The sequence below is a fragment of the Bubalus bubalis genome, chromosome 3 (genome assembly GCF_019923935.1).
Source record: "Bubalus bubalis isolate 160015118507 breed Murrah chromosome 3, NDDB_SH_1, whole genome shotgun sequence".
NCBI lineage: Eukaryota > Metazoa > Chordata > Mammalia > Artiodactyla > Bovidae > Bubalus > Bubalus bubalis.
Genome location: NC_059159.1, coordinates 126,162,573 through 126,234,661, shown reverse-complemented (window position 1 = coordinate 126,234,661; position 72,089 = coordinate 126,162,573). Strand labels below are relative to the sequence as shown.

Genomic DNA, 72,089 nt, shown 5'->3' with positions numbered 1-72,089 from the left:
GAGTAGAGAGGGGAAACGGAGGAGGAAGCTGACACATGGTATGGTGATGAGGGGGCTACTGTTGTGGGCATCTGGAGCTCAGTCCTACCACAACATCCAGGAGATAATAGGAAATTCATTTCACATTTGTCCCACCTGCAAGCTGAGGGAGCTGGGATAGCTATCTCCAACAATTTGTCATCGGCTGAGGGCTGCTCCCGGGCACATCAATTTCCATAACCCCTCCCCCAAGGGAAGGAGGAGAGTCCCAGTTGCTGGCAGTAGGATGCCTTTGGCATGTCCTGGAATGGTGAAGGCAGCATCTGCTACATCATGCGTGCGTGATTAGTTGCTCAGTTGTGCCCAACTCTTTGGGACTCTGCCAGGCTCCTCTGTCCATGGGATTCTCCAGGCACAAATACTGGAATGGGATGCCATTTCCTCCTCCAGGGCATCTTCTCTACCCAGGGACCAAACCTGAGTCTCCTGCATTGCAGGCAGACTCTTTATCACTGAGCCACCGTGGAAGCCCATCTGCTACATGAGGGGTCAGCAAACTATTTCTTAAAGGGCCAGAGAGTAAATATTTGAGATTTACAGGCAATGTTGTTTTGTCATAACTAGTCTACTCTGGTGTTGTAGCTCAACTACAGATACTATGTAAACAAATGGGATTGGGGCTTTGTCCCAATAAAACATTATTTAATAAAACAGGCTGCCAACCTGCAAGCCATAGTTTGCAGACCCTGCTCTACATGTATGAAGTATCCCATTTTGCAGACAGAGAAACTAAGGCCTGGTAGAGGAAACTGGTTATAAAGGAGCCAGAGTCACATCTCTGATCTTCTGCCCGATATTTTCTGCACTGTTTCTTGTTAACCTCTTTACTGGGGCCTTGGTATGATTTTTAGGAGACTTTCAGCCAGAACTTTTCCAGGGAGAGTCTATGTAACCCACAAGTCTTACCTGGCAGCGGTTTGTTTCCTCTTAGTAGCCAGAGAGGCCTCAGGGACTGAAGCCATGCAGCATCCAGGATCGCTAAGAGCAACTTCGGGGAGCCTTCCCGGGCCAGGCCCCCTTCCACCAGACCCTGCCTTGGCAGCTTTGGCAGGAACATCTCCCGGCAGCGGCCACAAACTGCCGAGTGAAAAAGCAGTTAGAACTTTGGAGCCTATAAAAAAAACCTAAAAATATCCAAGAATGTGTGCACATATGTGGCCCTTCTGTGATCAAAACATCTGGGGAGAAGATCAAATGCTCCTGCGTTAATTTGCCTAAAATTCTGCGAGGACTTGGGAAAGGAAGTTGCAAGTCATTGACTTTACTGGAGAGAAGGACGTCAAGAGTTTTGTTTTTTTTTTTAAGACAGAGTAGGTTATGCGCATGCAGAAACCTCCCCTGGGAGAAGTCCTGGACCTGGTTTCCTTGGGATTCTGAGGATTGTTTCTCATAACGGGGGAGGAAAGTTCATTGGCTACAGGCTCAAATTCCTGATTTTTTTTTTAAAGAAGATAAAAATACTAAATCCCTCAAACAGAACATTAGGAGTGGGTGATAATATAGTGAATCACTAAATGTTGGATTTGTAGAAGGCCTAGCGTGAGCCGTGCATTTGTCAGATGAGGAAACTGATACTAAAGAGAGCTTTCCTGATATCCCAAGGAAGGTGACAGAGACAGGGCTGACATGCATTTGTCCTGACTCCCAGACCAGTGGTACACTGGGAGAAGAGTTGGAGGAAAGGATCAATCCTGGTTCCTCAAATTCTGAGTGCTATGACCAACTTAGACAGCACATTAAAGCAGAGACATTACTTTGCCAACAAAGGTCTGTCTAGTCAAAGCTATGGTTTTTCCAGTAGTCATGTATGGATGTGAGAGTTGGACTATAAAGAAAGCTGAGCACCAAAGAATTGATGCTTTTGAACTGTGGTGTTGGAGAAGACTCTTGAGAGTCCCTTGGACAGCAAGGAGGTCCAACCAGTCCATCCTAAAGGAAATCTGTCCTGAATATTCATTGGAAGGACTGATGCTGAAGCTGAAACTCCAATACTTTGGCCACCTGATGTGGAGAGCTGACTAATTGGAAAAGACCCTGATGCTGGGAAAGATTGAAGGTGAAAGGAGAAGGGGACGACAGAGGATGAGATGGTTAGATGGCATCACCGACACAACGGACATGAATTTGAGTAGGCTCCGGGAGTTGGCAATGGATAGGGAAGCCTGGTGTGCTGCAGTCCATGGAGTCACAAAGAGTCGGACACGACTGAGCAACTGAACTGAACTGAACTGAATGACCTTATCTATACACTGAAGATGGTATTGGTTGGTTTTGTCTATAAGAAGCCAAAACCGGAACCTCTGGATCTTGTGCTGTGGACCTATGAGGTCCTTGAAGGATGAGCCAAGGCAGGCAGATATCCACTCCCTTCATTAGTAATCATGCCCTCAAGCCCTAATAGAACATCCTGGCAATTTGGGCTGGCTGATGTGTGAGCCTAGAATTCCATTTGGCCCCTGGCTTGAATCCTTGGCCAGAAACAGACTAACAATTAGCTTGTTTGGCCTTATAAGGTGCCCTTTCCTCAGGCATGCCCTAACTCTGGAGCAGGGAAAGCTAGCCACCCACTAAAGCTTAAGGCAGCCTGACAAAGCCACCCACCACACCCTCTCCAACTGCTTGCCACACTGTGGTTTGCACTGGTCTGCGGAGGACACACAGTGGCTTCTTAGACACTCCACACTTAAAAGAGAGGAAGGCTCGAAGTAGGACCCTTAAAAAATAAGGTGCAAAGAGAGGAGGGTCTAAGCAGGGTCTGCTACTCAGGCATCAAAATTTTTCAATTTGCCCATTTTCATGTAAAATTATAATCCAACCATGTCCTTAACTGGATCTCCACCAGACTCGAGACCTAGTACGCCCTCTAGAGGCCAACCTTTTTGTTTAACTCCAGTAAGTCCAATGGGCTCAAGACCAGACCTGTTAGACCCATAGATGTCCCCTGCAAGAGAGAGAAACATGAATTACCAACAACAGTCCTAGTAGTATTGGCAATGGGAGTTTTCACTGCTCTTACGTGCCACTTGTTCCTACATAGGGCCATTGAGATGAGAGGTTCATATTCCCAAGATCTTTACAAAAGGCTCTCTCATCCTGCCCCACACTCTCCACACTAAGCTGAAAAGTCCTATTCTCTCACACGAACCACCTGGTTAACAAGCTGAAGACTGCATTTGGACATCCAAAGCGTGATCACAACAGACAAGCCCACATTTGCCACCGTACTACAAGCTTTCATTGCATCCCCTCCTATTTTAATCAGTGCCCGTCTGCCATAGAGAGAAACTCTCTCCAGTCATCAAAAGCTTCCTATTTTGTGTTGATTCTAGCTGTGGGAGCCTTGGGAGGAGGCTAGCTGCGGGAGCTGGGATGGAAATGGGTTTCTTCTTCAGTAACTGTAGGCAGGCATCTTCTGCTGCAGTAAACTTTCATGCAGCCTTAGTCGGGTCCATCCACAGCTAGCTCTGTTATGTGTCCCACTTCTCCAAAGTTCCAAAAGATGAACAAGACAAACTGCTGTGCCTAGATTCACTTGCAGAATCTGCAAAACACAGACTTATCTGAAAGCCAAATGCCAGTGACATATGCTAGCTTTCAGGAGGTAAAGACCTGGGATTAAATAAGATTAAATAGCCCCTCCTTAGAGTCCACCTCTGGGGATTGAGGAGCATCCTCAATCAGATATCAGCTTCATCTTCTCTCTGTTTCTGGAGCTACACCATTTTACATGTTGGGAAGTCACATGCTCATATTAAAAAAAAAAAAAAGAATCCCAGGGTATTCTTCATTTGGGAAGTAGGGAAATGGGACAAGAGCTACTTGGTTTGCTTCTAGTCTAGATATTAGACTGGAAGGTAACTGTGAAGTAACATTGATGCTGAGATATGCTTATGATTTCTGCATTCTGTGGGTATGGAACTGATATTGCATTCTTCTTAAAGCTTCTTTTGAATAAGGTGACCTGACATCCAGGTTGGCTCAGGAAAATCTGAGTTTATGCCTATTGTCCTGACTTCCTGTCTGGTTTGGCATTTTTTCAGGATGTTATTAATATTTGCAGGGCAGGAGAAGGTGTTACTTCATTTATCCATATATACTGTATACATCTGTCTGTGGAACTTGATTTTACAAAGTGAATTTCTGTGTGGAAATTGAGATTATGTTACCTAATTTAGCAGATAACCATGGGGAAAATAGGCTGCGTTGCCCATTCATTGCTTCCAGGTCTAGGTAAAAGAAAAGAGGCAAGGATTGGAGAAGAAGCCTCGTGAAAAGTCAGTTAGGACTTTTCTGATACTCTTGACTTTCCTGCCCTAAGGCCATATCCTTAAGTTAAAGAGAGACCCAAAATATGGGGGTATGTTGGCTGAAGGCGCCAACTTCTGGGGAGGAAAGAAAGCACCATCTTCTACACTCTACCCACAGCAGGAGTTTTCTGACATAGGGAACAGGCACTGTTCTACTGTGGTGCTAAGGTAATGATGGTAAAAGAATAGCCGATTCTAGTCATCTAATATAACTGCTTAAGGCATCGTGTTGAAAAAGACTCTAGATCTGGCAAGAATGAGAGCCATCATTGATTTGGGATGTTGGCCATGATTCAGGATCAGAGAGCATCTGCACACATCTCAGTAATTTCCCATTTCTGTACTAACAAGAAAAGCTTTCAAAAGGAGGAGAAAAGAACTTAAAACGTCTTTCCTTCCACATGGCATGCCCTATTGGATACTTTTCCTTTTTGGATTGATTATGACTATAGCTTTAGTTGGCTAAGAAGGTCCAGGGGCCACCCTACTTATGAGACAGCTCTCTCCTACCATTAATTTTTTAAGGGTGGGTAGGGTGGGAGGTTTAAGCCTATTGAATCAGATCTTAGGAAAACAATCTTCCCATTTATGCTCTTTCCCTTGGGTGTGCTCTTCCTTCTTTCTGCTTGTAAGAGTGACAGCTCTTAGAATGAGCTAGGATGGTTTTTCATGTAGGACTTAGTCCATCCAGGAACACAAATTTGGTCCTTTTAATTTAGACATACCTCATCTGGCAGTGAGAGTTGGTACTAGAGCTCCCTCTGTACTTATAAGCCTATTTCCTCTGACTAGCTTTGTCCATTTGTACCTTGCTCATAGACCTAGCAGGACCGGTATTAGACTGAGGTGGGCAGCAGATCAAGGACTCACAGATTTGAGATCTCAGCAAAATATCTTGCCGACTTATGACTATCACCAGTAATGCATATTATCCTAGAGATGTAGGGATAGAGACAATGCATATAAAGTGCCTGGGACTCAAGTAACTGCCATGTAGTTAACTATTACTATTATCATTATAATAATGACAGATGTCACTTGGAAGACCAAATCTTTCCTTACCTGATTTGATTTTGGGTCAGAGTGATAAGTCTTGGTATGTACCAGACAGGAGGGTAACTTTCTTGAGAAAATATCTGGACAACAGTAAGCAGTGCATATGTCCTTTAAAGATCCATTAGTGGGAAATTCAATACAAAGCCCATTCTAAACCTCATTGTTCAAGTGAGTGCTATGAAATGTAAATGGAAAGTTTGACATTAGCCACTCTGCTTCCTTGGATTTGTACTCTATGTGTGTGAGAAAGTCATTCAGTCATATTCAACTCTTTGCCACCCCATGGACTTTACAGTCCAGGGAAATCTCCAGGCCAGAATACTGGCATGGGTAGCCTTTCCCTTCTCCAAGGGATCTTCCCAACCCAGGGATTGAACCCAGGTCTCCCGCATTGCAGGCAGATTCTTTACCAGCTGAGCCACAAGGGAAGCCCACAGTGAAAGTCACTCAGTCGTGTCCAACTCTTTGTGACTCCATAGACTATACAGTCCATGGAATTCTCCAGGCCAGAATGCTGGAGTGGGTAGCCATTCCCTTCTCCAAGGGATCTTCCCAACCCAGGGATCGAACCCAGGTCTCCCACATTGCAGGTGGATTCCTTACAAGCTGAGCCATCAGGGAAGCCCATGTACTTTATGAGGTTTTATTATTACTTTTTTTTTTTAGACATACACAAACTCCAGATGTGATGTATCCAATCATTAGGAAATTTTGAGGCTTTTTGATAAGCTATTTTCAGGATGGTTAGAAATTATGCAATAGGTATGCTTCCCAGATCCTTCCATGAAAATAGTCACCTTACTGGTATGGTGGGATGGTGTGGATGAAGTAGCTCTCGGGAATTAATTGGTTCACATCATTAAAAACAACTAAAAATATAGGATTTGCAGATTTGGGGTAAGTTAGGTTTATAGGCTGGCTATTGATAGGAAAGGAAAAAAAGCTCTGTATTGTGAGTATGTACATTTTCAAGATATGCCAACAAAAATGCTGAAGACCTTGTTCTCCAAGGGAAACTTTGGTAGATAAGAAAGCTAGGGGTGCTGGCCAACCCTGAGCTGTGTAAATAAATGCTGGACCAAAGATGTTAAAGGGTTATTGCTTTTACAAGGAGGGGAGGAACTCAGAAATGGAGGACTCAAAAACATGGGTGATGCCATGACCTGGTAGCTAGGAGAGAGGACTGAGAAGATGCAGTGTAAGCCCAAGGATGCACAGTATAGCTTTAAGGTTAATTAATGTGAGCTAAAGGGTGTATAGTGTCAATGTCTGCTGTATCAGAAGTTATAAGTTTGAAAGGTGATATGAAAACTGGGATTTGGCCAGGGGAACCACATATACCCGAAATTTTGCCTTCCCCAATTATCAATAGTTTGTTCCTTAAGAGGAGTTCAAGGAAGACAGATATGGTCAAGAGTACCATATGACATTGACCAAGACTTCAGTACTAAAATCTATTGTAGAATTCCAGTAAGCTAGGCTAGACCATGTGAGAGAATCACTGTTTCTAATCAGAACAAGCCATATGATTAGTTAATATTTCATTGTACTTAGGGAACTGTCCCATCTAAAGTAGATATACCTGGGATTATTGGTATTTGTGTCAAACTTGGCTGTCCCTCTCTCAGGAGTCTTCCTGCTCTGGGTCCATCCAGCATCTGGCTCTGCTATTTCTCACCAAGGAGAAAACTAAAAAACACAGAGGGGAAGCTAAAGGGAAAAAGATTTTAGCTGATTGAGGAAGAACTTTCTAATGGTCCAGCTCTCCGTGATGGAAAGATTGCCTCTGAAGAGTGTAAGCTCTCTGTCTCTGGAGGGAAACTCATCAAGACTGGTCAACTTTTATTGAAAATGCTGTAGAAAAGTTGAGAAAGAGGACAGACCCTTTCCACTTTTAGCATTATGATTCTGAATCACTTTACTCCAGGCCTCATCTTTAAAATAATTCCTGAGGTCCATTGCTGCTCTGTAATAATGATAGATCTTTAAAAATGTTGCCACATTAAACAAAGGCAGAATTATCTAATATTGTAATGATGATACATAAATCACTTTCAACTAGTATAAAGTTAAAAAAGCATTAAAATAACTATAACTATAATAATTTGTTTTTCATACACAACATAAAAAGATATAAACTGTAACATTAATAACCTAAAATTTGAAGGGACAGAGAAATAAAAGTATAGAGTTTTTCTATGCAAATTCAAGTTGTTCTCCACTTAAAACAGGATAACTATTAGATATTTTATGTAATTCTCATGGTAACCAGAAAGGAAAAACTGTAATAAATACATAAAAGATTAAGAGTGAAGAATCAAAGCATACCACTACAAAAAGTCATCAAATCACAAAGGAAAACATCAAGAGAAGTGGAAAGAAACTACAAGACAGTCAGAAAACAATGAACAAAATGGCAATCATAGGTCCTACCTATCATTAATAATTTTAAACATAAGTGGTCTAAGTTCTTCAATTAAAAGACACAGGATAACCAAATGGGTTAAAAAAAATGATATGTTATCTATAATAAAAACTCACTGTAGCTTTAAGGACACATACAGGCTGAAAGTGAAGGGATAGAAAAGATACTCCAAGCAAGTGTCTACCAAAAGAGGTCAAAAGTGGATATACTTATATCAGACAAAATAGTCTGATATAAAATAGTCAAAATAGTTAAAAATGGTCATGAAGGGGCTTCCCTGGTGGCTCAGTGGTAAAGAATCCACCAGCCAGTGTAGGAGACAGAAGTTTAATCCCTGATCTGGGAAGATCCCACATGCTGCGAGGCAACTAAGCCCGTGCACCACAACTACTGAGCCTGTGCTCTAGAGCCTGGGAACCGTAGCTCCTCAGCCCATGTGTCAAAACTGCTGAAGCCCACTTGCTCTAGATCCTGTGCTCCACAGCAAGAGAAGCCACTGCAGTGAGAGGCCTGAGCACTGCAACTACAGAGTGGCCCTGGCTTCCCTGCAATCAAAATAAAGCCCACACAGCAACAAAGACCCAGCACAGCCAAAAATAAAGACATAAATAAAAATTCTTTTTTAAAACGGTTATGAGAAATATCTATTTCTGCTTTGACTACGCAAAAGCCTTTGACTGTGTGGATCACAATAAACTGTGGAAAATTCTGAAAGAGATGGGAATACCAGACCACCTGACCTGCCTCTTGAGAAATCTGTATGCACGTCAGGAAGCAACAGTTCGAACTGGACATGGAACAACAGACTGGTTCCAAATAGGAAAAGGAGTACGTCAAGGCTGTATATTGTCACCCTGCTTATTTAACTTATATGCAGAGTACAGCGTGAGAAATGCTGGACTGGAAGAAGCACAAGCTGGAATCAAGATTGCCGGGAGAAATATCAATAACCTCGGATATGCAGATGATACCACCCTTATGGCAGAAAGTGAAGAGGAACTCAAAAGCCTCCTGATGAAAGTGAAAGAGGAGAGTGAAAAAGTTGGCTTAAAGCTCAACATTCAGAAAACGAAGATCATGGCATCCGGTCCCATCTATTTCCCCTTCATGGGAAATAGATGGGGAAACAGTGGAAACAGTGTCAGACTTTATTTTTGGGGGCTCCAAGATCACTGCAGATGGTGACTGCAGCCATGAAATTAAAAGACGCTTACTCCTTGGAAGGAAAGTTATGACCAACCTAGATAGCATATTCAAAAGCAGAGACATTACTTTGCCAACAAAGGTCCGTCTAGTCAAGGCTATGGTTTTTCCAGTAGTCATGTATGGATGTGACAGTTGGACTGTGAAGAAGGCTGAGCGCCGAAGAATTGATGCTTTTGAACTGTGGTGTGGGAGAAGACTCTTGAGAGTCCCTTGGACTGCAAGGAGATCCAACCAGTCCATTCTGAAGGAGATCAGCCCTGGGTATTTCTTTGGAAGGAATGATACTAAAGCTGAAACTCCAGTACTTTGGCCACCTCATGTGAAGAGTTGACTCATTGGAAAAGACTCTGATGCTGGGAGGGATTGGGGGCAGGAGGAGAAGGGGAGGACAGAGGATGAGATGGCTGGATGGCATCACTGACTCGATGGATGTGAGTCTGGGTGAACTCCGGGAGTTGGTGATGGACAGGGAGGCCTGGCGTGCTGCGATTCATGGGGTCCCAAAGAGTCGGACACGACTGAGGGACTGAACTGAACTGAACTGAACTGATGAGATTTTTAAAAAGTCATTATACGGTTGACCTTTGAACAATGTGGATTTGGATTGAATGAGTCCACTAACATGTGAATTTCTTTCACCAAATGCACTACAGTACTACACGATCCACAGTTGGTTAAATCCAGTGGATGCAGAACTGCAAATATGGAGGACTGCCTATAAAGCTATATGCAGACTTTCAAGGCTACAAAAGGTTAGTGCCCCTAACACTTGCATATTTTAAGGATCAATTATATAATAAAAAAGGGCCAATTCATGGAGAGGATATAACAATTTAAAACATTTGTTACCCAACATTCAGAGCACCTAAATATATGAAGCAATATTAAAAGAACTAAAAGGAGAAATAAACAACAATACAGTGATAGTAGGAGACTTTATTATCCCACTAACAACAAGGGGTAAAACTAATAAGAAAGCAGCAGATTTATACAACACTATAGACCAATCCTAAAGGAGATCAATCCTGAATATTCATCGGAGGGACTGATGCTGAGGCAGAAGCTCCAATACTTTGGCCACTTGATGCAAAGAGCCAACTCATTGGAATAGACCCTGATGCTGGGAAGGATTGAAGGCAGGAGGAGAAGGGATGACAGAGAACAAAATGGTTGGATGGGATCACTGACTCAATGCTTATGAGTTTGATCAAGCTCCGGGAGATGGTGAAGGACAGGGAAGCCTGGCATGCTGCAATGAAGGGGGTCGCAAAGAGCTGGACATGCCTGGGCAACTGATCAACAACATAGACTAGTCACAGGCCACACTGAACATTCTCCAGGAAAGATTACATGTTAGGCTACAGAATAAGTGGTTACAACTTCAAGAAGGCTGATTTCACATCATATATCTTTTTCAATCGCAATGGTATGAATCAATAACAGGTGGAAACTTGGAAAGTTTGCAATACATGGAAATTAAACACATACTGCTAAACAACCAATGGGTTAAAGATGAAATCAAACAGAAATCAAAAATATCTTGAGGCAAACAATGGAAATACAGCATACCAATATTTATGGGATGCAGCAAACACACTTCTAAAAGGAAAATTCATAGCTATAAACACCTATGTTAAGAAAAAAGAATAATCTCAAATAAATAACTTTACATTTCAAGAAAGTAGAAAAAGAAGACCAAATTAAGCCCAAAGTTAATAGAAGGAAGGAAATAATAAAAGACTTGAGCAGAAATAAGTGAAATGGACAATAGAAAAATAGTAGAAAAGATCCATGAAATTGTTTGTTTTTGAAAAACAACTAAAATTACCAAACCTTTACCTAAACTAAGAAAAATAAGGGTCATCCAAATAAATAAAATGATAAAAAGAAGACATTACAACTGATACCACAGGTGCAGAAGGATCGTAAGAGATTGCTATAAACAATTATACAGCAACAAATCAGATAGTCTAGAAGAAATGTTTAAATTCCTAGAAATGTGAAACCTACAAAGACTGAATTATGAAGAAATAGAAAATCTGAACAGGCCAATAGTAAGTAAAGGGATTGAATTAGTAATCAGAAACCTCTCAACCTCCCGGTAGAAACCAGACAGCCTCACTGGTGAATTATATCAAACATTTAAAGAAGAATTAATGGCAATCTTCCTCAAACTCATCCAAACTTGAAGAGGAGGGTACGCTTCCAAGCTCATTTTATGAGGCTAGTATCATTCTGATACCAAAGCCAGATAAAGACTCTAAAAGAAAATAAAATTACAAACTAGTAAACCTGATGAACTTGATATAAAAATTCTCAACCAAACTCTAGCAAAACTGAATTCAACAACACATTAAAAGAATCATGATCAAATGAAATTTATCCCTAGGGTATAAAAACAGTTCAGCATACACAAAGTCATATGTATGACACATCACGTTAACAAAAATGAATGGTAAAATCATATGATCATCTCAAAAGATGCAGAAAAAGCATTTGCCAGAATTCAACATTCTTTCATGATAAAAACTTTCAACAAATTAGGTATAGAAGTAACATATTCAACATGATAAAGGCTATATATGACAAGCCACTGGTTAACATCATATTCAGCAGTGAAAAGCTGAAAGTATTTTCTCTAAGATCAGGAACTAAACAAGTGTTTTATCCAAGATCTCACCACTTCTATTCAACCCGCTACTGAAAGCCCTAGCCAGAGCAGTTAGGCAAGAAAAAGAAGTAAAAATATCCACGTTGAACAGGAAGAAGTAAAATTGTCTGTATGCATATACAATGGAATATAATCCAGGCTTTTTTAAAAAAGGAAGGAAATCCTATTTGCAACAACATGGATGAACCTTGAGGGTATTATGCTAAGTGAAATAAGTCAGACAAAGAACAACAAATGCTATACGATCTCACTTATATGTGGAATCTTAAATAAAAGTTGAACTCCTAGAATCAGAGTAGAATGGTTGTTGCCAGGATTGGGAGGATGGGAAAAATGGAGAGATCCTTGTCACAGGGAACAAACTTTCAATTATAAATAAGTTCTGAGGATCTAATGTACTGTATGGTGACTGTAAGTAACAATACCATATTTTGCAAACTTGAAATTTTCTGAGTAGGTCTTAAATCTTCTCACCACAAAAAAAAAAAAAAAAGAAACTATCTGAGGTGATGGATGTGTTAACTTTATTGTGGTAATCATCACACTACATATAATATATTAATATATAATTTTTCATGTTGATATTCCATTTTAAGGAAAACCATTGGATTTCCATTAAGGGAAAGGGAAGAGAGGCCAGTAGGGAAAATTATAGGAAAAAGTAAAATAGCAGACTGCATTGTCATTATTAGAGATAAATAAGAGGTCATTATTATTATTATAAATAATAATGTATCTGCATGTATCATTCATTTTGTCTAATGTTTTATCTATTCCTGCTTCTCCCTCCAGAAATAATTTGCCTTCACATGGTATATAATCCAGTTTCCCAAGCCGCTTTAGGAGATGCCAAATATTTAATGACACCCCACCTAGAAACAATAAATACATTTGAGTCAGTCAGACTCCTGGGGAAAGGGATACTGAAAATTTGATGAAAGGGATTAATAAATTATAACCAGGCTATTAAGATGTGAATCACTAAAGACTCCTGACACTCTTTTCCTTTTTCTAATTAGAATTAAGAAACAAATAAACAGACTCACTTCCCTGTGCTTAGATTTCCTCCCCTTCCTTTCCGAGGCCAGTTGGTTGGTCTAGTTCATGAACTTTCATTTAGATGTTAGGATGGCTTTAATCAGTCTGCAGTAAGGGTCTGGACTGCTCAGAGGCAGTACACGGGTGCTTTAAATCAGATGCTGTGACCATATTGGTGAGATGCCAGTCACACAGCTGGGAACAGGGAAGAGCCAATTTGTAGGCCATGGGGTTTCTTCCCAATCAAAGTGCTCCTACCAATGGATCTCAGGGCCTGCTTCAAGCTGGCATAGACCCAGGCTTCCTAAAAGGAACCTTAAGATTGTCTCATCCACCCCTTTTTTGTATAAGCAGAAATTTACAAAAGTTTGAAACTTCTCTCAAAGGAGAGGGAGCAGGTTGCCCAAAGTTACACAACTTTTGATAGCAAGGCTCACTAAAGAACCTGGGTCTCCCGACCCCTGGACCGCTGCTGCTCTCTCTCCATCTATTTCTATACCTATTGCAGGGGCCCAAAACCAACAGCTCTGAACTCCCCCATCCAGTCACTGGACCACCTCTAGGACACAGCATCAGAGGACAGCTGTAGGATCTCACTTACATGTGGACTCTTAAAAGGCTGAACTCATAGAATCAGAAGACAGCTAAAGCCTCAGGTAATGGAAGACTATCCTTGCGCCCCACTGTGGGTGAAAGATCCATGGCTCCTCCCTCTGAATACCTCATGTGGAGCCCTGACATCACACTCATTTGGTACGAGTGCCTACACTCTGTCACTCACCTTTGCATCCTAGAGCTGGACCAGTGCCCAGGAAAGGAGTCCATGGGGTAAAAATCACTTAAATGAAAGAATCATGAGAGTTTATCTAATTTCAGAATAATTTCTTTTTTTTTTTTTTTTTTTTTAGTGCACAGTGTTGCAATGTCAAGATTGGTTAAAAATCTGTTTTCCTCCAATATTTCATGGATTCTCCTTCAAGACAAGTTTTCAATAAACCTTTGCTCAGGTTTACTATATTGATGCTAGGTAAAAAGGAAAGTAAACACAGGAGCCATCATCCTCAGGGGCTCACAGTCTAGTGAAGGAAACCCATGTCCAGATGGTTGTGATCTGGGGTGAAGGTACACCATGAGAGGGTAAATCATTGAGGGATGTGCAGATCAGAGGCATGGCAGAAGTGACACTGAGCTGAGGGTTGAAGGATAAGTCAGTGATGACAAGGTGATGACAAGGAAAGGTGTTTCAGACAGAAGGAACAACATGTACAAAACCATGAAATGAGATGGCATGAGAAAGCATGCCCAAAGATGTAGGGAAGAAGGAAATTGGCAAATCTTATACAAAAGAAATCCCATTTGTTTGTTTCTCTGCTTGTTTGCTTTCCCAGAAGAGGTCATTGTTGAATAGAGGAAGAAGGATTGGATTTGGAAATTGAATAGCTCAAAACAATAATGAGTCTGTTTATAGTAGCTGAGTTTATATTGTACATGCCAGGCTCAGTTACACAGCTACCACATGCTGGAGAATATATATAACCCCTCACCATTTAGAGCTGGGGAAACTGATGCTCAGTGAGTACTAGCAGGACTGTTTTGCTTCTTGCTCCTGTTTGTTGAGACCCTGGGATGTAGCGTAATCCACCACTTAAGACACAGTACAAGGCTATATGATCCCGATCCTGGTAGATGTTTTCTTCTGTCATAAAAAGCTGCAGTCTCTCCTTCTTCCCTGAATGTCCACGATGACTTCTGCCAGAGGATACAGGAATATCGCAGAGCCTTCCAAAGCATGGGAGAACACTGCTCCACCCACTCTCCTGCTCACGCGCCTCTCAGCAAACTTTCCTCATAGGCCTGGAAGTGTGCCCCTTGGGGTGTGGGGGAGCTGGGATTGCCCTGCCTCTCCCATTTTCCCAAGTACTTGTTCCCCCTGTCCCATCCACTTGTGTCCTCTTCAGATACTCCCATTCACTCAGCACTTCCAGCTCCTCAGATTCACAGTTACTGCGTCAAACTTAGAGCCTCTCACCTTTTCCGAGGAGGCCCCATCCCCTTGCACACAGAATCACTCCTTCCTCTGGGCACTCCCTGCTCTTGGGGGCTTCCCTAAGAGTTGTCAGAGCTCAGTTTATTCTGCATCCACAGAAGACTGAGACTCATAGAAGGCAAGGACTCTTTAGACTCTTTTGCACCAGTTGAGTAAACAGTTGGCCTCTGGGCCATCAATGGGCTGAATCCAGAGGAGATTCAAGCCCTGACTCTGTCCCTTCTTGGTGCCAGGAACAGCCTGCATTAGAAGCTAGTGAAACAGGGTCCTTGCCGGTCACCATGCAGGTGGAATGAGGCAGGCAGGTGCACCTGGGTAGACTTCTTGCTCTGATATACTTCTGGAAGTTCCATGGCCCATCCTCACCTCCAACCCAGCATGGAGCCAGGAGACGGTAATGGAATGTGACCAGTGTTCTTGAGCAGCCCCACTGGCCTGCTTGGTCCAATGCATGTATGTCCCCAGTGCATCCTGCCTGAAGCATTTGTCCTTTCTAGAAAGTAGAAAGAACTGCTCCCTATTTCCTGTGTATGTATTTTCTCCCTCCTAATTGTATTCCTTTGGTCCTTTTAATGATACTTTGCATGAAAGTGGTATAAAACATGTGTTCATATGTCTTTCTTGCATCCTACTGAAGCTTTTAAATAGGTAGATTTCTTCTAAGAAACATTTTTCTTTTCTGAAATAATTTTTCTATTTCTTTATTTTTGGAGGTTGTGGCGGGGGAAGGCACGCCATGCAGCATGTGGGATCTTCCTCTCCCAACCAGGGATGAATTCTGTGCCCCCTACAGCAGAAACTTCGAGTCTTAACCACTGGACTGCCAGGTAAGTCCCTCAGGAAACATTTCTAATGGAGGAATGCTCAGTACTATGACCCTTTCAGTGCTAATTGGCTCATTCTGTCATCACTGAATTTGAAAGTCAGCTCCTCCAGGTACCATCTGATTTTGAACCAATGACAACCTGAGTCAGTTTTCTCATCTGTAAAATGGGAGTAATGACACCTTTTCCACATTGTGTTCAGTTGCTCAGTCGTGTTCGACTCTGGGACCCCATGGACTGCAGCATGCCAGACTTCCTGGTCCTTCACCATCGCCTGGAGCTTGCTCAAATTCATGTCCATTGAGTTGGTGATCCCATCCAACCATCTCATCCTCTGTCATCCCCTTCTCCTCCTGCCTTCAATCTCTCCCAGCATCAGGGTCTTTTCCAATGAGTTAGCTCTTCCCATCAGGAGGCCAAATTATTGGCGCTTCAGCTTCACCATCAGTCCTTCCAGTGAATATTCAGGGTTGATTTCCCTTAGGTTTGATTGGTTTGATCTCCTTGCTGTCTCAAGAGTCTTCACACCACAGTTCGAAGGCACCAATTCTTTGGCATTCAACCTTTTTTATTATCCAGCTCTCACATCCATACATGAGCACTGGAAAAACCATACCTTTTACTATACAGACCTTTGTAGGCAAAGTAATGTCTCTGCTTTTTAACATGCTGTCTAGATTTGTCGATTATTTTCTTCCAAGGAGCAAGCATTCCATAGCGTGGTTGTAAACTTGAGAAATAATTACAAATTGCACTTAATAAATCACTGTCCTACTGTGTTCAGGAAAGGTTTAAAGTGTAATCTACATAGACACTTCCTTCTACATTAGCTTTCTAATCCTCTGGAAAAAATGGTTCAAACCCCACATATTCCAGAAATAAGTCAAGTAAATATTAAAAGTGCCTATTATATCAGAAACTGGAATTCTTTATTTATAAATATTTGTTGACATGTTCTATATGACAAACATAGAAAAACACCAGTTTGCAACTCTGTGGACCTCAGCAACATGTTTGTCAGTGTCGATGCTATAAAGTGAAATTTATTCTTAGAAAATATTTCCCTATTTGGCTGCTCCGAGTCTTAGCTTCAGCAAGGGAGACCTTTGATCCTCATTGTGGCATGTGGGATCTTTGCTGTGGCCTGCAAACTCTTAGTTGCAGCATGCAGGATTTAGTTCCCTGACCAAGAATGGAACCTGGGCCCCCTGCATTGGGAGTGCAGAGTCCCAGCCACTGGACCACCTATGACTGGTGGTGCCTGGAGACCCCTGGACTTTTCTTTTTAACCTTAGTAAATTAGTTTCACTGAAAAGATGGACAGCAAGCCACAATGAGTTGTGATGTAAAGTTGCCATGACTTACACATCCCCTCCATGCTCTACACGAGTGTGTCCACATCAAATCTCCAAATACAAATATCAGATAGTGGTTTCCAGGCAAATACATCAGGCAGAGCTCATATCTCCCAAGTCTCAAGCACCACTAGGCCAGAAATGATAATCATTTAAGAATGTTAATTGAATGCTATAATTACAGTCAGTGCATAATAGGCATTTTGCACTGATGTTGTGCACCGCCAAGAAAATATTTACTTGGCTAACTCAAGTCCATGACCAAGTCTATTTTTTTTTTTCACAACAGAAATAATGCTTTAATTTGTCATCACCAGACACACCAGAGTGAAGTCTCTTTGATATTTCAAGCATAATCAAGATGTCTCTTAGCTTTTGCCTCTTTTGTAAGTCATATGCTTCCTTTCTTTGTAGGTTCTATACCTAAGTCTTATGTGGATTCTTTTGTATTCCTTACTGGCTTTTAACGAGATTAGCTCTTTACTGAAGTTTTGTTTGGGGGCAAGGCAGGAGAGGTTAGCTGCGGAGGAGATGGGGGGCATGAAACTTTGGTTCAACTTTCTTGTTTCAACGTCCCTTTCATCAAATTCACTATTTCCCTTGCATGCAGATGCTTATTTTCCTTCATATTTTTAGCCAACACTGTTCACAGCAAAGCCTTTTAAATCACAGGCTCTCTCGCAAATAGCAAAGGCTGCCTCCTCAGCCTCCTTCCACCCATCCCACCTTGGGCTTGACCAGCAGTTGGCCTCAGGTTGTAGAAATGGTAGACCCATATGATTTGCCTTCAGCACCAACTTCCCAGTCATCTCCAGGGATGCACTGTTCCTCTCCAGGGTCACTCCTATTCATCTGTGACCCATGCAGCCCTGGACCAGGTCATTCTCACCAAAGGCTCCTTTTGGGGTAGGAATTCTCATATTTAGGAAATTTCTCTCTTGCTCAAGCCCTGAGGCAGTCTCCGTGCCTCTCTTACTTTCCTCCAGATTTCACAGTATTTGGTAGGTATGCTTCATAGTTTGTGGCCTTTTCCTCTTTCATTGAAGATAAAGGGCTTCCCCCCCCCTTTTTTTTTAATTTGTTTTTGGTGGGTTTGTAAGAAGAGCGAGAACTAAAAATGCCCTTGTGCTACAGTCTTCACTTAGAGTCCTAATTGCCTTTTAAAACCCAAACCCTTCACTTATTTTTTATCCTTTTTGTATTGTGTGTACTTCTGCAAATTGCTTCAAAGCACGCTATGGAATAAGGTGGCGGTGCATGTACATACATTTTTACATGCCACATTCATCCATTTGCCTCTCCCTAAGCAGATGACACTACCCTTATGGCAGAAAGTGAAGAGGGACTAAAAAGCCTCTTGATGAAAGTGAAAGAGGACAGTGAAAAAGTTGGCTTAAAGCTCAACATTCAGAAAACGAAGATCATGGCATCCGGTCCCGTCACTTCATGGGAAATAGATGGGGAAACAGTGTCAGACTTTATTTTTTGGGGGGCTCCAAAATCACTGCAGATGGTGACTGCAGCCATGAAATTAAAAGACTCCTTGGAAGGAAAGTTATGACCAACCTAGATAGCATATTCAAAAGCAGAGACATTACTTTGCCAACAAAGGTCCGTCTAGTCAAGGCTATGGTTTTTCCAGTGATCATGTATGGATGTGAGAGTTGGACTGTGAAGAAGGCTGAGCGCCGAAGAATTGATGCTTTTGAACTGTGGTGTTGGAGAAGACTCTTGAGAGTCCCTTGGACTGCAAGGAGATCCAACCAGTCCATTCTGAAGGAGATCAGCTCTGGGATTTCTTTGGAAGGAATGATGCTAAAACTGAAACTCCAGTACTTTGGCCACCTCATGTGAAGAGTTGACTCATTGGAAAAGACTCTGATGCTGGGAGGGATTGGGGGCAGGAGGAGAAGGGGACGACAGAGGATGAGATGGCTGGATGGCATCACTGACTCGATGGACGTGAGTCTGGGTGAACTCCAGGAGTTGGTGATGGACAGGGAGGTCTGGCATGCTGTGATTCATGGGGTCCCAAAGAGTCGGACACGACTGAGTGACTGAACTGAACTGAACTGAACTGAAACTTTGATTTATGTTCTTGTTTTTTTTCTTTTGGAAGCCTTTTCATTCTTTATTTCCTTTTCTCTCATTTCTCTCATCCAATCTGGAAACTCTCCTATTCTCTAAAAAAGCTCAAAGAGATATTCTTTGAGCCTCTCTTCTCCTCTAGCCAGAAGAGCAAACTGCACTTGTCAGAGACACAATTAGTTCTCTCCCTTCACGGCCAAACCGTGCGCCCTAAATCTCTAAAGATTGGTTCCCTCATTGTCCGTGCATCCTGACTCTCCACACAAACCACCAGTGACGTGGCTCCACTCACAACTCTCAGTCACTGCCATGGAAACTGCCTCTTGCTGGTCTTGATTGAAAGGGCTTCTGGGAAAACTGCTTGTAGGCACTCCACACCACTCCCCTTCTCTGTAGACCTGCTGCATATTAGAGACGAGCCCCTCGTTACCTGAAGGGCCCCTCATTTCTTCCACCCACATCCCTGTGGGGCTGTTGAGCAATATAAGCATGGCATAGCAGCATCCTGCTCACCAGAGTTCCCACCTGCTTCCTGCACCTGTTTTCTTAGGTTCCTGATCCAAGGAGAAAGAAAAGATGAGTCAACCTTGCATGTATGTTTATCCTGCTGGTGGGATGTCATTAAATATGGAAAATCATGCAAATAGAGTTCCCAAAAAATGGATCTCTGGATAGTAAATTCCCCCTGGATTTACTGTGTTCACAGCTGGGAAACCTGGCTCCTCAAAAAAGACACTTTCAAGATCCAGAATAAAGGAGGGAGGATAAAGCCTCGGCCTCTCAGTGGTGTGAACAGAGCTGCAGATGTGAGAGCCTGGGTACAGGGGCAATAACTTCTAAGGCTGCCACTCACCAAGACCTCCTACTCACAGCAATTGTAAGAGGAGCCATCCAGTCCTCCCAATAATCCTGCCAATGATTACTTCCATCTTAGACATACACATATTGAGGATTCTGGTAAAGAATGGAAAGAGCCATATTTTTTTTTAAAAAGGGTGATTACACCATTAATGATTATTCATTAAATCAAAAATGTCTTCACATGTGCCTTTGAGTAAGTCTTACAGGAAGCTACCCTGAGTCTGAACCTTTAAGCAATTTGAGGTTAGAGATCAATCTCTCCTGAAGCCCTTTTGGGTAAGAGAATAAAGCCTATTTCTCTCCCAGGCCAACACACTGCTTCCCAATGTCAGTCATTGATACAAAAGGTCCCCTACACAAGTCGCAATATCCAAACATATCATGCCAGCTTCATTTTTGCCACTGCAACTATAAATACGATTAAATAGTACTTTCCAACTATATCAAAGATCTTAAGGTTTTTGAACCAGCCAACAACTGAAGCCTAAACAGGCAATGTGCTCAACTCAGTTTCTTTTTTTGAACTATGTAAAGACAAAAAGTTAGTATTATGAGAAAAAAAATATTTTCTCCTTGATGTTTTCTCTTTTTAAAAAATTATTTTATTTATTTTAATTGGCAGCTAATTACTTTACAATATTGTGGTGGTTTTTGCCACACATTGAACCATGTAAAGACAAAAAGTTAGTATTATAAGAAAAAAAATATTTTCTCCCTGATGTTTTCATAACTCCCTCTAGTATTGAAAAAAGTGAAAACAGTACATGAATGCAGCCCCAGTACAGATCCCCACAGTCTGCAGGGAGTAAGAAGAGGGAGCGCTCTGAGAGAGCTGCAGCTCTGAAAGTGCAGAAGGCTGTTAATGCTGGTGCCGGCAAGTGTCAGGGAAAAGCAGAGAACTGCACCCTCCAGGGATGCATGGAAGGCACATTTATTTAGTCTGCAGATTAAGGGAAAACTGTTGCATGGTCTCATCCACAAAAGCAAGAGATCCAGTATCTTATCCTAATAGCTCCCTCCCCTTCCCTAAACTGTGTGACAACTCCAAGAGATTACACATTTTGAAACTCTTGTTGGGTAGGGAAGACCTCCTATGGCTCTCTTGCTTGGACCCTGGAACTAGCCATCCATTCAGAGCCCCCATCATGTATCCAGTGTCCTCCCATCTATCCAGTGCCCACCACCATCTGTCCAGCGTCCCCCACCATCTATGCATCCTGGTCTAGTGCTGCCACGCCATCCAGACCATGCATCTCTGTCTAGTGCTGCTACTCTTTCATGCAGAGGTCTCGCAGGCCAAAACAGCCCTTGAGAATGAGGTCATGATTTTCAGTACCCAGTTCTCTTTCATGTACCTTCCAATGCCCCATACCCCAAAAGGAGCAATGCTAGAGCTGGTTCCAGCATCTCCCCACTGTGAAATCTTCAGCCATCTTCCCAGGAACTCACCAGGGTTCAGGCTGCTTACTTCTTCAACCTCACTAAACTATGTGAACATTCCACTGTTTTCTTCCACAGATGTATTTATGAGTTCATCAGAGAAGGCCCAGACCTCGGAAAAACAAAGCCCAAACCAATCCAAGTGAAATAGTTTTATTTAGTAGGTTCAGGGGGGTTTAAGTAGGTACTTACAGAGTGCCTGGTAGATGTCAGGTATTAGTCATAAGTTCTTCGATCCTCACCACAATGCTTTGCCATAGATAGAGAAGCTTCAGCAACCTAGCCAAGGTCACTCAGCAAGAGCTGAGACTCACATTCAAATAGGAATCATCAATGTCTGGGGTCTGAAACAATACATTCTGGCTTTACTGTTGTGAATTTCTGTGAACCACAGAAGCACAGAGTTGAGAAGGCAGGCTTCAGGTGGACCACTTCCCCTGCTGGTACCTCAGTCCCCTCACTGTGTTCCTCAGAGGAGTGGGCGCACTCATCCTTGGATGGGCCTCTGGAACGGACAGAGTCTACCTTCCTTCGGTTCCTCCTGGACATGCTGGCTCTGGCCTTCTTCCTCTTGACAGCATCTCAGAGTTCAAATGAAAGCTCCCCTGTCATCTTTCCATCACTCTTTTTCAACCTAGTCATCCCCAGTTTCTTCTACTTTTTCATCTATGACTGATTTCAACCATCTGCCTTTTATTTCTGGGGTGAAGCTGGATCCTCAGGGTGTTTGAAAGAAGTATCAACTATTGTCAGTGACATTACTGGGCATCTGTGTTGAGTGAATCCTCACCCAGTTCTTTGGGAGACTCTTCCAGGTGCTAGAAACTTTCAAACACGACTCAGATGACTTAGGAACATCCTTGAAAACCTCACATGGTGGGTAACAAGATGTTTACCTGTAATTACCTCAGAGCAAAGGTTAAGCACTTTGGAATATTGCAGACATTTTCGAAGATTATTTGCAAAATTTGCAAGAGGGAAAAATATGAGAACATCTGTTCTTTAAAATCACTGTAAAATATTCATGTACAAGTAACTTAAAAATATTGAGCAGTAAATCTCTTTGGAGTTAATTGGGTACGTGAGTTCAGAAAGTCTCTGCTGGGAAGAGAATTTTCCTTCAGAGTCCCTTCCTAACTCTTTTTATCCTACAATTTTCTTTATAATACTACACCTTTCCTGGGGGATCATTGCCATGATATTTAAATAGGAGTTTTTTTTAATAAGGAATTTTAAAATAGATCTTTCTTGGCAAATCAGAGAAGCTCTTTTGGAACTGTTCTAGTCTTTGGGATAAACGGTATGTAAAGGAGTGTTTGTGCTGTGAACCCAGAGATTCACCTGAAGCCCCATTGTGCCCTCTACAGAGCAGTTGTATGTTTATGAATTTCATTCTAGCCTCAAACACAGAAAGGCCCCTGAAAGGCCCCTGGTACTTGAACATTTTGCATCCTTTCTAATGCCTATGTGACTCTCCATTTGAGGACTCTTGTAGGAGTCAGGCAATCTTGACATAATCTTGGTGACTTTAGGGTAAGGTCAAGATAGAATTCTCTTAGATCATAAAAGATCTCCAGGCCTCTTTTATATGCCATTCTTGTTGGCAGAGTTTGGATTGGATTCTACTGAAAGAAAACAACTACAGACCTGACCCACTTTATAAAATTTTTGATGCATAAATAAGATTGCCAAATTTAGAAAATAAATAAATAAATAATGGCCAATTAAATTTCATATAAACAACAATTTTTAGTATGTCCTGAAGACTTATTTCATATGGCAACACCATATCCAAATTCAGTGTCAACTGCCCTATGTTACTTTTCCTTAATGAACTTTAGTGATATCTCTATCATGGAATAGAATAAAAATTGCATCTATTTTTTTTTTAAATCTCTATGAAAGACGTAACAAATCCTTTCTTGACAAAAGAAATATGTGCCAATTGAGGCATATGGCTAGTCTCACCCAATGTATGTGCCTTGTACAGAATTGGAATCTGGGCTTCCACTCACTTCTTACGAGCTGATAATTAGGAGAAACTACAAATGAGCTCAAAACCAAAAAAAAAAAAAAAAAAAAAAGATAAAGGGGGAAGGAAATGATCTGCACCTGAGGAATTGTGACGAGGCAAAGGATCTCCATACTGTTGTTTTCTCCTGCATCTAGCAATGTTCAAAACACAAAAAACACTGTAAAATAATGTATGGATGAATAAAAATCATTCTAAAGCCTCTTTCCCAAGCCTCTGCTATAAGGCATCTAGGGGCCTTTCAGATCTCAGTGTTGTGTTAAGCTCTAAAAAGATGAGACTAATTAGGCTTTAAAACATGTGGCTGTGTGAGTGAATGAGCTTTGACAAGAAAAAAATTTCTCTTCCTTAAATAGGACTCTGCTTCTGACCTGAGATGAAATAAATAAAATAGGCTGAAGTTTGAGAAGCCATGTAACAGTTTCCCAGTAGAGGCATTCATGATGAAACAGTCTCAAAAACAATGGACACAACCAATACCCCAACCTTGCCCCATAATTTTTTTTATTAAAAGGGCCACCCCATGCTGAAATGTTAATGTACGCAATAGAAAGCCTGGAATCAGAGAACCTGAATGGAAGGAATGTAACAGAGTGGAGGGAAGAGGGATGGGATGGGATAGGACAGAAGGCATGGAAGTGGAACACCTGAACTGATGACCCCATAAAGGCACTGTGTCTCTTATGTCTCTCTAGCATGAGAATTTTGCAATAAGAATGTTACAAGTATTTTTGAGACACCTGCTAATGTACTGACCAGAAAGTTTGCTCTAAGTAATCAGGCATTAGGATAGATGTTCTTTAACTGCTATTAAGTGAAGAGTTACTTAATGTTCTTGTGCAAAGCCTGGGAAACCAATGATTCAAGTTTTAATCACCTCAGCTGAGTGTGCACCGAACTTGTTCCCTCTCCTACCATTCTTTGATCCTTGAATTTTATTTGTATCTGATCAATTTCTTGCAAAGTAGCATATGTAAAAGTGTTAATGGCAACTCTTTGTGACCCCATGAATGTATAGCCAGCCAGGTTCCTCTGTCCATGGAATTCTCCAGGCAAGAATAGTGGAGTGGGTAGCCATTCCTTTCTCCAGGGGATCTTCCCAGCCCAAGGATTGAACATGGGTCTCCCACTTTGCAGATATATTCTTTACCATCTCAACCACCAGGGAAGCCCACAAGAAAAAACAACTGGAATGGATAGCCATTCCCTTCTCCAGGCGATCTTCCCGACCCAGGAATCAAATCAGGGTCTCCTGTATTGCAGGTGGATTCTTTACCAGCTAAACTTTCAAGGAAGCCCTCAAGGACTGCAGTGCAGGAGATCCCGGTTCGATTCCTGGTCAGGAAGATTCCCCTGGAGAAGGGATAGGCTACGCACTCCAGTATCCTTGGGCTTCCCTGGTGGCTCAGACAGTAAAGAATCTGCCTGCAATGTAGGAAACCTGGGTTCAATCCCTGGGTTGGGAAGATCCCCTGGAGAAGGGAACAGCTACCCACTCCAATATACTGGCCTGGAGAATTCCATGGACAGAAGAGCCTGGCAGTCTACAGTCCATGGGGTCGCAAAGTGTTGGACATGACTGAGCGACTTTCACTTCATTTCAATTTCATGAGATGACACTAGCTAGAAAAATGCAAGTAACTAGTCCATATTTTTTCTATAAAAGAATTCTTTCCATATAAAAGAACCATAATCCCTATTTTCCATGATTCGGATAGAAAAATGTTTATCTTTTATCACATAAGTGCATAATTTAATAGATTTTTACTGTTATTTTGCTTACCCTAATTTACTTTGAAGCTTCTTCAAAAAACTCAATGTGGATATTTTATTTTCTAAAATTTATTGAAGCAAATAGGGACAATGAATAGTCTCCAATACTATATATTAAATTTTAAGAAGATATTTTCTGTGCTATACTAAGCAGAAGACAGCTATTATATAAAATTACTTAAAGAAGCAAAGAAGCTTTTGCAATCTCTTTTGCAGCAAGTTCTTCAGCACTACACATATAGTTGCCTTAATAAAATGTTTTTATTTGATCTGAAATTTTATTTGAAAATGAAAAACAAATTTTTAACTTAAGTATGTTAAATAGGTCAATCTGATCAATGTAAAGAACTGAATTGCGTTGTCTTTGGAAATATCTTACCAATCCATCCTTATCCAAAAATGTATGTAAGGTAATATAACCCAAAACACATGTACAAGGATAATTTAAAATATTAAAAGGGACAAACCTTTTATATATTCGAAGTCAATAGACAAGTTCTCTTTAGGATTTTTGGGCCGGGGGCAAAACATACAGTCTCTTCAACCATTTCCCATATGTTGTGGTATCAGCACCTGTTAGGGACTAAGTGTGTCCCCCAAATTCACATCTTGAAATCCTAACCTCCGATGTGATAGTATGTGGAGATGGGGCCTTTGAGTAGTGATCAGGTCATGAGAATGATCTCATGATGGGATTAGTGCCTTTATAAAAAGACCCCAGAGAGCTGCCTTGTCTCTTCCACCATGTGAGGACACAATGAGAAGACTGCAGTCTATGAAGCAGGAGGCCAGTCCTTAGCAGACACCAGATCTGCCAGCATCTTGATCCCGGACTTCCCAGCCTCCAGAACTGTGAGAAATAAGTATCTGTTGTTTAAACCACCCAGTCTACAGCATTCTGTTGTAGCAACACAAAAGGGTTAATATAGTACCCCTCCACTCTTTATCCATACCTAGGAGTACGTCAAGGCTGTATATTGTCACCCTGCTTATTTAACTTATATGCAGAGTACATCATGAGAAATGCTGGACTGGAAGAAACACAAGCTGGAATCAAGATTGGCGGGAGAAATATCAATCACCTCAGATATGCAGATGACACCACCCTTATGGCAGAAAGTGAAGAGGAACTAAAAAGCCTCTTGATGAAAGTGAAAGTGGAGAGTGAAAAAGTTGGCTTAAAGCTCAACATTCAGAAAACGAAGATCATGGCATCTGGTCCCATCTATTTCGCCTTCATGGGAAATAGATGGGGAAACAGTGGAAACAGTTTCAGACTTTGTTTTTGGGGGCTCCAAAATCACTGCAGATGGTGACTGCAGCCATGAAATTAAAAGACGCTTACTCCTTGGAAGGAAAGTTATGACCAACCTAGATAGCATATTCAATAGCAGAGACATTACTTTGCCAACAAAAGTCCATCTAGTCAAGGCTATGGTTTTTCCAGTGGTCATGTATGGATGTGAGAGTTGGACTGTGAAGAAGGCTGAGCGCCGAAGAACTGATGCTTTTGAACTGTGGTGTTGGAGAAGACTCTTGAGAGTCCCTTGGACTGCAAGGAGATCCAACCAGTCCATTCTGAAGGAGATCAGCCCTGGGTGTTCTTTGGAAGGAATGATGCTAAAGCAGAAACTCCAGTACTTTGGCCACCTCATGCGAAGAGTTGACTCATTGGAAAAGACACTGATGCTGGGAGGGATTGGGGGTAGAAGGAGAAGGGGACGACAGAGGATGAGATGGCTGGATGGCATCACCAACTCGATGGACATGAGTCTGAGTGAACTCCGGGAGTTGGTGATGGACAGGGAGGCCTGGCGTGCTGCGATTCATGGGGTCGCAAAGAGTCAGACACGACTGAGTGACTGAACTGAACTGAAACATGCTCAGGCTTATAAATGACCCACTTACAGTGTGAAACCAAAACCTGGCCACAGAACAATGGAAAACTGGCAGGTCACCCTCCTTGTTCTGAGCACCATATTACTGGCATACAATGCCATCTATTTTTGTCACCTTTTTGTCATTCCAAAACAGCTGTACAAAAGATCTTATATTTTACTTTATTGTTGCTTATTATTAAATGAATATGAAAGTTAATATAAAGTGTCAAGATAGCATGTTAAAGTATTTTAATATGCTTTTGTTTTTCCCACACCTTGTACATTATATTTGCTCTTTTCAGCCAGAGGGTCATTGCCTTGAAGAAAGTAAGGATTGTTAAAGCTGGATTGCCAAGAGAAAGATGTCAGTTCAAACTTAAACTTTCAAACGATGATCTGAAAGTTGTAAGAATCAAGAATTTCATTTTCAAAAACGATATTTTGGGGGAGATGAAAAGATATATGGGCTCCAAAGAGCCAAATTTACAAGGCTCAGTTTTTAGTGTTTAACATAAACCAGTAAGCAGATAAGAATGCAGGATGTGAATGAGAGTAGGAAATAGCATGGCCTTTTCAGCAGCTCTGAGTCCTCCACTGGATCTCAGGAAACATCTCAATTTCTTCCAAAGCATATGCAGGCAGGGAGAGCTTGGAGGGGCGGTGCAGCGCTGTCCTCAAGTCCTCTCTGCTTTCACACATCATGCCTTCACACCTACAAACACATCTCAAAAGACCTATTAGGTCACTTCTCCCAGCATACCTGATGGTAACTGGGCACCTCTCCCACCCACCCCAACATCCTGGAGTTACAAACCTCTCTGGGATTCTCCATCATCCATGATTTTTAACGAAATCATGTTAATTATCTTATTTAAGTATGTATACATTTTAAAAGCGCACAGAGCATACATGTACAGCTGGATGGATTTTCACATGCAGACAGATCAGGAAACAGATGATTCACACCCCAGAACCCCCAACATGTGCCCCTCCCAGTCATTAACACCCCCTTCTCAAAGGTAAGCATCATTCTGTCTTCTATCACCATGTTTTCTTATTGCATTCTTTTGTATCCAGCTTCTTCCACTCAATATTATGTGTGTGTTTTTCATCTATACTGTCACCTGTAGCTATTGTCTTTTCATTTTCATTGTTGAGGAGTATTCTACTGGATAGTATGTCACAATTTCTTTATTTTTCCATTAAGCTGGATATTTGAGCAGTTTACAGTTTTTTAAGCTATTACAAATAATGCTATGAATATTCCTAATCATGTTTTATGGTGCCAACATGTCCTCAGTTCTGTTGGATTTATACCTAAGAGTGAAACTGCTACTGGATCGTAAGCTATTTATATATTCAGTTCTAATAACTGCTGACAAAGTTTTCCAAAATAGTTGTATTCATTTGAACCTTAGGAAGCTACAGTCTTTGCAGGTCCAGGTAGTTGAATATGAGTAATATCAATGGCTTAACCTCCAATTTACACTTCTACCAGAGATCCAGTTACTGCACATCCTTGTCAACATGTGATATTGTTAATGTTTTAGATTTAGCCATTCTAGTGAGTGTGTACCCCACTCCAGTACTCTTGCCTGGAAAATCCCATGGACGGAGGAGCCTGGTAGGCTGCAGTCCATGGGGTCGCGAAGAGTCAGACATGACTGAGCGACCTCACTTTCACTTTTCACTTTCAGGCATTGGAGAAGGAAATGGCAACCCACTCCAGTGTTCTTGCCTGGAGAATCCCAGGGTCGAGGAAGCCTGGTGGGCTGCCGTCTATGGGGTTGCACAGAGTCGGACACGACTGTAGCGACTTAGCAGCAGCAGCAGTGAGTGTGTAGGGCTTCCCTGGTGGCTCAGAGGTTAAAGCGTCTGCCTGAAATGTGGGAGACCTGGGTTTGATCCCTGGGTCGGGAAGATCCCCTGGAGAAGGAAATGGCAACCCACTCCAGTATTCTTGCCTGGAGAATCCCATGGACGGAGGAGCCTGGTGGGCTACAGTTCACAGGGTGGCAAAGAGTCAAACTGAGTGATTTCACTTTCACTTTCAGTGAGTGTGTAGTGTTACTGCTTTCTGATTTATTGCCAAATTCAGATTTAAATTGAAGAGAGTAGGGAAAACCACTAGACCACTCAGGTATCACCTAAATCAAATCCCTTATGATTATACAGTGGAAGTGAGAAATAGATTTAAGGGCCTACATCTGACAGATAGAGTGCCTGATGAACTATGGAATGAGGTTCGTGACATGGTACAGGAGACAGGGATCAAGACCATCCCCATGGAAAAGAAATGCAAAAAAGCAAAATGGCTGTCTGGGGAGGCCTTACAAATAGCTGTGAAAAGAAGAGAAGTGAAAAGCAAAGGAGAAAAGGAAAGATAAAAGCATCTGAATGCAGAGTTCCAAAGAATAGCAAGAGGAGATAAGAAAGCCTTCCTCAGCGATCAATGCAAAGAAATAGAGGAAAACAACAGAATGGGAAAGACTAGAGATCTCTTCAAGAAAATTAGAGATATCAAGGGAACATTTCATGCAAAGATGGGCTCTATAAAGGACAGAAATGGTATGGACCTAACAGAAGCAGAAGATATTAAGAAGAGGTGGCAAGAACACACAGAAGAACTGTACAAAAAAGATCTTCACCACCCAGATAATCACAATGGTGTGATCACTGACCTAGAGCCAGACATCCTACAATGTGAAGTCAAGTGGGCCTTAGAAAGCATCACTATGAACAAAGCTAGTGGAGGTGATGGAATTCCAGTTGAGCTCTTTCAAATCCTGAAAGATGATGCTGTGAAAGTGCTGCACTCAATATGCCAGCAAATTTAGAAAACTCAGCAGTGGCCACAGGACTGGAAAAGGTCAGTTTTCATTCCAATCCCAAAGAAAGGCAATGCCAAAGAATGTTCAAACTACTGCACAATTGCACTCATCTCACATGCCAGTAAAGTAATGCTCAAAATTCTCCAAGCCAGGCTTCAGCAATATGTGAACGGTGAACTTCCTGATGTTCAAGCTGGTTTTAGAAAAAGCAGAGGAACCAGAGATCAAATTGCCAACATCCGCTGGATCATGGAAAAAGCAAGAGAGTTCCAGAAAAACATCTATTTCTGCTTTATTGACTATGCCAAAGCCTTTGACTGTGTGGATCACAATAAACTGTGGAAAATTCTGAAAGAAATGGGAATACCAGACCACCTGATCTGCCTCTTGAGAAATTTGCATGCAGGTCAGGAAGCAACAGTTAGAAATGGACATGGAACAACAGACTGGTTCGAATTAGGAAAAGGAGTACGTCAAGGCTGTATAGTGTCACCCTGCTTATTTAACTTCTATGCAGAGTACATCATGAGAAACGCTGGGCTGGAAGAAACACAAGCTGGAATCAAGATTGCTGGGAGAAATATCAATAACCTCAGATATGCAGATGACACCACCCTTATGGCAGAAAGTGAAGAGGAACTAAAAAGCCTCTTGATGAAAGTGAAAGTGGAGAGTGAAAAAGTTGGCTTAAAGTTCAACAATCAGAAAATGAAGATCATGGCATCTGGTCCCATCACTTCATGGGAAATAGATGGGGAAACAGTGGAAACAGTGTCAGACTTTATTTTTTGGGACTCAAAAATCATGGCAGATGGTGACTGCAGCCATGAAATTAAAAGACGCTTACTCCTTGGAAGGAAGGGTTATGACCAACCTAGATAGCATATTCAAAAGCATTTTTTTGAATTTTTTGAAAAAAAGACATTGCCAATGAAGGTCCATCTAGTCAAGGCTATGGTTTTTCCAGTGGTCATGTATGGATGTGAGAGTTGGACTGTGAAGAAAGCTGAGCGCCGAAAAATTGATGCTTTTGAACTGTGGTGTTGGAGAAGACTCTTGAGAGTCCCTTGGACTGCAAGGAGATCCAACCAGTCCATTCTGAAGGAGATCAGCCCTGGGATTTCTTTGGAAGGAATGATGCTAAAGCTGAAAGTCCAGTACTTTGGCCACCTCATGTGAAGGGTTGACTCATTGGAAAAGACTCTGATGCTGGGAGGGATTGGGGGCAGGAGGAGAAGGGGACGACAGAGGATGAGATGGCTGGATGGCATCACTGACTTGATGGACGTGAGTCTGGGTGAACTCCGGGAGTTGGTGATGGACAGGGAGGTCTGGCGTGCTGCGATTCACGAAGTCACAAAGAGTCGGACACGACTGAGCGACTGAACCGAACTGAATTTTAATTTTCATCTTCATAATGGCTAATGATCCTAAACCCTTTTTCGTGTCCTTATTGGCTATTTGGATATTTTCTTTGAAATTCTGTTCAAGATTTTTTGCATTTTTAAACATTGGGTTGTTTTTGTTTTTCTTATTGATTGTACATGTTCCTTTTACATTCTGAACACAACTTCATTGTCAAATACACTTATTGCAAATATCTTCTCTGACTTAGTACTTTGCTTTTTACTCTTTCAATAGTATATTTGATGAACAAAAGTTTTTAGTTTTAATATCATCCAATTTTCCTTTTTGTTGAGTGCTGCTTCCACCCTAATGTCTATTCCAAAGTCATTAATGTATTCTCCTATGTATTAATGTATTCCAATGTATTAATTAATGTATTAATGTATTAATTAAAGTCATTAATGTATTCTCCTATATCTATGTCTCCTATGTCTATTCCAAAGTCATTAATGTATTCTCCTATGTTATCCTCTAGAAGGTTTCTAATTTTAATTGTCTTATTTTTAAGTATAATCCACTTGGAATTAATTTTTGTATAAGATGTGAAGTAGATGACCAATTCATGATTTTTCCATATGAATATTCTGTTGACCCAGAACAATTTGTTAAAGAGAAAAATCTTTTTTTTTTTACTGTACTTCAATGTCCCCTTTGTCATAAATCAAGTAACTGGACAAGTGTTAGTCTGTGTCTGGACTTTCTATTCTATACTGGGTTTGTTTATCTCTCTCTTACGAATACAAACTCTTGAAGTTACTATAGCTTTGTTTGGTAGTGTAGCCTTCCAGTCTTTTAATTCAAGATCACTTTAGGTATTCTTGGCCCTCTGTGTCTCCCTATAAATTTTGGAAGTACCCTGTTATTTACCCACACACACATCTGCTGACATTTTGATTAGGTTTATAATAATCTATAAACTAACTTGGGGAGAAGAGATAATATTGAGTCTTCTAATCCATGAAGTGGAATAGACTTCTATTTGCTTAGTTACTCTTCAGTTCAGTTCAGTTCAGTCACTCAGTCGTGTTCAACTCTTTGCGACCCCATGAATCGCAGCACGCCAGGCCTCCCTGTCTATCACCAACTCCCGGAGTTCACTCAAACTCACATCCATCGAGTCAGTGATGCCATCCAGCCATCTCATCCTCTGTCGTCCCTGTCTGCTCCTGCCCCAAATCCCTCCCAGCATCAGAGTCTTTTCCAATGAGTCAACTCTTTGCATGAGGTGGCCAAAGTACTTGAGTTTCAGCTTTAGCATCATTCCTTCCAAAGAAATCCCAGGACTGATCTCCTTTAGAATGAACTGGTTGGATCTCCTTGCAGTCCAAGGGACTCTCAAGAGTCTTCTCCAACACCACAATTCAAAAGCATCAATTCTTCGGTGCTCAGCTTTCTTCACAGTCCAAATCTCACATCCATACATGACTACTGGAAAAACCATAGCCTTGACTAGACAGACCTTTGTTGGCAAAGTAATGTCTCTGCTTTTGAATATGCTATCTAGGTTGGTCATAACTTTCCTTCCAAGGAGTAAGCGTCTTTTAATTTCATGGCTGCAGTCACCATCTGCCATGATTTTGGAGCCCCCAAAAATAAAGTCTGACACTGTTTCCACTGTTTCCCCATCTATTTGCCACGAAGTGATGGGACTGGATGCCATGATCTTCATTTTCTGAATGTTGAGCTTTAAGCCAACTTTTTCACTCTCCTCTTTCACCTTCATCAAAAGGCTTTTTAGTTCCTCTTCACTTTCTGCCATAAGGGTGGTGTCATCTGCATATCTGAGGTTATTGATATTTCTCCCGGCAATCTTGATTCCAGCTTGTGCTTCTTCCAGTCCAACGTTTCTCATAATGTACTCTGCATAGAAGTTAAATAAGCAGGGTGACATTATACAGCCTTGACGTACTCCTTTTCCTATTTGGAACCAGTCTGTTGTTCCATGTCCAGTTCGAACTGTTGCTTCCTGACCTGCATATAGGTTTCTCAAGAGGCAGGTCAGGTGGTCTGGTATTCCCATTTCTTTCAGAATTTTCCACAGTTTATTGTGATCCACACAGTCAAAGGCTTTGGCATAGTCAATAAAGCAGAAATAGATGTTTTTCTGGAACTCTCTTGCTTTTTCCATGATCCAGCAGATGCTGGCAATTTGATCTCTGGTTCCTCTGCCTTTTCTAAAACCAGCTTGAACATCTGGAATTTCACGGTTCACGTATTGCTGAAGCCTGGCTTGGAGAATTTTGAGCATTACTTTACTAGCGTGTGAGATGAGTACAATTGTGCAGTAGTTTGAGCATTCTTTGGCATTGCCTTTCTTTGGGATTGGAATGAAAACTGACCTTTTCCAGTCCTGTGGCCACTGCTGAGTTTTCCAAATTTGCTGGCATATTGAGTGCAGCACTTTCACAGCATCATCTTTCAGGATTTGAAAGAGCTCAACTGGAATTCCATCACCTCCACTAGCTTTGTTCGTAGTGATGCTTCCTAAGGCCCACTTGACTTCACATTCTAGGATGTCTGGCTCTAGGTGAGTCATCACATCATCGTGATTATCTTGGTCATGAAGATCTTTTTTGTACAGTTCTTCTGTGTGTTCTTGCCACCTCTTCTTAATATCTTCTGCTTCTGTTAGGTCCATACCATTTCTGTCTTTTATCGAGACCATCTTTGCGTGAAATGTTCCCTTGGTATCTCTAATTTTCTTGAGGAGATCTCTAGTCTTTCCCATTCTGTTGTTTTCCTCTATTTCTTTGCATTGATTGCTGAGGAAGGCTTTCTTATCTCTTCAATGCAGCAAATGCTTTGAGAGAAGAACTAATGCAGAATGATTGGCTCAGTTCAAAGAGTTCTCCTTCTCTCAAGGGTCTTGAAGCCTCAAGTCCTGGTTACTTAATAGTTCATCAACACCTTCAAATATAATACAAGTCACTAGCATAGACATCTAGATATAAAAACCATGTTTACAGATTTGTTTATTCTTCAAGCATGACCACAGTGATCTTCCTAAATCATATATATCATTTCAGCCTTAAAGACATCTGAAAGTAAAAGAAGATTTACATTTCATAGTCCATTGCTGAATTCTCCAGTTAGGATCAGATGCTCTGAATCAGGCTGCATGGATTGAAATCCAGGCTCCATCACTGATTGATGCTAGCTGGGAGACCTGGGACACATTACTGTTTAATCCTTAGTTTATTATTCTGTGACATGAGGATAACTGTCTGATAGCACATTCCTGGTGCATGGTGAACACACAGAGTGACTGTGTGAGGAGCTCTCCCTGCATTCTTGGTCTTCTCTTCCGTAGTCTTCCAGAAGAGCTGTTCCCTGAATACATTCCATAATCTCCAACCTTTGTGTCTATAATCTGATGTTTTTAAAGGAAATTGAGGCTTGCTACAATCACAAAGTAGCAAAACTGTGTTGTTTACATTAAATAAAACAAAACATAAAAATCCTGCAATTTATTGCCATGTATCTAAAAAGACCACTACCCAACTTGTTGTAAATGTTATCCATTTTCTTGGTGTTATATTTCTGTCTGGAATTGCTAGATTCATAATTACCACCAAACAAAACTACTTCTTCAGAGATGGATACATATGATGTATCATGTCTTCTGTATATATTTGGGTTCTTTTCTGACCTATTTTCCCATGTTTGAGATTGCTACTCTTGCTAGATATATTTTTTCATGTTTATTATTATTACCTTTTAATTGCTAAAAATAATCTCTCAATGTCATAATCTTATCAATACTTCTGTGCATGTCCTCTGCTGGCATGGGGGATTTAGATGCTATAGATATTTTTAATAAATTATTTTAATTTTCTGGTTGTAAAAATAGGGTGCATTTTTAAGCTTATTTTCATGTTAACATCATCTCTGTGTGATTAATTCTTAATCTATTATTAGCTTTTTCTCCTTCCTTATTGTCATCTTATCCCATTTGTTCTTTTCATTAAAACCTCATCGTTGTCTCCCTTTTGGCAGAAACATTTTAGCTTTGCATATTCTAAGTAGGTGATATTATCTAGCATTATTTCTTACATACTGAATACTGCATTAATTTACCACCTCTAAGCAACTGGGCCGATACTGTTGTCTTATTTTTTTGACTCCTATTGTCTTCGTGTCTTAGTTCAGGCTGTTAAATTGCCAGAGACTGGGTGGCTTAAACAACAAACACTTATTTCTCACAGTGCTGGGGGCTGGGAAGTCCACAATCAAGGTGCCAGCAGATCTGGCATGTGGTGAGAGCCAGCTTCCTTGTTTGCAGATGGCTGAATTCTTGTTGTCTTCTCCCTTGGTGGAGAGCAGAGAGACAGGAAGCAAGCTCTGCCCCATCTCTTTGTCTAAGAACACTAAGTCCATTCATGACAGCAGAACCTCTCCAGCTACCATCACATTGGGGTTAAGATTTCAACAACTGAAATGGAAAGTGTGAAAGGGACACAAGCATTCAGTCTGTAACACTGAAGGTTTGATGTTAAAAATCCCTTCTTGACTTACAATGATGGTTTCACTATCTGCTACTTAATTGTTGGTTTTGGGGGATATTTACCAGACCTGCTAATTTAATGGATTAGTTGTCTCATAAGCCTATTATTAAATTGATTTTTAAAAATCAGTTAATAGTAAGGATTCACTACATGATTTCATTATTATTATCTTACAATAATCATGGCATCACTGACTCGATGGACATGAGTTTGAGTAAGCTCCAGGAGTTGGTGATGGACAGGGAAGCCTGGCGTACTGCAGTCCATGGGGCTGCAAAGAGTCGGACATGACTGAGCAACTGAACTGAACTGACAATTATAATAATAGCCAGAATAGCAATAATAATAAAGTTGAATGCTCATTACATGCCCAGCCCTGTGCTAAATGCTCTGTGTACAACATCCCATTTAATCCTCCTGAGGTCAGTATCACTCACACATTCTTCATATGACAGCACCAATGCAGACACTAAGCGGCAGAGTGTGATTCAAACCCAAGTCCTTCTGACCTCAGAGTCTGTGCTCTGCTCTGTTTAATACTAGCTCCACATGACCCGGCTGCCTTTCATTAATGCTGATAATTGGCTAAGCTCATCAACTCTGGCCTTGACTTCATGCATGCATGCTGCTGCTGCTAAGTCGCTTCAGTCGTGTCCGACTCTGTGTGACCCCATAGACAGCAGCCCACCAGGCTCCCCCATCCATGGGATTTTCCAGGCAAGAGTACTGAAGTGGGTTGCCATTGCCTTCTCTGACTTCATGCATGACTCTTCTGTTTATTCTGTTTTACCGTATAAAATCTTCCAGCATTTCTTTCAAGCATATAAAATAAAAATAAATCTAATGGGAATTTTTATGACAAGAATCAAAATAAAAATTCAGAGTGTCAGGTCACACCATCATTTGAACTATATTTTAAAATCCACACAATGTTTAAAATCATTTCATGTACGTACTTGACTTTCCTTTAAATGTTCCCCTGTGCTGTTTGACATGTAGGTGCCTGGAGGTTTAGTTAACCAGAGAGAGAGAGAGTTACATGTCACTGTTTTAGAACTTGTATTCCACCTTCTGGAAGCAAAGGAGGAGATGACAAGAACCCTGAGTAGCACATGTTTCCCAGTCCAGAGACTTGTGCCACCAGACAGATCCCTAATTGAAAGAGCAGTTGTTGGAGGACTGTGTGGAAATGGCCACCTCACCTACCTGGGCCTCAGTCTCCCAGGCAGAGGCCACACGTGTCCAGGTGCTTATTGCGGCTGCCCCCTTGGTCCCATGTGGCCTGTGACTAGCCAGAGCCTAGGTTCTTGAACAGAAAGTCCTCTTCTAGCCCTTCTCCTTCCTCAGAACTGAGCTCTTCCTGGCTGACCATTAGACTCCTACCGTTGCTAAATTTCATCCTCAGGGTTTCATTCCACCCTGTCCACATGATTATGAGTTTCTATAATCCAGTATTCTTGCTTTTTTTTCATCTTCAAATCTGTAAGATGCATTTTCAACATCTTCACATAGATTTTACTTGCAACATTCAATAGGTCCAAAGATGGAGTTTAGAAGCATAGAAAAATCCTCCCTGCAGGTTTAGCCTCAATGCCTGAATAATTAACAGGCCATGGATACACTTGTGCTATTAAAAAAAAAAAAAAAAACCGCGAGAATATGAATATGTTGCTTTCCTATGCCAGAGTCCCCCCTGGTATAGCTCTCTGGGGACTCTTTTTTTTTAATTATTTATTTATTTTTATTTGTTGGCTGATTTGGGTCTTAGTTGCGGCACAGGGGGTCTTTCACTGTGATGTGCTGGGCTTCTCTCTAATTGTAACACACGAGCTGTCTAGCATGTGTGCTTAGTTGCTCCACAGCATGTGGGATCTTAATTCCCTGACCAGGGATTGAACCTGTTTCCCCTGCATTGGAAGGCATATTCTTAACCACTGGACCACCAGAGAAGTCCCAGAATTCTTTTAAGGTGACTGTAAAGCTTCCATGTTGGCTCAGACAGTAAAGAACCTGCTTGCCAAAGCAAGAGACCTGGGTTTGATCCCTGGGTCGAGAAGATCCCCTTGAGAAGGGAATGGCTACCCATTTCAGTATTCTTGCCTAGAGAATTCCATGGACAGAGGAGCTTGGTGGGCTATAGTCCATAAGACCACAAAGAGTAAGACATGACTGAAAGACTTTCACTTTCACTTTAAGCAATATTTGGGCTTCCTTGATAGCTCAGCTGGTAAAGAACCCACCTGCAAGGCAGGAGACCCTGCTGGAGAAGAGATAGGCTACCCACTCTAGTATTCTTGGGCTTTCCCAGTGGCTCAGCTGGTAAAGAATCTGCCTGCAATGTGGGTGACCCGGGTTCAATCCCTGGGTTCGATCCCTGGGTTCGATCTCTGGGTTAGGAAGATCCCCTGGAGAAGGGAAAGGCTACCTACTCCAGTATTCTGGCCTGGAGAATTCCATGGACTGTATGTCCATGGAGTTGCAAAGAGTCAGACACAACTGAGGGACTTTCTACTTCACTTTGAGCAATATTCAGGCATTTCTGGGCCTTCTGGAGATGGGGGGACTTCCCAGGTGGCACTAGTGGTAAAGAGCCCACCTGCCAATGCAGGAGACTCAAGGGACGCAGGTTCGATCCCTGGGTCAGACGATCCCCTAGTGAAAGAAATGGAAATCCACTCCAATATTCTTGCCTGGGAAATCTGCATGGACAGAGGAGCCTGGCAGGCTACAGTCCATGGGGTCGCAAAAAGTCAGACACGACCGAGCACAAGACAGAGAGAGCTGGAGATGGGACCATCCAGGAGTACCAAAATTTTGCCCATATTTTAATACCTTCCTTATTCTTCTGGCACTTAGCAGATCTAGAAACAGCCTTTGTATTTTTTCCATTCATTTTTGCAATTCTCAGATTAAGGAGAGTTTTATCCATAATGACACATTCTTCTAAATCGCTGTCATTCTCTTATTTTCAGCTTTGTTTCAGAACCTTTTAAAATGTGTGTTCATCAGAGAGACCACGGGGTAGCTATACTCATTTGTTTAAATTTCTGTAAGAACAGTGTAGGCAAAAAGGATCATTATCCACCACTGACATTTAGCCTTTGCTTCTTGGGTCCACTTTCTCTCTCTCTCTCTTTCAACTCTGCTTGGACCACTATGCCACAATCACGCCTAGTACTTCTGGATCTTCCAGGTAAATTTAAGAGAAATACTAGCCTCCTCTCCACTCCTTTAACTCACCAAGCTACTTCCTGCCTTGGGGCCTTGGCATGTACTGCCCCTCTGTCTGGAACACTCTCTGTCTTCCCTCTCTACCCAACATACATTTCCCCACTGCAGCTTCATCCTTCATCTGCCTCCTCTCTCCTCTCATCCCTCAGGTCTCCGCTTTCCTGTCCCTTCTTCAGAGGGTCATTCCCACCCAGAATGCCCCTCCTCCAGTCTAAATGATATCTTCGATCACTCTCAATCATATCATGCTGTCCTTTTCCTTCACACCTTCTATCACATTTCCAATTATACATACCTTCATGTTTATGTATTTCACACCCAGCTTTCCTGCTTTTACTCTAAGCCCCATGAAGTCAGAAATGTGCTTCCATTGGAACTGCACACCCAGCCCAAGGCATGAAAAAGCCCACAATCACTATTTAACTGGGTGAATGAATAAATGATCAAATGCTGACTATTCTAGGAACATTTTCCTAGATGACAGAAGAAAACAACAAACTTGAAAATTCAGTACCTGAAGAGTTTCGAGAATTCTCTGTGTTAATTTTACTGTCAAGCCTAATTAGCCTGCCTAGGTTGTCATGTGACGGAAACTAGTGCTAGGGTGATGGACCTTCCCAGTCTGCTCAGGGCTGTGTCATCTGCAGCACACCAAGTGTCTCACGCTAGGGGACATTTCAGTCCCAGCATAACCCGGATGGGTGGTTGCCCAACCTAACACAGTCCATATCTTAACCCCACCTGAGATAAGAGAATAACAAATTTTTCTGACCTCTGAATGTTTTGTTTCAGCACCAAGAATGATGAATTGTTGTGGCCTTTCTAGGTGGGCAAGCATCTTCTCTTCTCCTTAAATGCAAAGACACATGTTGACTGGAAACAAAATCTGGGCCTGGGCTCTTATTTTGGTTGGTGTATTAAACTCAGCGACCATATATTTTGCTTTTGCCTGGAGTGGCTGTTGCTAAATATGGTACTATTTTTTATGTTGAGCTATATAGGCTAACATTTTTCTTCTTCCATATATTGTTAAAATCTTTTCTTCCCACATGGACTTCAAGCATTTCTGGCCACTAATTATCTGTGTGTGTGTGTATGTGTGTGTGTTGGTTGCTTCCGTGGTCTCCAAATCTTTGTGACCCCATGGACTGTATGTAGCCCGCCAGGCTCCTCTGTCCATGGAATTCTCCAGGCAAGAATAGTGGAGTGAGTTGCACTGCCCTCCTCCAGGGGATCTTCCCAACCCAGGGATCAAACCCGGGTCTCCTGCTTTGCAGGCAGATTCTTTACCACCTGAGCCACCAGGGCAGCCCTCCAGCTGCTCCCTTATTTGGGTTTGTCTTTGCAGGTGTTATTGAGTTGTTTCTATGATACATCTTCAGGAACAGAATTGTTGTGAAATTTTTTCTTCATTTTCTTCTTCTTTTCCTTCTATTTTATTTTTCACTTCCTTCCGATTTACCTGTACCCTGAAGAGCATTCCTACTCTGCCAATCTTCAGGGCCCTCTCTTATTTTAAAGCACAATTTATGGAATTTCTTGGGTTTTCCTGGCTTTATCCTCATCCACAAACCTGTTTTATGTTTCTTCCCATTGGCTGGAAATGATTTCCAGTTTGCTGATTATTGTTTCTAACGTCCTTTTTGTAATTCTTTGAAGACTGTGATAATACAGAGGGGTTGATTCAAAATCTTCCTGTTTCTAAATTTCTGAGAAACATTTCGTAAATCATTTCTTTTCTCTGACCTTCCTGTCTGCTTCCATTTTATTCCATCTTATAATAGTAATCACTAGTAACACCATTCGACGGTGTCTTCTTCCATTTAGTTGCCTTTCTTTCTTTCCTGGATTAATTTGTTAACTAGTAAACTATTTTATCTTTATGGGTTTACCTGCCTTGTAACTCAGCAGCCTTCATGAGTCCTCCTCTGCTTTGAGTTTTAATAGAGTTCTATTTTTATAGGGGGAACCCCACAAATTTGAGTGCAAGGGCTTGTAATTCACTCTCACCTTATCTTTCCATTTTTGCCACTTCGAGTTGGTTATTAAGACAGAGTCCATGGCAACACTGTCCACCAGGTTCTGTCTCCTCTGGACTTTAGACATGGAGGTTCAGGGCAGCCTCACCTTTGTGAATCCAGATTCATAAAGCAATGTGATGTGTTATGATATAGAGACTATCCAGGACTTGGGGGGAAAAAATTCTATAACTAGTCATCTGAAAATCAGTAAATAGGAGCTCTGTGTGATAAGGTGCTGAAGAGAAGCATTTGGCTACCAGGAGGAGTGTTTCTAGCTCATGAATAATCAAATCAATAGGAAAACATTAATAACCAAAATATCCTGCAAACACAACAGACTCAAGTTTAACGGGGCCTCCTTAAAACATGCCAAAGGCCATTTTCATTGACTTCAAGAAACAGATACACACTCAGGAAACCTTCAGTAATGAGGAGCTTACTGGGTGGATGCAGTAGCTACTCTGAGCCAGTGCTCACCTTGTCTGTCTGTCTGTCTCTCTCTCTCTCTCCTGGGGTTCTGCCTTCTCTTGGCCTCTCCTGCTCAGCTGTCCCAGGCAGAGACAATCTGATAGGACCAGACGATTGGCATTCAGTGGGAGTTTCTCTGTAGGCAGCCTTTAGCTCCAGCTGGTCCAATCCAAACAGCAGAACTTGTTCTGCTCAAAGCATGAAGCTTTTATAAACCATGAAAAAAAAGTTGCTAAGAGGCTACTTTACTTGGAAGGGAGCTGCATAACTGGCACCTTAGAGGCTGTGTAAGGAAAAAAGTAAGAGTATGAACAGCTGATAAACAAACAAACAAACTAGAAGTTCTGGCTAAGTTAGAAAGGAAGTAGAAGAGACTTCTGGGCTTTTCCTCTGACACTTACTGCTGTCTTTCATCTCCATGCCTTTTGCTTTGATGCGTGAGGTTGAATTAAAAAGTCAATGTTTGTATATCTTTCCCTTACAAAAACGGGTATTTCACTAACTTTCATTTAATATCTATTACTTGAAATGCCATAGGCTTCTTCTGCCAATTTCTGTATCCAAATTCCACCTATCCTTTAAGGCCCAATTCAAATGCCAATTCACCATGAACCCCCTCACCCCACCTTGAGTCTTCCAGCTAAAAGGAACCATGCTGCCCTCCCAAGTCTCTGAATATTAATTTACCAGGACCCTAATCACCATCCACATTGTATTGTAGGTGTTCTTCTACATGACTGACTTCAACTTCTAACCATGAGCATCATCTTTAAGCCTACCTCCCCTCTTCCCCAGCATCAACTGGCACCACATTGAGCACAGACTAGGGGCTTATGGCAGGCAGAGTAATGATTCACAGGGTACCTTACTTGGAAAAAGGGAATCAAGGCTTCATATGCAATTACAGTTGCTAATCACCTGACCCTGAGAGAAGAAGATCATCGAGATAGGCCCAATTTAATCATAGACATCCTTGAAAGTGGAAGAAAAGCCAGAAGAACCAGAGTGATACAATGTGAGAAGAACTCAACCTTCCATGGCTGGCTTTGAAAATGGAGGAAGGGGCTATGAGGCAAGAAATGCAGGCAGCCTATAGAAACTGAAGTCAAGGAAAAAGATTCTTCTTCCCTAGTGAAAGTCACTCAGTCATGTCCAACTCTTTGCAACCCCATGGACTATACAGTCCATGGAATTCTCTAGGCCAGAATACTGGAACGGGTAGCCTTTTCCTTCTCCAGGGCATCTTCCCAACCCAGGGATCAAACCCAGGTCTCCCGCATTGCAGGTGGATTCTTTACCAGCTGAGCCACCAGGGAAGCCCTAGAGAGGCCAGAAAGAACACAGCCCTGCCAACACCTTGATCTCACCCACTGAGACCCATGTCTAACTTCTGACCTACAAAACCATAAGATAAAAACTTTATGTGGTTTGTGGTAATTTGGTATAACTAGCATAGAAAACAAATATGAAGTTTTTATTTCTAAACAAGAATTAAATCAACTCAAATTTCATAGAACCTTACATTTAGAAGATTTTTCTTTATTTATGGAGATAAGTAGGAATGGAAATCTTTCTTTTCATTAAAACACACATTCATAATTATAATTTTTTAAATATTTGAGAAAGAAGAAAGATCATTCTAACCTCCCCAAGGTGTAATTGCTTTCATTTTTTTCTTCTTTTCCATCCCTGATCATCAGCACATACAATTTTACACTGAAATAACAGCATTTATAGCAGAAATATAATTGTATATTCCTTTACATTTGACACCATTTAATAAATGTTTTCATAGCTCTGTGTGGTCCTCACAATTGTCCTTATAACCACTGCCTGTATTTTAGTAAGCTGGGATACTAGAATTTACTTTCATTCCTATTTGGTGGGTCCATTGGGTTCTTTCGAGTATATTTCCTTACACTTAGATAAAATACTAGAATTAATATTTGTCTTGATTTAGGCTTCTGTTTCTGTTGAGTTATTTGTGGGGCAAATTTCCATAATGGAGATAACTGAGAGAAAGAGTCAGAGTGGTGGTTATGGCTTTTGACAACATCACTGGGGAGAATCGAAGAAGGCTGCAGGAAGCTCACCAGTCCACAACTGTCTTGGTCAGCATTTGGGGCTTATCATAATTGTTTACATTGCACTGCCTTTGATTCCTAGTCAGAATTAACATGTATCCATTTGTTATATTTCATTAGCTATATTATTATTAAGCAAAATATGGTTACGGCTTTGGTTCATTTAAATACCAGGGACTTGATAGTTTTTACTATAAATAACACTTTAAAAACATTCTTAATGCAATTCTGAACTTTCTGTCAAATTTATATATATGTATGTTTTGCCATTTAGTCTGCTTTTTTAAGTTTGTGGTGGTGGTTGTTTATTTGCTCAGTTGTGTCTGACTCTCTGTGACCCCATGACTGTAGCCCACCAGGCCCCTCTGTCCATGGGATTTCCCAGGCAAGAATATTGAAGTGTATTGCCATTTCCTTCTCCAGGGGATCTTCCCAACCCAGGAATGGAACACAGGTCTCCTGCATTGCAGGTAGATTCTTTACCAACTGAGCCACCAGGGAAGTCTTTTTAAGTTCAGTTATTCAACCAAACCAACACATCAACAACAAAATGAAACAACTTATATGCTATCTAAAGTCTACGTAGTAGACAAGGCAATCAGAATAAATTTAAAAATTTGAGTATTGTATGAATAACCTGTTATGGTGGCTTTAATTTTAATCTGATAACTGACTACATAACTTATTAATAGCAATTTATTATTTGTGGCAAATTTTTGGTAGCTCATTTAATTTTCCTTTATCTCCCAACAGAGCTATAATTTGAAAATGAGCAAAAACCTTAAAATCAAATCAAGGAAAAATCAAACTCTCTTAACATTTTTTTTCTATTTACAAAAATAGCCTGTTTATTTTATGAAATTTCAAATAATAGAAAAGAAACTTAAAATAAATGAATTTCAACTCTGATCTCATCACCCAGAAATAATTACTAGCTATGGAGTTCATATATTGTAATAGTTGTTGTTTAGTCACTAAGTCATGTCCGACTCTTTGTGACACCATGGACTGTATCCCACAAGACTTCTCTGTCCATGGGATTTTCCAGGCAAGCCTGAAGTGGGTTGCCGTTTCCTTCTTCAGGGGATCTTCCCAACCCAGGGATCAAACCCGTGTCTCTTTATGTTTCCTGCACTGGCAGGCAGGTTCTTTACCGCTAGCACCACCTGGGAAGCCCCTCTGAAAATTTAAAATGACAGAAAAGAATGTTTAAATAAATGAATTTCAGCTCTGATCTCATCACCCAGAAATAATTCCTGCTAAGGTGAGGTGTATTCTCTTTCAGTCTTTTTGTCAAGTGTGTGTGTGTAACTACATAAAAATCTCAACAAAAATTTGATTATACTATTTTGCATCATACTATTTTATCACTTAGTATTTTTGTATGATTATTCTCCTATTTCATTAAATACTTTTGAACCAACCATATAATTGAATAGCATAGTCTACACGGGCTAATTGGGCTCTACCTTAGAAGCAGTTCAAACTCCTAGGAAGTTCGAAGGAAGTCTTCTCATTCCTTAGTGGAAGGATGAGTCCAGTTTTTCTGCCCCTGGCTCTAAGATCAAGTTCATGGAGCCTCCCAGGAGCAGCTGACAACAGAAGGATGCCTCTGTGGAGAACCAAAGTTCTCCCCGTGACTCCATTCTGTCACGCACCCTCGTCCACCTCCTACAAGTCCACACACGTTGTGTTCCAAGGCATTACTTTTTAGGAGATGTTTTCCTCTTGTTTCTGCAGCTGTTTTTAATCACAAGCTTTGGGTACTACATCCCAAGGAAACCCTGGCAGAGACAAAGGTGTAAAGAAGGAAGAGACAAGGCACTTATCGGAACCATTAGACACACTGTTTACGGAAAGGGAACTTATCCACTTCACATGTATTACTGGGATGTGACAAAAAAGCAGAGAAGGCAAGGCCAGACTAACTTGGTGTCAGTCCCCACACTGCCATTTAATTGCCAGTTGGGTGACCTAAGGAAAATCCGTTAATTGAACTTTAATTTCCTCCTCTGTACAAAAATAAATACACCAGTAAATTATAAGGGTTAAATGTTTATGGAAAACCACTTTGTAAATTATAATGAACATTCCTGTGCCTTGAGAAGAGAGGAAGAAGGAACTTCTAGGGCATTCTTCTTCACCTCTATTTTTTATTCATTAGTAGTAGTGTTAGTTGCTCAGTTGTGTCCAAATCTTTGCGACCCCATGGACTGTGGAATTCTCCAGGCAAGGAAGCCCTTTCATTCATTATACTTCCACAAATTATCAGCAACAAAATGAACTGTGTGTGTGTGTGTGTGTGTGTGTATCTGAAACTCTACAAAGGAGATTCGATAATTCAGAAGGAATTGAAGTTTTGAGAAAAGTTATGCTAAGAGCTGTAACAAATACTCAAAATACAGTGGACAAAACAAAAGTTTTGCTGCAAATGGGAACATCCAACACAGGGGTTTCTGGTTGGTGGACAGTCTTTTAGGGACCCAGGCTCCTTCCCTACTGTGGCTCTGTCCTCATCCCCTGCATGCAGCCAGCAGGTTAGAAAATAAATGAAGGCATACATCTACTTCTTAATTGCCACAGTGAGAAAGTGACACCCATCAATTCTACTTACATTCCCTTGGCAAGAATCCACTCCATAGCAAAAGAAGCTGCGAAACACAGCCTGAGCTTGGTGGGCAGCTATCCAGTCTGCAATATAGATTAATATAATTAATAGAAGGAAACAAATGCAAGAAAAGATACTAAGATGAAGCATTGCCTATAGTTCTGGGCTACAAGTGAATGATATCATTTTCTTTGTGATCTCTTAGTCTTATTTACAGCATACTCTTTCATAAGCATATAATTGTATAGCATATTCTTTTTTATATTGAAGTATAGTTGGTTTGGTCTCCCCAGGTGGCTCAATGGTAAAGAATCCACCTGCCAAGCAGGAGACACAGGTTCAGTCCCTGGGTAAAGAAGATACCCTGGAGAAGGAAATGGCAACTCACTCCAGCATTCTTGCCTGGGAAATCCCATGGACAGAGGAATCTGGTGGGCTATAGTCCATGGGGTCACAAAAGAGTCAGACACAACTTAACAACTAACCACAACAACACAGTTGGTTTACAATATTATGTTAGTTGTATGTGTACAGCTTAGTGATTCAGTTATTTTTTCTGATTATATTACATTATAGGTTATTACAAGATATTGAATATAAGTCCCTGGGCTATACAGTAAACCCCTGTTGCTTACCTCTTTTATGTATAGTAGTTTTTTAATCCCATACTCCTAATTTGCCCCTCCCCCTCCTCTTTGGTTGGAGAAGGCAATGGCGCCCCACTCCAGTACTCTTGCCTGGAAGGTCCCATGGGTGGGGGAGCCTGGTGGGCTGCAGTCCATGGGGTCGCAAAGAGTTGGACACGACTGAGCGACTGCACTTTCACTTTTCACTTTCATGCATTGGAGAAGGAAATGGCAACCCACTCCAGTGTTCTTGCCTGGAGAATCCCAGGGACGGGGGAGCCTGGTGGGCTGTCATCTATGGGGTCACACAGAGTTAGACACAACTGAAGCGACTTAGCAGCAGCAGCAGCAGCCTCTTCTTTGGTAACCTTAAGTTTGTTATAAGACTCTATGTGTGTGAGTCTGTTTCTGATTTGTGTATAGATCCATTTGCATAATTTTTTAGATTCCACATGCATTTTGTAGAATATTTGTCTTTCTCTGGGTGACCTACTTCACTAAGTACAATATTCTCTAGATCCATCCATGTTGCTGCAAATGGCAATATTTCATTCTTTTTATGGCTCAGTAATATTCCATGGTATATATACCATATCTTCCTAAGCCGATCATCGGTCAATGGGCATGTGGGGTTTTTGCATTTCTTGGCTACTGTAAACAGTGCTGCTATGAACACTGGAGTGCATGTACCACTTCAAATTAGAGTTTTCATTTTTTTCCAGATATATACCCAGGAGTGGGATTGCTAGATCATATGGCCAGTCTGTTTTTAGTTTTTCAAGGAGCCTCCATACTGTTTTCCATAGTGGCTGCACCAATTTATATTCCCACCAACAGTGTAGGAGGGTTCTCTTTTCTCCACATCCTCTCCAGCATTTATTATTTGTAGACTTTACAGGATACTATTATGGTCCTGTTTATGAGGGTCATCAGAGGAAGACTACCTTGCTAAGTTGCTTCAGTCGTGTCCGACTCTGTGCGACCCCATAGACGGCAGCCCCCCAGGCTCCCCCGTCCCTGGGATTCTCCAGGCAAGAACACTGGAGTGGGTTGCCATTTCCTTCTCCAATGCATGAAAGTGAAAAGGGAAAGTGAAGTCGTTCGGTCGTGTCCGACCCTCAGGGACCCCATGGACTGCAGCCTTCCAGGCTCCTCCATCCATGGGATTTTCCAGGCAAGAGTACTGGAGTGGGGTGCCATTGCCTTCTCCTGAAGACTACCTTGGCTGATGTATTTATTTGTTGATTTTTCATTCATTCAAAAAATATCAGTCAAGTACCCCTTATGAGCAAGTAACCTATACCCACGAAAAGCGGTACATTGGAGGCCTGTGCTCTCCCTCTATCCTGAAAACTTCAAGAGAAGAGCTGTTATGCCGAAACGCCTCTGTCCCATTCTAATACTGAAAAAGATTTCCAGGTCAGCCTGATCATTCAGATATGGCCTCTGCCTCTTACAGTTATATGGCCTTGGGCATGCTGTCTAGCTTCTCTGGGCTCCTGCTTTATTTGTAAGAAGAGGCTGCATGAAGGAGTGCCTGTAATGTCTTAGCACAGTGCCTAGAACACAGTGAGGGCCCCACACATATTGTCTCTGTGACCATCATCACCACACCTTCCTCAATACACCCCACACTGTCGACTGTAACAACCTCTGCTTGAATGTGCAGTTTGGGGAACTGGGCAAAGAATTTGTTATTCAAATAAATAACTTTTCCTGAATGCACTAGCTGTGAAATCTGCCAGTGAGGATGTGCGAAGTGTGATTATTTCGATGATGGGAAATTGGAAAGAGAATGTTCTAAATTGTGGCTTGCCAATCCTTTTCATAGACAAATATAATATTAATAGATATCATTTATTAAATACCCACTTCTGTGAAAAATGCTAAACTGGGTTCTTTATATATTCACTTTAATTCCCACTGTAACCCCATGAAGTAGGTGTTATTGTCACCTATTTTACAGAATGAACAGCAATAACACTGAAGATGAATATCAGAGGGGCTTGTAATTTGCCCAAAGTCACACAGTTGGTAAATAGAAGAGTCGGGATTTGAGCCCAGCTGTGTCCAGCTCCAGGTCTATTCTCTGCCCAAGGGCAACCCTACTTCCCTGGTTCCTTTAATAGGGCTCTTTCTTGAACATGTGAGGAGTCACATTATTCACATGACACATCATTGTTTTCAAACGCCATGCTCTCTCATAAGCCTCATACCACCCTGTGAAATAAACAGGGCAAGGATTACCGTCCACCCTGGACAGTGAAGAGAAACTGAGACTCAAGGAGGCCTCTCTGTGTTGTGTGAGAGAGTGGGTAACAATAATAGCGAACATTTCCTGAGCACTAGCTTCCTGCATGCCTGGCATGGTGAGAAGTACTTTGTATACATTTCTCACTGAGTGCCTTTAAAACTCCAAGAGATGAGTGCCTTTATTATCCCTACTTTGCACAAGCAGGAAAGGACACTTAAATATTAGAACCCTGAGCCAGCCAACTAGAATGCAATGGAAAAGACAAAATTGAAACATGTTTTAAACCTAAAGAGACTGAGAAATTCTGTTTCCCATGCCCTCTGTCTGGGAAAAAAAAAAAAACAACAAGTCATCCATCCATCCAGTATTTCCTGAGCATCTACTCTGCGATATGCGGCAGTACCCAGGCAGACAATGGCCCTGCTCCAGCGGGGTGCAGCTTAGTAGGAAAAGATAGATAATACACAAGGAAACAAATTGGTAAATAATATACCTTCTGATAGATATACTGTTATGGAGGACATAGAACAGATTAAAGGGGTAGAGGATGATGGGGAGCAACAAGTTTAGATAAGGTGGTAATATATAGCCAAGTACCTCCCACATTTTGGGCTCCAAAATCACTGCATACGGTGACTGCAGCCATGAAATGAAAAGACACTTGCTCCTTGGAAGAAAAGCTGTGACAAACCTAGACAGCAGCATTTAAAAAGCAGAGATACCACTTTGCCAACAAAGGTCCATATAGTCAAAGCTATGGCTTTTCCAGTAGTCATGTATGGATGTGAGTTGGTCCATCAAGAAGGCTGATCACCAAAGAACTGATGCTTTTGAAATGTGCTGGAGAGGACTCTTGAGAGTCCCCAGGACTGCAAGATCAATCCAGTCAATCCCAAAGAAAATCAACCCTGAATATTGGAAGGACTGTTGCTGAAGCTGAAGCTCCAATACTTTGGCCACCTGATGCAAAGAGCCAACTCATTGGAAAAGACCCTGATGCTGGGAAAGACTGAGGGCAAAAGGAAAAGGGGGAAGCAGAAGATGAGATGATTGGATGGTGTCATTGACTCAATGGACTTGAATTTGAGCAAACTCTGGGAGATAGTGGAGGACTAAAGAAGCATGGTGGGCTACAGTCTATGGGGTCGCAAAGAGTCAGACACAACTTAGTGACTGAACAACAACAAATCCATGCAGACCTCTTGGGGGAAGGTTCCCAGCTCAAAAAAGCATGAGTGTGTTGTCTTTGACGTGTTTGGAAGAGAGTAAGGAAGCTGGAGTGGCGATAGGTATAGTTAGAAATAGAGAAACAATAAAGACAGGAACACAGAGTAAGAATCATAGGAAAGGGTGGCCAGTTGTCACTCAGGAATGGAGATGAAAACATACTAAATTACAAATATTAACAAATCAAATCTAAGAGTATATTTTAAAAATACAGTGTATCCAAAGTGAGCTTATCCAAGGGGCAAAGGGCAGTTCAGTATTAGAGAAACGAATCCTGTAATTTATCACAGAGATGAAGTAACGTTATCTCAATAAACACAAAAAGGATTCAATAAAATTCAACATCCAGAATTAATTATTTTTTTTAAATCTCAGTAAGTCAGAAATGGAATGTTAAGTTCTCAACATAAAAAAAGGATACCTATTAGAAATCATCAATAATGAAATACTTAGTGGTGAAATCTCAGAAGCATTCCCACTAAAGATAATGGCAAGACAAAAGTGATTGCAAACACTGATACTAGATATTATTGTCCCAAAGCCCAAAGACAAGGAAAAGAGGGACATAAAGCTTGAAAAGGAAAAAGAAAAATTCACTCTTTAAGATAATATGACTGCCTACCTAAAACATCCAAGGGAATCAGTTGAAAACTATTAATATTAGCACTAGTAAGAAAGTTCAAAACTATGGGTATATACATCATATACCTAATCCAGTAACTTGCCTATATACTAGTATTAATTAAATAATTTTAGAAGGATTCAATTTATAACAAAAACATAAAATTCCTAGAAAACAAATATAATTTTTAAATGTTTAAGATCTATTTGAAGATAAAATAACCTGAAAACCTTTTAAATATCTGAAGTTTTAAAACTGATTAGGAAGACGTAGTATTGAAAATATACTGATTTATCCATCAGTGCAATTCCAGTCTAAATTAACAGGATTTTTCATTCAGGTCTTATCCTTCCAGATGTCAAAACACACTTAAGCTATAATAATTAAACTAGCCTAATATTGGTGCAGGTATTGATGACTAGATCAATGCAACAGATTAATAAACCAAGAAACAAACCTAATTATATGAAAATGAACTATACAATAAAGGTGGTAGTTCAAATTACTAGAGAAACTATGGACTAATCCACAATTGAGACTGGACCAATTATCTATTCATTTGGGGAAAAAATTAAGTTAGATTCCTAACTCGCACCATTCATCCACAGAAAATAACCCTCAGATGAAGTTTGAAGAATAAAACTATAAAAATATTAGAGGAAAATATAGGTGAGTATTTTTTATGAATTTAGAATGTCAGGGCCTTCCTAAGAAAGAGACAAAAATCTAGAAATTATAAAAATTTCATAGATTTATGCTCATAAAATATATAATATTCTGTAAGTCAGAATATACCATAAACCAGGTTATAAGATAAGCCAAGTTTAAAAGACTGAGGAAAAATATTTACAACACACTTAACTGGTAAAAGATTAATATCCAGAACACACAGAATTCTAACAAAGCAGAAAGAAAAAGACAATTGACAAAGTAAATTGTAAAAGCTGTAAAAGTTTATAAAGGAAATAGACAATTGACAGAAAATTAATAACATACAATAACCATGCAAAGCTGCATTAGTCAGGGAAAAGAATTATCTGACAAAAAGTTAAAAAAAAAAAAAAAAAGATACCAAGTGTTGGCAAAAACGTGGAGAAACTTTCTCATATACACTACATATGTAGACTGGTGAAGCCAGTTGATGCATGCCATTTGAAAACATCCATTGAATCTTAAATGTACATATCAACAGACCCAGCTATTCCATTCCAAAGACTCTTAAAAAAAAAAAAATAGTTGTTTGTGTGCCCCACACAACTCATTGTACAAGTTTTTGTACATGGATCCAAGAATGTTCATCACAGTATTGTGTGCAGTAGCAAAAAAATAAAACCGTAACCTACTATTAATAGGGAGGGGAAGAGTTAAGTAAATTATGGCCTACCCATTCCTCAGAAAGCAGAGTACATTAGCGATATGGCAGGAGGAAGAGCTCCCCAATATATTACTTAGTGAAAACAGCAGGCAGCAAAAATATAGGATTAATATGTGAACATGTGTAAATGCTCCAAGAGGGGAGACAGGTATCCACCACACTTCTTCCAAGGGTGGGGAGAGGTGGGGAAAAGCGACCGCACCTCCTTTTCTATATCACATCTGTGTCTTTTAGCTCTTTTACAAAAAGAATTGAATTGTATCATTTGAATAATAAAGAACATCTTAAAGCATGCATTACATATCATCACTCCAACTATGTAACTGAAGGATGGGATAAAAGAGAAAGAGAAAGCAGTGTATTGTAGGTTCACTTCTCAGGGCTTCAGGTCCCTGGCCTTGAGAGTCAGACCCATGGATGGCAAGAAAGGGAGGAAGGGGTACAAATTGTCTAGAAAAGGCTCAGATGAAAGGTGACCCATCCTCCTGGTCACCACGTATTCCCCCTTGGTCCTGGGTGGATCTGCTTCAGTGTCACTAGTCAGTGGGCCTGCTCTCCATCTGACCTATCAAGGACACCCCCAGTTCTTCATTCTCACAAGATCCTTTAAGATGACTTCCTATCATTTATGACATCGGCTTGCATACTCCTTGTTATATGTAACTCTAGGATTTGAACTAAGGTATCTGGTCAGGCTTTCTCGGGACAGGTTGTCTTCCTCAGGTACTTCAGTTTCCTGGTTTACCACCCCCACCTGCACACCACCCTTGCCCCAGTCAGCACAGCTGGAAAAAAAATTTAACTTATATTATAACCTCAATACATGGCAGCCAATAAATCATTCCTTAAATAATTACAAGCCTGCAGGAATCAATATTTAGGACTCCAGAATAAAATTCTGAATTGCAAAGTCACTATTACCATTATTAATTATTAAAATAATTAGTGGGCATAATATTTCACATTATCAAGCATTTTCAATTGATTATTCAAGTGACCTTTACAATAACCCTGTGAGCTGTACAAGATAGGAATTATTTTCCCATTCTGTATGTAAGTCAGAAAATTGAGGCCCGTAAAGGGAATGTGATTGCCAAGATCCCATCGCTAATAAAAGGCAGAGCCAAGACTGAATACAGGCTTTTGGATTCTAAAACATGTACTCTTTCTACATAAATCCAGCTCATTGCAAAATAATCAGTAATAGCACATTTATGCAAACTCTCACCTGGTAAATTTAATGCTCACGAGCATTGTCCCTAACCCAGAAATGAGGAAACCTAACGCCTGGGCCAGCCCCCAAACCAGCTCCGTTAGAGTCTCAGCTCTGGGCCCAGCCTTCATTCTAGAAGCCTTTGCCTCAGTAAATTGTTCCCAGTCCGACTCAATGGCTTCTCTGCCCCAGCAGACTAGAAATAGAGAATTGAGCGGGTGGTAGTGGGGGCAGGAGGAACCTTTGAGTCGCAAGCTGTGCTGTTCTCTTTGTTTTTACTCAAACATGAATCTTTGTTCTACGATGCAAATTTTGAGAAGTTGATGCCAATCTGCTCTGAACAAAAGAATTTTGGTCTGAAAAAACAAAGCTTGAGATGGGAAGTCTGGCTTTCCTAGTTGCGCTTTTGAGCATCTGCCTCTACCCAACAGCCCCCCCCCCCCCCACATTGGGTCTCTCCCAAAGGTAGGCACGAACTTTGAGGAAAACTTCTTGGGTTGCTTACCAGTTACAGAAGACAGGGAGAGAACAGGGTGCTATATTCAAGGTTACTAAAATAAATATCCTCACAATACTTAGGAAGTTGAACCAGCTAACCCCAAGGGCCTTCCCTCGACACCTCAGAGACCTTAGGGTACTTGGTTTCAGTGGGGATTTATCAAAGGCTTGACCTTTTACTTTTTCCAAATGTAGTTGCCCATTGGCTTTATAGCCATATTGTTGTATTAATGATATTAAGTATATATATTTATTAAGCAAATAATTATTCAACTAAAGTGTACTTTTTCCATGTTTTCTTCTAATGCTACCCATATACCCCAAAAAGGTAGAAATGGACCAAATTTTTATTCTGCTAGCTTACATAAGCATTTGTGCCTATTGGTGTGTAGATTTTCTAATCATTTTAATAAGTATAAAGAAAGCTGAGCACAGAATAATTGATGCTTTTGAACTGTGGTGTTGGAGAAGACTCTTGAGAGTCCCTTGGACTGCAAGGAGATCCAATCAGTCCATCCTAAAGGAAATCAGTCCTGATTATTCATTGGAAGGACTGATGTTGAAGCTGAAACTCCAGCACTTTGGCCACCTGATGCGAAGAGCTGACTCACTAGAAAAGACCCGGATGCTGGGAAAGATTGAGGGCAGGAGGAGAAAGGGACGACAAAGGATGAGATGGTTGGATGGCATTGCCGACTCAATGGACATGGGTTTCGGTGGACTCCGGGAGTTGGTGATAGACAGGGAAGCCTGGCGCGCTGTGGTTCATGGGGTCACAAAGAGTTGGACACAACTGAGCGACTGAACTGAACTGAACTGAATATTTAATTCATGGTTATATCTCAATTTACTTAACATTCTATTGTTGGCCTTGAATCTATTCATAATTTTACTGAAACTACAAATAATGCTTCTTTGAGCTTCTTTATCTTCTGTTGAATGATTTACTTGCTCTAAAATATAGTTCTTCCTAGGTTTTGATAAACGTTAAAAATTAAAGTTAATCCACTAACCTCAATATTGGACATTAACTTCAATTTTGCTACTATTAATCACACCTATATTAGTAGGCTATTTTTTGTATTTTAATATCTTCTTTCTCAATCTCTAGTTCAGTTTTATCTGTTTTAAAACAGCCTCACTGATCTTCCTCACAATCACAGGGATGGGGATATTTTAAAACTTTTAGAAGAAATGTATCGATACACATCTCATATTTTAAGTTCAGATGAAAAAATATATTACCTGCCAGCTCATATGATAAATATTAAATAAAGAAGTCAGTCTATATCTGCCACTTTCAGTAGTGAATTTTCCTCTGTATCAAAGAAATTAATTTTTAAAATTGAAGTATAGTTGATTTACAATGTTGTATTAATTTCTTCTGTACAGGAAAGTGATTCAGAAGATATATGTTTATATATTTATTCTTTTTCATATTCTTTTCCACTATGGTTTATCACAGGATACTGAATGCAGTTCCCTGTGCTATACAGTAGGATCTTGTTGTTCATCCATCCTCCGTATAACAGTCTGTGTCTGCTAACCCCAGTTCCCAGTCCTTCCCTCCTCCCCTGCCCTTGGCAGCCACGGGTCTGTATCTGTAAGTATCTGTATCTCTGTGTCTGTGAGTCTGTTTCTGTATTATAGATGTGTTCATTTTTGTCATGTTCTAGATTCCCCATATAAGTGCTATGACACTGTATTTGTCTTTCTCTTCTGACTTACTTGACTTAGTATGATAATTTCTAGGTCCATCCATGTTGCTGCAAATGGCAAGATTTCATTCTTTTTTATGGTTGAGTAATGCTCCATTGAGTGTATATCCTCCATCCTCTTTATCCATTCATTCATCGATGGACATTTAGGTTGCTACCATGTCTGGCTCTTGCAAATAGTGTGCTATGAACACTGAAGTACATGAATCTTTTCAAATTATAGTCTTGTCTGGATATATGCCCAGGAGTAGGATTGCTAGATCACATGGCAACTCTATGTTTAGTTTTTGAGGAAGCGCCATACTGTTTTCCATAGTGGCTGCACCAACTTACGTTCCTACCAACAGTGTAGGATGGTTCCCTTTTCTCCACAGCCTTTCCAGAATTTATTATTTGTAGAGTGTTTAATAACGGCCACTCTGACCAATGTGAGATGGTCCCTCAATACAATTTTGATTTGTATTTCTCTAATAATTAGCAACGATGAGCATTCACAACCTAGGAATATGCTTTATATGGATTAAAGTTGGGATGAATTTTAAATAAGCTTCCCAGGAGATACTTGTCAGGAGGAAAGTTTGAAAACACCTACTTTAGAGCTTTGGGTCAGGGGGTGAAGGCCACAGGGAGTTAGCATTTCCACTCACTTGAGAGAATTCCTAAACAATCAGACCCACCTAGTGGTAAAAAGATTGCCAGGGAGTCACCCCCTGTCATTGGAAGTGTTTCTCTGGAGATCAGATAACCACAGCCATCTCTCTGGGAGACTCCAGGGTACATCACAAAAGTTCTGGTCCCCTCTGAACTTGGGCGGCTGTCTTCTCACCACATTTCCAAGACTCTACAGGGCTCTGATATGAGCAGATGGAACCAGAGGCCTTAAGTGTCCTTTCCACTCTAGCACTGCTTGATTCAGAAATTTCTAATAATAAAACAAATAATTCCCTATGTAGTTCAATATCTTCCTATTCATCTTTCCAAGAAGACATTATAAGGACTTTTGGTTTGTAATACAACTGGAAAATGAAAGCTAGTTGAGACTTGTAATAATCAGGATACTCTTGGTTTCTTAGCCACCTCCTCTGATGCTCAAATCCCCTCTGGCACACCCAGGAGGCTGCCCTCCAGCCTCCAGTAAGGACTTGGTACCTGAGTGCTCCCTAACTTCTTTGAGCATCTTTGGACATCTTTATCTTCTATTGAATGATTTACTTGCTCTTAAATTCCAGAAGGGAAAGTATTGGATTGAAGGACATGAATACTATTATAGTACTTCCTAGGATCACAGGATCATGAAAACCATTATCTTTACCAACAACTTATACTAAACTCTTGAGGAAACTGAGTCACTGGCATAGCTGGGGCTGAAGTCATGGACTCTTGACTATAAGGCCCTTTCCATGAGTTCAACTTATTATATCTGCTTGAGGAGTAAGGCAGCTCAAATCTGAGAACCTGTTCTCTAAAGAACTAACCTCCAAAGTGCTTTGGTTAGCCCAGGTATATATGTAGACTCCAGCCTTCTAGGGAGACTTCATACTTACTCATCGTTATACTAAATATTCAGCAAAATGTGAAGATTTGTGAAACACAGGGGCCTGGGGGCAGTGAAGAGCAAGGAGACAGGTCACAGCCTGCACCTCCTTTCCAGCTACCCTCTGTCACTTCAGTCTTTAAAGTGTGGCACGGACCAGCAGCATCAGCATCACTTAGAAGTGGGTTAGAAATGCAGAATGCCAGGGCAAACCCCAGACCTAATGAATCACAACCTATGTTTTAACAAGCTCCCTAAGTGACTTGCAGGCATCACACATTAACATTTAAGAACATAAATCTAGAGCACTCATAGAGAAAAAGAGCATTATTTAATATTTTTCTGATGATAAAAGTAATGAAAACTCATTGTGGAATATGTGGAAAATGTTCCCTCACCCCACTCCAAGGCTCTAAGAAGGAGTGAGGAGGAAGGTGGCTTGAACAGGAACGTAGTCATCCTCTTGCACGTGGTGAAAGCAAAGCCTCTCCCAGATCTTCATGTAATTAAGGCGGCAGCCATCCTAAATCCAGTATGACTGGCCTGGGGTAGAGTAGGCGGCCAACTGGTGACAGACAGAACATGGAGAAAGTGGCAAACACAACTCTGAATAATAACATGTAGCACTTACAACTTTGCAGGGAGGAGCAGTTTTGTAAACTATGGGGCAAGCAGGAAAACATTTCTCTTCTTTCCCAAGACTTTCATCTGGACTGACCATGGGAACTGGAGAGGAGTGCTGGGTGGGAGTCTCTGGGGAGCTATCCAGACCAGAGAGTTCAGGTCGAGGAGGGCAAGGGACTTTGGAGGGAAGGACAGGACTCCGAGTGGGGTTCCCAAGATGAGGGAGATCTGAAGAGTAGTGAAAGGATTAGGGTGCTTTTAGAAAGGAGAATAAAGAGGAGCAAGGTTAGGAAATGAGATGTGTTTACCTTTCCCTGAAGATGGGAAAAGCAGAGACTGAGCAGCAGGGCACTCATGCCACCTCCATCCTCCAAGGCCAAGGTGACAGCCATCATAACCCAGTCTCAGATTCTGCACACAGGTTCATGGAGCAATACTCAATTCACATGGTAATACTAAAATTCTCCCACATGGTTAGAAATTCTTTCAAAATATCAGTTTAAAGAGTATCATTACTACATTTTATTTAAGTATTTCCCATGTTTAGATGGTTAAATTATTTTTATTTTTTACTATTATACATGATAAGCCTCTTTATTTTCACACCTTTATCCATAAGCCAAATTCTTCACTTTTTTATTTAGGTAAACTTTTTAAGTCACAGTAAATTTAAAAGTACACAATTCAAAAATGTACAGTTTAATGACTTTTTATCAAGTCGACACTCCATAGAACCACCACCCTGATCAAGAAACAATATTACCAGAACCTCAGTTCCTGTTGTAGCCTCCTGTTGTACACCTCCTCCCAGGGTAACATTATCCAAACCTTCAATAGGTTGAATTATATATACTCACATATGTCTTACCGATATATATGTAATATTCAAATATAAATATATACTCACGTGTATCTTATATGTACATGTATGTATATTTGAATAATACAAATGACACACACATGTATATTGTGATATGTGTGTGTGTGTGTGATTTGTATTATTCAAATATAAAATTGTACAGATCTTGCATCTGGTTCTTTTTGCCTGACATTTTGTTTGTGAGATTCATCCATGTTTTTGCTTCTTGCAATAGTTGATTCATCTCCATTTCTTTTGTATTTTGTTCAGCATCTCTACTTCTTAGCACAAGAATTAGGCTACTTCAAGCTACTCCATCTTGGCCAGAAAAAGAAGTCCACTTATTTCTTTTGTTAAATTCTAAGTAGAATTTCTGGGCAAAAAGAAACAAGCAATTTCTTAGGACATAGCATGCTACATTCTGCTAATTACTTTCCATAAAGCTGTGACAATTTATACTCAAGAAAAAACGTTCCAATTCTTTTGAGAGATGAGTGTCAGAAGTTGTCCTAATAATAAAAACAATTTAAAAATACTATATTTTAAAATAGTATAATATATTTTATAATTATATAATGTATATTTTATATAATATATATAATATATATAATATAAAATCTATATGATATATATTTTTAAAGTTATAATATTTTATTGTGTGTTTTAACTAATATATGTTATAAATACTAAAATGCTGATTATTGTTGTTTAGTCGCTCAGTCCTGTCCAAATTTTATGACCCCATGGACTGTAGCCTGCCAGCCTCCTCTGTCCATGGAATTTCCCAGGCAAGAATAATGGAGTGGGTTGCCATGCCCTCCTCCAGGGGATCTTCCTGACCTAGGGATCAAACCAGCACCTCCTGCATTGGCAGATTCTTTACCATTAAGCCACCACGGAAGCCCCTGAAATGCTGATATCACATATTATAAGACCCTATTAGCTAATTTATTATTAAGTTCTTACAGAACTCTGAGAGGTAAATTTTATTACTGTCCTGTTTTAAAGATGAGGAGACTATGGGCTCAGAAAAAATGAAGTAACGAGCTAAGTCACATGCTTAAAGAACAGCAGAGCATGGCCTTGGGCCCAGGTTCTCTGCCTCCACAGACAGTCCTCCTTACCCAAACCAGGGTGTCTTATCTAAGTTACTAAAGAGGTATATCCCAGACACTGCAGGACAAAACTGGATGCCACGGAGAGGGGCATGTCACCCCTTGGTATGGAAATTAGCATCCATCAAAGCCCAGTTCAAATGTCACCCCCGCTTCCTCATAAGAGCCTCCCTGCATCCACCCAAGTGGAGCCCCACCCCTGTACCAGGAAGGGGCTCTTGCCAGTGGGATACTGAAATATCTTTGCTGGGACCATTTAGTCCAGAAATTGTAAGTAGGAGGCATACATTAGTAACACTCTTCCCCATCATTCCAATGCAGACATAACTAATCAATCACCCTCTAGGCACAGTCTACCCCTCTGAGCCCATCTCCACCTCTCCTAATATACTGGCTTTGTCTCTGTTCCTTGGACACCCTGACTTCCCATCCTATCTTGCAATCTGCACATCTGCCACAACCAGATGGCCTCATGCCTGGACCCATTTTGTCACTGAGGTCTCAGCTCAAATACCACCTCCTCACAGAGGCTTTAGCTGACCCGCTCCACACCCCAGTCTAAAATAGCATCACTGTCTCTGATTTATCTTTTGTAATATCATCATCTTTTCAATGTGATGTATTTAGTTGTCTGTTTTTGTTGCTGTTACTGCTACAATTCCCTGAGAACAGAAGTCTCTCCTGATGTGTTCAACTATCCCCAATACCTAGAAGAGTCCCTGGTACTTACTAGTTGCTCAGTTAGTAGCTGCCTGCTGAGTTAGTTAATAAAGATACATTTTTAAATCTTTCCAATCACAGCATTATGGCCATTCTCTGCCAGGGATAAGAATTGAGACAAGGGATAAAAAGTTTCTTCTAAGCCTAACTTCTTTGACATCCCCATATTACAGATGGGGAAACCAAGGCCCCAAACAAGAGGCATGTCATTCTTAAAGCCAAAGAATGAGTGAAGGGGAGAGCTGGGACTGTACCAGCTTCTCACATCCCTTGATCCTACCACCCCTCCCCACCACAGAGTCATGCTGGAAAGACTTGTCATAACTGTCACCCACAAAGCAGAAGAGTAGGCCCCCCGTGCTCTAGAAGCTTGTCTATGGATTATGCACCTAATTACCAGCTGCCTTTTTTTTTCCCCGTTCTGTGGGGAAAAGTCTGATCACATATAAGATTTTCCCTGTGTTTCCGTGGATACAAAACGATCCTAATTTCAAACTCCCTTGTAAATGACAAATGAGTGAACTTATTTTTAATAAAAACAAGGAGAATCATACATGTGAACTTAATAAAATCTAATTTGGGCAATTTGGAGCTCATAAAACAAAACCTGTATGTTAAAACTAGCAATTAGCTTTGTGAAACAAGCTACAGTGAATCTTTGGCATTGAGGAGGGTTGGGAGCCAAAAGACTCAGAGATAAGGAAATGTGACAATAATGTGGGAAAGCGGAACAGGCTGGGATAACACAGTTCTCAGTGTCGGATGATTCAAGTTCAAGACCCCAGATTTCCACTTAGCTCTATATCCTTGAGCAAATCACTTCCCCTCTTTAGAACCTTGGGTACTCGTTTTTTAAATGGGGTTAATAAAACCTCCTTTACTTAGTAGTTTGGTTGTACAGACAGATAAGAAAATAAAAAGGGACTTAGTAGGATGGTTGTACAGACAGATAAGAAAATAAAAAGGGACTTCCCTGGTGGCCCAGTGGTTAAGACTCCATGTTTCCAGTGCAGGGGGCACGGATTTGATCCCTGGTCAAGGAAGTAAGACCCCACATGCCACATAACAAAAAGAAAGAAAGAAGGTGAATGATCATGAGCTCTGTAAAAGTGCCCAACGATTTTTATCATCTCACCCATCTATATTCTTCCCAGCAAGGAGGGGAAAGGAGGATCATGGACAGTCTAACCTGGGTCAGGGGATACAGAGTGAAGTGGCTAGAGGGCAGGCGTGTAACCCTCCACATTCACCAGCATTAAGGCATCGGGGACCTACGACAGGCTGGGGGTGGGGGGAGGGGTAACTCCCAGAGGTGGTTTACAGGAACCAGAAGCAAATCCACAAGTCAGACTGAGCCTGGGGACTCTCTTGTCTCCGACAAGTGGTTACCAAGGCCCCACACATCTGTCTCTGACAGATCCCTTTCACATACAGGTCTTTGCCAGCAGGCTGTATCCTTAACCATTTTGCAGATGAGAGGAATGAACCTCTGGAACTCAGGTCCCACAACTAGGTGGCCCAGTCCAGAATCAAGGCAGGTTTCTGATTTCCCTCTCCTGGCTGCTCACCCTCACCTCCCAGGGCTACAAAAGCACCTGACTGTAAGGCCAAGAACCTGGTCTCTTGGTCCCTTCATCTTCCCCAAGGGCTCTCGACACTTCTATCGGAGCTGCTGGAGTCACATTCCCAAGAGCAAGGTCTTCATCACAGAGGCCCCAGCAAGCAGCAGTTTTTCCCAGCCTCTCTCCTGAGCAACCACCACTCCAGGCAGAAAGTAATTTTTTCCTAGTGCCTTCCCAGAAGCAAAGTGGATAATTAATTGCACTGAATAACACATTAAATATACTAATAATTGGGTAGTCACAGCAAAATGATTACTTTGAAGAAATATTACCGATTCCCTGTTGTACTTAACATTTCTCCTTATTTATCATTACCATTTTAATCAATAATAGTCACAATACTAATAAATCCATCTTAATTTTAATTGTGTTCAATTGGATGTACCAGTACTTGAGTATTCTGAGCATACTTCATTATTTATATTAATTTAAGATCACTTAAAGGCAAATTACAGAGTTTGTACTTTCAAGTGGGTAGGTAATTATGACAAAGTTTCTCCAGATTCAGCATTTTCAAGCACTGAGGATGGCGAGGTGTCAGACACCTGCCCTTTTCTATTAATGTGAGGGTCAAAGATGGAGAAGATGAAGGAAGACTCTCAAAGTCCCCACTTGAATTAGCATATCCTGGCCCTTTAAAAAAAAAAAAAGGCTGGGGTCTCTGAAAGTATGATTAATGGCTCAGCAGCTTTGCCTTTACTTATGCTGTCTCATGCTTCCCTGGTGGCTCAGTGGTAAAGAATCTACCTGCCAATGTAGGAGACGTGGGTTCAATCCCTGGGTCAGGAAATCCCCCTGAGGAAGGAAATGGCAACCCACTCTGGTACCCTTGCCTGGGAATGCCCATGAATAGAGGAGCCTGGTGGGCCACAGTCCATGGGGTCGAAAAGAGTCGGACCCAACTTAGTGACTAAACAACAACAACATGCTGTCTCGTCATGAACTCAGCACTCATCTGTTCGTCCACCAACATCAGGGCCAACTCCACTCTAGGAACCAGAAGGCCAGGAGACTGAAAGAGGTTCAGATAAAGAGTGGCAGCGGCCAATGGGCAGATGAGTGGATAGCACGCAACGGAAGGGCTCGAGGAGTGCTTCTAGAGCAGAGGCATCTTTCTAGGTCGTGGAATGGCCAGGGATGGGGCAGCAGATCCCATTTTTGGCGCAGAGCCAGCTCCAAGGTTTCCAGCAGAATGAGGGTTTCCAGAGGTAACACAGCGATGGCAGTGGAGAAGGACCAGAACAATAGTGGCAAGGCAAAACTGGACCTGGGACATGGCTCTGATTGGACTACTTGGGATTAGTGATGCCAGAATGAAGGAGGAAAGCCAGGAAGAAGAAGCCAGGTGTAGGAGGTAAGATGAGTTACCTGCACTTAAAGGGCCACGGAGCAGCTAGGTGGAAACACCTAGCAGACAAAGCAGAGATGCTGACTCAAGTCCAAAGGAGGGGTCAGCACTAGAGAGAGGTCTGGGAAGCCTCAGGAAGAGAGTCCCATGGGAGATAAGGGGACACTGTGGGCCTCACTTCACAGGTATGTACATGCTAATGTGCACAGCCCCACAGTCGGTAGAGCGCCCAGTCTAGGAAGCTCCCTCTATCCTTTTCTGCCCAGGTCCTAGCATACAGGGCATATCTTTTTAGTCAAGTTGTCTTGAATTGAAACTACACAACAGCTGTGTTGTCACTGGCCACCTTCTGTGAGAACAGCTGGTGCCTAAGCGGGTGGGTACAGGGGCTACATGTCCTGAGCAGTGGTCCTGAGAGCCATGGGTCTGTGTGGGCTGTGTCTCCATGGCCACTCCACATAGCTATGGCTCTGGAGTCCTGGCTCTGGCAACAAATTGCTAGGGTGGTTGCAACTGATGCTAACAATTTCTAGAAACCTAGAACTTGAGAACGGAGAGGAATTCAATGGGAAAGAGGCTCCACCTCCTGGTAATAATTCAAAACCAACATTTCTTCAGCACTTTACAGTCGATAAGCTATGTCAGCTTTTAAAATCTCAGTTAGCTCTAAATCTTGACCTGGGTGGAAGTTACCTGAGTGTATGCATATATGAAAAGAAAAATCATCAAGCTTACAATTAAGTTTTAGGACACTTTATTCTGTTACTTTTATGGCATTAAAAAACTCTAAACATTCAAGTGGATGATAAATAATATCTCATTTCATCCTCACACTCATCCTATGCAGTCAGCATCTTTGTTATCCTCGAGTGAAAGAACCTGAGGGTGGGTGACTCACTCTAGATTGAGGGCTGGTGCGTGGAATGACAGGAAAGCTGAAACTACTGGCACAGATCCCTCTGGTCTGATCTGGATGCTGGGGAAGATACCAACATTTACAGGGCTTGCAAGGGTTGAGGAGGGAGTGATCTTGGCACCAAAAGGCCTTGTACAAGTCTTTGGGACTGAGGTCTACTGTCTTCAGCAAGCCCTTTCTCTCTCTAAGACCCAGGTTTGGCCTGGGGAGATATTTTTTCTGGGTACAGGCTACTTTTTTGATAGAAACATGCATTGGGCAAAATTTCAGGAGTCTCAGCATCTCACTAGTCCTCCAAGTTGCTCCCCACTGGTCTATCCAAGCTTCCTTGGGAGTGTGTACCAAATGCATAATACAAAAGAAAATCAACCTGAGGTTGCCAAAAGCTTAGACGTCACAACTTATTGTTCATTCAAAAGGCAGCAGCAACCAAGCATCAGAATCTACCAGGTCCTTGGACCTCTGGAGGGGAATTGAGCTGACTACTTCCTTCTCTGCCTAGTGTGGGAAACAGACTCTTAAAGCAAACAAAGGCCATAGAATATGAGAAGCCAAAGAAGATGCAAAATACTGTGGGAACCTTGAGCAGAAAGTAACCAGTTCAGCCAGGGAGAGTGCAAGGGGTGTGACTTGAGCTAGGCTTCTATGTATAAATAAAAGTTTAACAGGCAGGAAGGAAGGATGTGCTTAGGCAAATACCCAGAGGTCGAAGACTTGGTGAGGTTGAGGAGGGAGGAGCTGGGGGTGAGGATGGAAAGGAAAGGAAGGGATCAACCAAGAAGGCAGTCTGGTTCCTCAATCTCTGTGTCCAAGCACCCACTCACGATACCCCTGTGCCTCCCAGAGGCTGGAAAGTGAACCCCTAAAAGTGTTTGCAATCCAGATGTGGCAGGCTTCTGTTCTCATCTTCATGACAACAGCCAGCCACAACTCGCCACAGCCCAAAGTGGAGCTGTCCAGCAGCGCTGTTCATGCAGCTTATGGCACTGCCTTTGATAAGCGGGAACTTTTCTCTCAGGAGTCTGGGAAAAGTAGTCCACTTCGCTTCTCTCCAAGTTTCTAACTTCAAGATGGGATTGAAATCTCTGTCAGCTATCAGCTTTCAACGTGATGAATGGGCTCTTGGTTTCTGTATACATGTCTGGAAGGTCCAGATCCCCAAATGAGGCAACTGGGGGAAATGGCATTTGACAGACATAAGGGACACAGACTGACCCACGGCTCCCCGGGGATTGGGTTGCAGACAGGCCTCCGACAACAAGAAGAAAAATTTTTAACATCTTTTTACTAAAACTAGATGCTCTTGAAACAATATTCTCCAGGCTCGAGAGACCAGGGATTTATTAAGATATCGGCAACTGACTCTGAAATAATTCACACTCATAGATGTATGTTCTTTCTCATTCACTATCCTCCATCCCCCTTCACCCAGCCAACCCCTCTCCCCATTTAACCTGACACACTCCAGGTAGAGCAAAGAAAGCTCCGGACCTGTGATCTGAAGATCAGAGTTCAAATCTCCTCTCTGCCAAGTTTACTATGAGGTCCTAGGCAAGACTCCCTGAGGAGCCTGTCTTTCTACCTGCAACACTGACGTGAAAGCAGCTCCCCCCAGGGTTGATTGATACATTATTCATCTCATTCACTGTATACCTCTGTGCCATACCCTGTTCTAGAGCCTGGGGCTCAGAGGTGACTATAACCTGCCCCTACAACTCTAGAGGTCCAACGGAGAAAATAAGTGCCCTGTTGCTTTGCAAATTACACCACCAGTACATCTTAATTACCAATGTTAATCTCAAAATGCTTGCAAGAGAAAACCTCTATCCTGTTTAGGATTAAAGGCTTGGAGTTAAACCTGAGTCACTATCTGACAAGCACAATATCCTTAAACTTTCTAGCCTTGATTTTTTCCATCTGTTAAAAAAAAAAAAAGGAAATGGGATTAATAACAGTTATTTTGGCTGTCTGAAGGAGAAGTTGAAATAATGCACCCAAAGTAGTTTACAGAACTGGCTGGTACACAGTACGGGCGGAACCAATGTTAACATGACGATGATCACTTTAGGAGTATGAGATTTAGCACAGCTATCCCAAACCAGTTTCCTTACCGTGAAGGGGATGAGAATTCTGCCTTGGGTGCCACGTGGTGCCATGGGTTTCTCTGTTTATCCCTAGAGGCTTCCTTTCAGCGTCTTCTTCCCCAGCAGCTGCTCTGTCAGCAGTCCATATGCCGCCTCAGCTACAGAGCAGCTTTCAGCACAGGGCTGCCAACCCTGTAGAAGAACTTTGACGAGGAGTTCAGGGGCACGCGCGCTGTCATCAATCACTCCGCCCCCTGCTCCGCCAGCCTCCGGAACCCTTCCTGGAAACGGAAGTGGGCAGGCGAGCGGCAAGCAGCTGGGCCCGGTTCCGGGCAGGGTGTGCACGTGGCAAGGAGGCCAGCTGGAAGAACAGGAGGGGACAGATGCCTTGGGGGCCCGGATTTGTTCCTGCAGGAAGAATGCAAGGAGCTAATTGTCTCATTACCCGGGAGTGATCTCTCCATGGCCCTGCCAGGCCGTGTGGAAAGAACTTAACCGTGTGTGCATGTTAAAAGTCGGTGGGCGGCTCTGGGAAGCAAGCAGGAGGCTGCCCTGGGCCTGTGTTTCTCCTAAGCCTGTGCTGCAGAGCGCGTTCAAGCCCTGGGCACCCAGACCTTGGAAATACTGCTTCCAGAAATTCAGCCACAATCAACTAAGCTCCACATCCCTTCAGCTTAGTTGATTGCTGGAGAAAACTCCACCTTGTGCCTCCCTCTCCCCTCTCATCACACTTGACATGAACCTAGACACACACACACACACACAGCCTACCTTATACCTTATTTAATACTTATATGTGATCATTTACCCTGAGCAGTGATCTGATTTCCATTCCATTCCTTAACATATGAAAGTACCTGAGTCCCGGCTTGCCTCTTTTCTACACTGGTTCTCAGCCTTTGCCGTCCTGGCCCCCCAGCTCTGTAGCTTCCTGTGTACTCAGCCTCTTGTATCTATCTATCCATCATGGTCAGCGCCATCCTTCAGGGGCCAGTTCAAAATCCACCTCTTCCTTAGGCTTTCATTACATGTATCTCCTTCCTTGCTACCTCTGATTTCAGACTGCCTGGTATTAAAAGAAAGTTAATTGACCTTCAGTGCAGTTCCTAAGCTTTTACAGATTTCCACCCACATGCCGCCATCTCTAATTCCTCCATGACAGCCCTGTGAAGCAGGCATGCAAATGCAGTTCCCCCATCTCACAGTGTGATCAGATGGATGATGCGAAGAATATTTACAGCCCATTCCAACATGCTGTCTGCTTTGGGGGAGCCCTTGAAACACAGGAGACTAGACCTTACTATCTGCCACCCCTTGGAGACTTAATTCTGGAGTCCTGGCTGTAGACCACTGCTAGAATCACCCTTTTATGCTCCTGTCACCCGTTAAGAGAATTCTGGCCTCATAATCTCGCGTCCAAGACACAGATGGGTTGATCAGTGTAGAGAGACACAGTTATTGTATGTTTAACCAAAGAGAAGGAGCTAATTTCTTTTTTCTCACTTAAATCTGTATGGCCACCTCCTAGCTAGCTGTAAGATGGTGCTCACTTCTAGCCTCACATTCATGTTCTAGGAAGAAAGGGAAAAAATAAAAAGAATAAGCAGCAGCAGCAAGATAGAAGGGATAGCACCTACATCAGAAAAGCAAAACTTTCCTGAAATACCCAACACACTTCCACTTACATTTCAGTGAGCAGAACATGTCACATGACTATCCTCAGCTGCAAGGGAGGCTGGGAAATGTCATTTGGTTAGTTCAGCATATTGCCATCCCAAACTGTTTTAAGGTTCTGTTAATACAGAGAAAAAGGAAATGACACAAATGTGAGATTGTGACTTAAGACGTGTCTTCCTCACTAGGGAATAGGCTCCATGAAGTCAGGGAGCATGGGTGTTTAGGCCCACAGTTGTATTCCCAGAATCAAGTGTACTGCCTGGCACACAGTGGGTGCTCCATAAGTATGTGCTAATTGGTGAAATGACTGAAAGAAATGACCACGGGAGTAATCATTTTTAAAGCCTTTTAGGATCTCGATAGGCTTCCCTCATAGCTCAGTTGGTAAAGAATTGGCCTTCTATGCAGGAGACCCAGGTTTGATCCCCAGGTCGGGAAGATCCCCTGGAGGAGGAAATGGCAACCCACTCTAGTGTTCTTGCCTGGAAAATCCCATGGACAGAGAAGCCTGGAGGGCTACAGTCCATGGAGTCGCAAGAGCTACTTAGCTACTTAGACTAGGATCTAAATGGGCTCAAATGCCAGGCCCCAGATTGACTCCTGTCAACCCTTCCATACATATGCCATATTTGCCAGAGTTCAAAGGCCTCTTCCCCTCCAGGTTCTGCCAGCATCCCCCTGTGTTCTCTCTCTGTTACCTGGATAACCTTTAATGCCCATTCTTAGATCACAATAAATCAAATCTGCAGCAGCTTATTCTGGGTCATCAGCTCCATATTTTAGTTCGTAAGTTAATAGCCGATTATGAAGCACAAGATAAAGAGTACCCAACATTGTACATATCATCTGTAATTACAGAGACAGGATTGGGTGTGTCTGTGCATAACAATTGACTGCAATTCATGTTTTTAATGCAAGTATTTATTGCTAGATACATATCATTTTGAGGAAAGGGTAGTTTTAGTCCTCTTAATAGAAAAGACACCTGCATAGATAAGAAATACCACCTTCATAAAATGCTGTGAATTTGATAAATGAATAGAAGCATAAAATTTAGCCCGAAGTGCTCTAAGATGAACAGGTTTTAAAATAGTTTTTAAAAATTTAATGACAAAAAGAACAGGTCATCAAATCAGACATAGAACTCCTCTTTAAAGGATTAAGTTTTAGATGAACTGTTTTTAGAAGGGAAAAAAAACCAACTTCAATTTAATTAACCAGAACCCCCAGGAACTGGTTGTGTGATCTCTGGAATCCCGGGCCAGAGGAGGTCAGGGGTTTGATGGCCTTTGTTTCCACAGTAGACTGCAGTTTCTCCAGGAACAGGGTCAGAGCTGGGAATCTTGTGCATTCTTCATAACACCTGGCAATGCTGTTAATTTGACCCATTAACAGCACTTTGTTACAGTCTGTTCAGGATTTCATTGATTCCTCAGATTCTTGATCCTTTGAGATAATGGAGGTGTAGCCTTATTAGCCTTAATTTAGGAACCTCAGTTTCTTATCTGTACAATTAGAATGAAAGCAGCCATTCTGTCTGCCTTTTCAGTCTGTAGGATCACATAGAGGAAGGATGTGAAAACATGGTATAGAAGGGAACACACTGTATCTGTGAGAGAGGGATTTTTAGGGTCAGTAATGATTTACATGGAGAATATCTTAGTAGGACTGTTTGGTTGGGCAATTACATTCCCAGCACTGAACATGGGGCATCAAGTAGATATCAGTGGCATGCAGGTTTACACTCGTTCAGGCTCAAATAAGGGCTTCCCTGGTGGCTCAGCGGAGAAGTCGATGGCACCCCATTCCAGTACTCTTGCCTGGAAAATCCCATGGACGGAGGAGCCTGGTGGGCTGCAGTCCTTGGGGTCTCGAAGAGTTGGACATGACTGAGCGACTTCACTTTCACTTTTCACTTTCATGCATTGGAGAAGGAAATGGCAACCCACTCCAGTGTTCTTGCCTGGAAAAATCCCAGGGACCGGGGAGCCTGGTGGGCTGCCTGGTGGGGTGACTTTGAATCAGTTGTTTCCATCCTGTAAACTTAAATCTGCTTCTCTGAGCAATGGAACTACCCGATCTCTGAGGACTCTCTCCCAGCTCTAACTTTGTCATTCTGATGCTGCAGAATCCAGATTCCCAGCGTGGGGTGGGATTAGGAATGGTTCAGATGTACCTGCACCCCGAGATCCTCTGAGGCCTTTTTCAACTGCCCCTGCCCTGCCTAGGTCAGTGCTTCTCCAGTGATTTTTCTCTAGCATTTCACCACTACTCCTCTGACCAAGAACCTTCCAGAACTTCTAGGACAGAGCTGAAATGCCACCTCTGTCTCAAGCTGTGTGGGAAGGTTACTGCCCACCAACAGCATGACTGAGGGGTGTTAAGGTGACATTCAGGACTTTGTCAAAGCAGTTCCAAGAGTGTGCAAACAGGTGCTGGCTTGTTAGAAATAATTTCCTTGTCTCACCACTCAGACCACATTAGTCATTCAAGTGCTGAGGAACAATATAAATTCCTGTCATCCTGGTTTATGTGACCACTAAGATTTATTCCAAGTGACAGGTCATTAAGGTTTCTTCTCTTTATATTTTTTCTCAGATTCACTGAAAACTCATATTTCTGCTCCACGTTATAGACTGCTAACAGCTCTGTTTTTGGTCGGGGAGTCAGCAATAAATCTGACTTTAATAAACTGACAAAAGATAGCTATCCCAGAGACAGTCTGAGCCCCTATTCTTCATCTCCTTTTATAAAGTGCATTTGTATTGAGACTTCTTCCACATAAAAGCCATATTTGCCATCTAAATATTCACCTCCCCCAACAGATGTTTTGCTGTCCTAAAGCTGACCCCATAATCACAGATTGTTAGAGTCAGAGAGGGGGGTCTTCCCTGGTGGCTCAGATGGTAAACAATCCACCTTCAATGCAGGAGACCCAGGTTCTATCTCTGGGTTGAAAAAATTCCCTGGAGAAGGGAATGGCTACCCATTCCAATATTCTTGCCTGGAGAATCCCATGGACAGAGGAGCCTGGTGGGTTGCAGTCCATGGGGTCATAAACAGTTGGACGCTACTGAGCATTGAACACACACACACAGAGTCAAAGACCTAATAACAGTTGATGTGGGTAGGGAAAGATCTGAAGCTCTGCTGGGGACATCTAATGTCTTCACTTTTCGCTAAAAAAATTGAGTTAGCAGCAAACAGATGTCCGCCCTCAGGGGGCTGACCTCCCCTTCTGGTGTTCTTGGAGCCATGCCATACTGTGCCCCCAGAATCCTTCCTGCTTGCTCGAGGTGCAGGGTTTAGTGCAAGCATTCTCTGAAGTTCTCTGGGAAGCCTTAACCTGCTGCAGACTGCGTGGCCACAGGGAGGTCTAAAAACTTTCTGGCTGGTACTGGAGTCCTCACCACTTTGTCTTTGTCCAGCCCCTATCCAGTTGTGAGTGCCCAGATGGCAGTTCTTCCATAGAGCCGGCATTCAGAATGATTGAGGGGATTTCAGATTAATCCATGGGGGCTGATGTTCTGGCCAAACTCTAGAGAGCGTCCCTATGGAGGGGCTGGGAAGGATCTGGCCTCAAATCCTAGCATCCCCTCCAGAAGCAGCTGCCCTGTCCTGGAGATGAAAGTCCAACCCCTCTCTTACTGGAGCTCTCAATATACCCTCAGAACCTGGACAACTCCACTCCCAAAATTGTGGAGCAGAAAAACAACTTTTAGAAGATTAGCATGCAAACAAACACTCATGTTCTCTATAAACTTCTGTCTTCAAACTCTCTTATAAACTGCTGCCTCTGAGCCCTCTACAAACTCCTGTCTGGATTTGTAAATAACAACCATGTAAGGATTATTGAGGAA

The 72,089-nt window shown here is 41.8% G+C and overlaps 1 long non-coding RNA gene across 1 annotated transcript; it reads right to left on the bottom strand.

Annotated features, from left to right (window-relative positions):
• Positions 1 to 27,273: 27,273 nt before the first annotated feature.
• On the bottom strand, positions 27,274 to 66,707 carry LOC112583924. The gene is made up of 3 exons (XR_006550015.2): positions 66,580 to 66,707; positions 46,204 to 46,280; positions 27,274 to 27,754 (listed from the first exon to the last, which is right to left on the bottom strand). It is a non-coding gene; the product is annotated as an uncharacterized LOC112583924 (long non-coding RNA).
• Positions 66,708 to 72,089: the final 5,382 nt, after the last annotated feature.